We start from the raw sequence: 67,846 nt of genomic DNA, 5'->3' as shown, positions 1-67,846 counted from the left end.
TACTGGTCTCATCACTTTTACTGCCACACTATTGTGTCTCCCAGGTAAATATAATATAAATATAATGTAAAATACAATATTATTATATATATTTTTTAATATAAAATAATAATATTATTTAATATAACATTTGAGAAGATCTACTCCCCAAATTGAACGGACTACTAAATTTTATGCACCTGAAATGCTCTCTTTTTCTCTCCACAGCTTCTCTTTTTTCTGTAGTCCAGAGTCCTCCTAATGTCATAAAATATCAAGACGAGTTTGCTGAGATCAAATGTGCACACACTGTAAACAGCTATAATCAAATACTGTGGTACAAACACAGCCAGGACACAGGATGTACACTCATGGGATACCTTTACAACGCTTTCTTCAACGCTGGAGGAAGAATTTGGAACCAAAATCAGACTGAGCAGTGATGGGAGCAAAAACGGTTCTTTGGCCATAAAGAGTCTTTCAGTGAATGGCAGTGCTGTGTATTTCTGTGCAGCTTATTACACAGTGTAGATCAGCTCACTTAATAACAAAAACCTTCATCTGATCCACGTTACCCCCAAACCAGAACACCTGCAGCTGTGGGCTGGATTTGATTTAGTGCCAATAAACCACACAAAGACACTCAGCATCTAGGTGACTGGCTTCTACTTACATTTAATACACTGTGATCTCACTGGCTACAGCAATCTCACATCATGTTAGCAAGATTTTCTTTTGGAAAACTTTGTTAATTGTTTTTAATTAACAAAGGTAAATATAGCACCTTATCGGTTAATCTTATAAACATCGTCTTCATGTCATACCATTTAATAAATTTTAAAAAATGTCATACATGCCTTTAAATCAAAGCATAATAATAATAATGAACACTAATTGACCTTTTCATAATGGTTTGTGTTTATGAAAGTTTATCCTCAGTTTTTTTCTTGAGTGAGTGATCATCAATTCATGCAAATACTATGAATGATGTATTTTTAGACTGTCTCTGTGGGTGGAGTTATGATGTCATGGCCTACATGAAAATTTGAATAATCTTAAACAGCATTAGTTCGGTCTGTAGTCCTGTCATCCACGATCCATGAGAGTCACCATGATCAGAGTTCTAGTCTTTTTTCAGTCACTCTACTGGATTCAAGGTAACTAAAAACATCTGCAAAAGCCTCTGTAATGATGGCACTGCTATACAGGCCTATTAATCAAACTAGAACCATAAACACCTGATACGTATAAAGAACACTTTTTATTCATTTTTTATTCACAGGAGTTGTAGGAGCAAATGATGTCTTTCAGTCCAGTATACTCTGGGCTAAAATGGGTCAATCAGCCACAATAAACTGCTCACACAACAGGGATGCAACTCACAATCAGATGTACTGGTATCGTCAGTATCATGGAGAGAGTATGGAGCTCATCGTGTACACTACCAGCTTTGGCACTCAAGACTTTGGAAGATTCGACCAAAGTAAATTCTCAGCCATTAAAACAGTTCCTGAGAGCGGCTCATTCACAGTAAAAGACGTGGATTATAATGACAACGCTGTGTATTTCTGTGCCGTGAGTAAACACAGTGCTATAACCACATGGCAGAGCTGTACAAAAACACATAGTGTGTCAGCCAGGAAGAAATAAAGACACCTAGAGAGGGCAGTATGTGACAACAAATCTGCAGTGTCTCAGGATGAATTCTGCATTTTAGTATGACTACATGTCAAAATCACATAGTTCTTTTCGTGTGTGTGTGTGTGTGTGTGTGTGTGTGTGTGTGTGTGTGTGTTTGCTCTCATTATTATGCCATACTATTGTATTTCACAGGTGAATTTAACACATGTATAATTTTATATATTGTAATCTAGAAACCATTATGTCAGGTTTCTTGATTTTTAAACCGTTTAATCCATAACTGTTTAATGACAGTTTTTGTCACGTTGGTGAGTGATCATTGTACATGCAAACAGTATATATAATGTATTTATTACACTGTCTGTGTGGGTGGAGTTATGATGTCACATTGTACATCATTGAAGAGAATGTGTACAAACGTACACAGTCTTCGTTCAGACTCTAGTCTTGACATTACGAGAGATGATAAGAATTATTATAGTGTTTCAGTCACTGTACTGGATTCACGGTATAGCTATTTTTCTTTTAAAGCTTCTGGATGCTTCTGTAATACTGTAACTGCTGTACATGACTGTGTATCAAAATAAGACAATACATATCAAGGTTATATTTGTTATAGTGACAATGTATTTGCTGTTTATTCACAGGAGTTGCAGGGGTGAAGGATGTCTCTCAGCCCAGTATACTCTGGGCTAAAATAGGTCAATCAGCCACAATAAACTGCTCACACACCAAGGGTGCATTTTACAATCAAATGTACTGGTTCCTTCAGTATCATGGAAAGAGTATGGAGCTCATAGTGTACACTACCAGCTTTGGCACTCTGGAATTTGGAAACGTCAGCCAAAGTAAATTCTCAGCCATTAAAACGGTTCCGGAGAGCGGCTCTTTAGAAGTGAAAGATGTGGATTATAATGACAACGCTGTATATTTCTGTGCCGTGAGAGATAATTGTTATTTATGGGTGACATTCTGGTACAGGTTGAGCCTTTTATTAATTTTTTATTCATTTTGAATACTTATTTCACAGTTTTCTTAAACAAGCATTTCAAAAGTGCATTCTGGGTTTAGCAAGAGTGGTTTAAAAAAGGCACTCTCCTGTCCAGTGAATTTATCAGCGCTCCTCGCTCAGCGCCGCTCAAATGAAGGACATAGCGATTAAATGCACAATGAGAGGTAAGCCATGCCCTTCCTTTCTCTCTCTCTCTCTCTCTCTCTCTCTCTCTCTCTGCTGCTGTATGATTTTATGGAATTCCTGCTGACGTGCCACATTGATATTCTGGCAACATATGATGGCCAACAATTCCCACCTGATGGATTCCTCCTGCAGGGCAATCTGTTGTCACTAAAGACTCATGAAGGCAGCATATGGATCCATAATCGGGAGGTTTATTGGTAGAAGGAACAGTATAATAACATTCAGGGATAGGCCATTACGCACTGGTAGTTACGCACTGATAGTTCATGGAAATAGCACACCACACTTTCCAAAACACAAGGCAATATCATAAACACAGCAGGGTCAAACACCAGAAATCAGAATGACAGACAAATTCAAAGGGTAAGGTGGAGTAAAAAAAATACGAGACGAGACAAGGCAAGGCAAGATGACGGCTCAGAATTCACAAGTACTGCATGCAGGGAAAGTGTAAGGCTTCGCAAAGTGAATAAGAATCCATGTGCTTATATACTGAGAGAACAGGAAATGAATGGGATAACCAAAGCAGAGATTCAAAACTAGGGTAGGGCGCCAACTAGTGGCTTGTTGAAGAAATGTCTGTGATAGATATTACAACTGTATGTCCAGTTTACAGAAGATCCTCAGCCTGACGAGAGAGAGAAAGAGAGAGAGAGAGAGAGAGAGAGAGAGAGAGATTTACATTATCATGGCTTACTGTAAAGGGACACCCTGGCCTGAAGTTCAAGGTGGAGTTCTCTGGTCTCATGAGGAGGGTGTTTCAGATGACCAGAGACAAGCTTCCCTTGGAAGACTTTTTTGGGGGAGGGGCCCCAGCCAAGCTCAAAGCCCTCTTCCCTGTATCCTGCCTCTTCACCCAACGGCACATTACATGCGTGCCATGCTTATGAGACAATTATTGTATTTGTTTTTTCCATGACACAAAGTTAATGCAAATTGTTACTGCAAGCCATTCAAAATTTGGTATAAAAATCTTAAAAATAATTAGCATGTGAGACAAAACATGACTAAGTTTCCATTTGAGCTGTATTAGTGTATTAGATATAATTCTAAACTGTCAGTTTACAGTATATCCTATTGTAATATAAAGTACGTTGGATGTAATATGATACCTTAAAAATGCAGCCTCCCTTCAATAGAAAGCCCTTTCATTAGAAAAAGCAGTGTACCAAATGTGTAACAGTTTATGCCTCAGACAGGAAGTACAGTTAGGATGACATGCTTCCAATCTCTTATTTTAATTCTGATCACAGCAACACACACACCCAATCACATTTACTGCCACATTGTGTCTTCTAGGTAAATATATCCAAAATATAATCTTTCATAAAATTCACTGCCAAAATTGAACAGACTACAACCTTTTATATTTTTTAAACGGACAAAATAGCATTATTTTATTAATAAACGTGAATGTAGAGTCTTATTAATGAAACGGTCTTGAATCACAGTAGAACAATAACAGTTTTTGTCACCTTAATGAGTGATCATCGTCCATGCAAACAGTATGAATGACATTTTTCCACTGCCTCTGTGGGTGGAGTTATGATGTCACTTCATACATCACTGAGAAGAATGAGTGTAATCTTACACTGTCTTAGTTCAGTCTGTAGCCTTGACATCTAGAGATATGATCAGGATTATAATAATCTTTCAGTCACTTTACTGGATTCAAGGTAACTACAAAACACACTGAATGCGTCTGTAATAATAAGGAGTTACATTATTATCATAGTAATGCTACAAATATTATACATGCCTAGGAATCAAAATATAAAATGAACAGCTAGCTTACATATCTTAAATCAACCCATTACTTACTGTTTATTCACAGGAGTTGCAGGGGCAAATGATGTCTTGCAGCCCGATATACTCTGGGCTCAATTCGGCCAATCAGTCACAATTAACTGCTCACACACCAAGGGTTCAGTTTACAGAGAAATGTACTGGTTTCGTCAGTATCAAGGAGAGAGTATGGAGCTCATCGTGTACACTACCAGCTTTGGCACTCAAGACTTTGGAAAATCCGACCAAAAGAAATTTTCAGCTATTAAAACAGTTCCTGAGAACGGCTCATTCACAGTGAAAGACGCGGATTATAATGACAACGCTGTGTATTTCTGTGCCGTGAGAGAACACAGTGCTATAACCACAGGGCAGAGCTGTACAAAAACACACCATGTGTCAGTCAGGAAGGAATAAAGACACCTGAAGGAGGCAGTATGTGACAACAAATTTATTCCACTGTGAGTCATGGTTACAGATAGTCATTTATTTTATTACAGACAAAAACTAATCCAGACAAGATTTTTGTGTGATGTTATAAAGGTTTTTTTTTTTTTTTTTTTTTTTAATAATCCCAAGGAGAAAGAAATCATTGAGCATGAGTCTCTAAACAACTTAAAAGGTTGCAACATTATACTGTGATTACATGATTAATGCAACCTGTTTGAATTAATGGGATCAGTTTATTGACACATGAACATTAAAAACGACAAAAAGAGTAAAAAAAAAAAAAAAAGATTAAATTTACAATCAACAGTAGCATTGATAATGAGGCAAAATAAGACTGTACATGATGCAAACAGCTAGAGGGAGCCATTTCATTAGAAATGCCACATCAACATACATAGACAACAGAATATCTATCTACCGAAAGATATTGGGTAATTTTCCAAAAACAAAGGCATCACGCATGTCTGTTTTCTCTAAGCTTTATTCAGAGCAGCAACCCACACACACACACACACACACACACACACACACACACACACACACAGCACAACGCAACATGGTTACTGCTCTCATTATCACCATATTATTTTATTTCACAGGTGAATTTATCCAGTGTATAATATTTTATATAATCTAAAATCAATTGTTATATTTTTCTGCCAATTTGTCTTGAATGCTCTCTTTTTCTCTCCACAGATTCTACTGTTAGCGCTGTACTCCAGAATCCTCCTGATCTCATAAAAAATCAAAACGAGTTTGTTGAGCTCAAATGTGCACACACTGTAAAGAGCTACAACCGCATTTTGTGGTACAAACGCAGCCAGGACACAAGATTTACCCTCATGGGATACCTTTTCAATAATTCTCCAAGGCTGGAGGCAGATATTAAAATGAAGATCAATTTGACTGGTGATGGGAGAAACAACGGTTCTTTGACCATAGACAACGTTTCAGTGAACGACAGTGCTGTGTATTTCTGTGCAGCTTATTTCCACACAGTTACACACATTAGATCACTTAATAACAAAAACCTTCATCTGATCCACGTTACCCCCAAACCCCAACACCTGCAGCTGTGGGTTGGATTTGATTTAGTGCCAGTAAACCACACAAAGACACTCAACATCTAGGTGAATAGTTTTACTTGTATTTGATGCAATGTGATCTCACAGGCTACAAGAATATCCTAAATATGTGCTCTAATGTGTCCATCATCAATTGATCACAGTGCGCTTTTCATTATCAGTGTTATTTTTATCTACTAAAAATACTTATCACATTCACAACAGAATGTGAACAGCTAATTCATTCATTCATCTTCACCATTTGCTTCATCATACTCAGTGTCATGGTGGATCCAGAGCCTATCCCAGGAACACTGTCTATCACAGGGCATCATGCACACACACATTAACACACTCGGTCACACCTACAGTAGGGACAGGTTGCTAATCCACCAACTAGCATGTTTTGAAGAAATGAGAGAAACCTGGAGAACCTGGACGTAACCCACAGGGAGAAAATACAAAACTCCAGTCAAGAGGACAGATCAAGACAAGCAGAGCTCAGGGTTGAACGAGGAATGGTGAGTCATATGTATGAATTGTGTTTTCTATACTGTTGATGTAGATGGGGACAAGATGGCACATCATACATCGCTGATGAGATTTGAATAATCTTACTCAGTCCTAGTTCAGTCTGTAACCTCAACATCAAGAGTCAACATGATCAGGAGTATAAATAGTGCTTCAGTCACTCTACTGGACTCTAGTGGTCTTCTGGAGTGTGTGGACTTAAAGTTGAAATTCACTTTTTTATCCATAGCACATCAGAATGTATTTCCTTTCTTATAGGACTTACAGAAACCAACTGCTTAACTAACTCTAGTCAGAGATTTTGGTCTGATGGGGGCAGTATGATCCCACACTTTCATTTTGTTACCCACTCTATTTTTCTTGTGCATGTCAGGTGTTCCAGTGAGTGAGAGTGTGACTGACTCGAGATCAGACTGAGCAGATCATATCACTCTTACACACCAGCTCGCAATGATGCTTGGAGTTTTCTTCAAAATAATCAGTCTGCTGCTTATGCACACAGGTAATAACACTATCATTGTGAAAAATAAGAGTTTTATGTTTGTTCCTTCTTTTAATTAAAGCATCTTTCTACACAGGTCTCACAAGTGGGATGGTTGTTGAGCAAACACCTCCTGACCTCATCAAGAATCAAGGAGAATCAGCCAAGATTAGATGCTCCCATAAAATCGAAAAGTACGATCGCATAATGTGGTACAAAGAAACCAAGAACAAAGAATTCATCTTCATGGGATATCTGATATCTAAAAATGCAAATCCAGAGACCGATTTCAAAGACAAAATCAGAATTGGCGGGGACGCATTTGACGGTTTTGGCTCTCTAGAAGTCATCAACCTTTCACTAAAGAGTGAAGGGGTTTATTTTTGTGCAGCATATTACACAGCAGTGTGAGGCCCCTCTCTTTTCTACAAAAACTAATCATCAATTCTCACTAGCTTGTCTTCTGAGCTCTGTACGCTACCACTACAGCAGATGTTATCTCTTTCAAAACACAGCTGTCTTTTGCTCACTAACAATATTTGACTGTTGGGTTTTAAAATTCACTTTATACCACAGTTCTGTTGGATGCTCCAATCTGATTGGTCAGAAGGTGTCGATTGACTTTATATAACAGCAACTCTGACAGCAAGTTCGAGATGAATCACAAGTTTATGTTAATGTACTCATTCTAATATGTTAGCAATTGTCTAGTAACAATAAACCGATAATTAAAAAAAACAGATTAAAAATGTGTTGTCATTTAACAAAGAAAAACGTTTATCTGTTGATATGACAAAATTTTATGTACAGAGATATTTTTTAGCATTTTTGGAAGGAGTCTCCATTGTTAGAGCTTTGTAATACTCAGGGCTAAAGCTGTCACTGTATGTTTACCAACATGAGAGAGTTTTTAGGATGGAAGGCTTTGCAGGTTCTCAGTTTCAGGGTTAGCTCCATTTTCTTTCATATGAACTTCAAGAAAGAGAGAGAAAAAAGAAAAGCGGGTTTTAGGGAAGGACTGTTTGAAGCTGTTCTAATGTAAGTGATATCACAAATGAACTCCATTCTGGGATCTTTCACAACAAATTCAACAAATAAAAACAAGAAAGTACAGTGTTTTATTGTTTACTGAATAACAAACTGTTAGCACTGGCATATTATAATGAGTCTTTATTAGTCACATATACATTACAGCACAGTAAAATTCTTTTCTTTCGCATACCCCAGCATGTCAGGAGGCTGGGGTTAGAGTGCAGGGTCAACCAGAGCGCAGAGAGGGTTAAGGGCCTTGCTCTAGGGCCCAACAGTGTCTGCTTGGCAGTGCTGGGGCTTGAACCTCTGACCGCTGGGATATTGCTGTCTTATATGTGGAATAAAACACGTCAGGATGTGCTGTTATAGAAAAAGTAATTCGTTTCAGGCTGGTAACTCCACTCTGTGCTGGGCCACATCACATCACCTACAGTAGTCAGGAAATTTGAGTTAAATTCATTACATTTCTTGAGATTCATGAGAATCTTGTCCCCCCTGAATAGAGGTGATAAATGTCTATTTCATCTCGATAACCATTCATTCATTTATCAGGAAATGCTTTAGCATAGTTAGGGTCAAGTTGATTCAAAGCTTAACCCAGGATCTCTGGATGCCAGATAAGACTACACCCTGGATGGGACGGCAGTCCATTTCACACACACACACACACACACACACACACACACACACACACACACACACACACACACACACACACACACACACACACACACACACACACACAAGGGGCAATTTAGAACAGCCAATCCACCTTTAAAGTTTTCAATCTGTGGGTGGTGGTGTTAGACTGAAACTCACAAGAGGGAGCTCATGATCCACCTTAAAAAGTTTCCCAGTACAAGAAATGCAGCAGCACAACAGTGATCTTTCTTTAAAAGCTCGAGGAGGCTGTTTGTGCTTCAGAGGCTTCACTGAGCGCTAAATGGCAACATGATCAAAGTTCAGATCCGCTTTATTGTCTCCCTGCTCTGGCTCACAGGTATTTATTTCAGTTGCAACAAAATATGGCTTTGACAAAACTATTCCGATTTTCTGAGAATATCTGAAATCACTGTTATCCACTCTTTTTCTCACTATAGACGCTGTCTTCAGCAGCAAAGTCCAGCAGAGTCCTTCTGATCTAATTCAATCCAGAGGAGATACAGTGGAGCTCAAGTGTCTACATAGCATAGAAAGTTACAACATCATACTGTGGTATAAAAGCAATGCAAGCCACACATTTGAGTTAATGGGGTATCTCTGGAATAAAAAAGACTATGTAGAGCCTAATTTTACAGAGAAAATTGAACTGAAAGGAGATGCGAGTAAGAACGGTGCTCTCATTATTAAGACGCTTTCATCAGATGACAGCACCATGTATTTCTGTGCTGCCAGTTTCCACAGTGATACAAATCATTTCACCTCGGCACAAAAACTTTCCTTGTAAGTTTACTTAACAGTTCTTTCACACCTGTGTATGAGTGTTGAACAGGTGCCAACATGATTATTAGAAATGGTCTATAAGATACATGCGCACACACATTTAACAAAAACAACAGTTATATTACAAGTACAATTTGCTATATTAGTTCATTTTGTTTAGATGTTTTTAAGGTTTAAATCTTTAATTCCTAGCTCTGTACTAAAATGTTCACTATATGAGGATTTTAACATACTGCATAATGTCCCATCCTATTATAGCTTTTATTGTATGTATCACAGGTAACGTACCGTATGGTGCTTTATTTAACGCAATAATAAACTTTAGTAAAGAAACGATTATGAAAAGCAACCTGAGAATCTCATGCCATTTTACAAACCTTTGGAGCAATACACCATCCACTGAGCTAGAGGGAGCTCTTTCACTTCAGTAATGTAAATTATTTCTGTTACTCTAACACACCACAGTAACAAAGTAATGTAATCTGATTATTTTTGGATTACTTCAAGGTCACGTATGTAAATAAAGTCAAGAGAAAAGCAATATGATCTAAAATACTTCTATTTAGAGCTTATTTTAGAGCTTAAAAACATGTTCAGTGTTTGGATTTGTTTTAATAACATAAATAAATTTGTTGCTCATGTGAGCCACGACTGGCGAGAGAGAACCAGAACTATAATCAAGCAGCTGCCTATATTGTGTTATATCAAAAGATCAATTACTTTGGTTTTAAATAATAATAAAAAAAATAATCCTGATAGTATTCCCATTTTTTTTTTTTTTTTTTTTTTTTTTTTTTTACAAAATGTACCCGTAATCTGATTACTTTGTTTTTTGAGGTAACTGTACCGGATTACTGTTAACAGTATCCTGATTACGTAACACCATTACATGTATTCCGTTACTCCCCAATCCTGCTAATTAATATAAGACCGATGTCACATGTGAAAAATGCACTGTGGTGTTCAAATCTGTTAGTAGTAAATTGTCACATTCCCTTCCTGTCTCTGAGAGTGGGAGGGATTTAAAACCCTATGATTATGAAAATGGATTTATCATGTCATTTCCTGGGTCAACAGCTACAGACCGAATAGAGTCAGTGTAGCTCACTGAAAACATTATCAACCAACAGTATGATCTGGATTTTAATGCTGGTACATTCACTAAATTGTATCCAAGGTAACCAAAATATGACCAATTGTATAATTGTCATAGAAGCTTATGAATCAAATTAATAATAGTATATGAATAAGAAATGTTTCTTATGATACCACCTTATGTATTGTTTCTTCTACCAGATTTACATTAATGACTTATTAAATGTATTTTTTTTTTTATCCACAGGAGTTGTAGGAGCGAATGATGTCTTTCAACCCAATATACTCTGGGCTGAAATGGGCCAATCACCTACAATAAACTGCTCACACACCAAGGGTGTGGATTATAATAAGATGTACTGGTTCCGTCAGCATCAAGGAGAGAGTATGGAGCTCATAGTGTACACTACCAGCTTTGGCACTCCAGACTTCGGAAAATTTGATCCGAATAAATTTTCAGCCATTAAACCCAATCCTGAGAGTGGCTCATTCACAGTGAAAGATGTGGATAATAGTGACAGCGCTGTGTATTTCTGTGCTGTGAGCAAACACAGTGTTTTAACCACAGGGCAGAGCTGTACAAAAACACATGACTAGTAGAGACCATCCAAAGGGGGCAGTGTACTGCAGTAAATATGCCCTCTTTTGGAAATATGTACGGTATGTGTGTGTGTATATATATATATATATATATATATATATATATATATATATATATATATATATATATATATATATATATATATATATATGTGTGTGTGTGTGTGTGTGTGTGTGTGTGTGTGTATTCAGAATTTACAGCTACAATACAATGCAACAATAATAATGCAATACAATGCAACATTCACAGATATTTTAGAGAGTGATTGCAAGGCACAATGCTCAAAATTTATATATGTACAGTGTCCTCCACTAATATTGGCACCCTTGGTAAATATGAGCAAAGAAGGTTGTGAAAAAGTGTGTTTATTGCTTAACCTTTTGATCTTTTGACAAAAAAATCACAACTATACTCTGCTATCAAGGTTTATAAAAATATATTTTTGTTAAATATAGGTGTGCAAGAATTATTGACACCCTTTTAGTCAATACTTTGTGCTACCTCCCTTTGCTAAGATAACAGCTCTGAGTTTTCTCCTAGAATCCCTGAAGAGGTTGTAGAATACATGGCAAGGGATCTGAGACCATTCCTCCATACAGAATCTCTCAAGATCCTTCAAATTTCGAGGTTCACGCTGGTGGACTCTTGTCTTCGGTCCACCCCACAGGTTTTCTATGGGTTTCAAGTCAGGGGACTGGGATGACCATGGCAGGATCTAGATTTTGTGGTCAATAAACCATTTTTGTCTTGAATTTTATGTATGTTTGTCCTGCTGGAAGATCCAACTACGGTCCATTTTAAGCTTGCAAAATAAAAAATGCAAAATACCAATGGGAATATACTTCAAATATATTTTTCTCATATGAATTCGTAGGGGTGCCAATAATTGTGCCACACCTATATTTAACACAGTTTTTTTTTTTTTTTTAAATAAACCTGTGTTGTGTTTCTAATTGTTTGATATCCATGAGAGCAGAGTATTTTTGTGAATTTTCTGAACAAAAGATCAAAAGGTTAGACAATAATGACAATCTTCTTTGTTCATATTTACTAAGGGTGCCAATATTAGTGGAGGGCACTGTACATGAGTGATAAGAAGCATGTATTTGGATATAGACTAATATTTGGGTGCAACTTAAGTTCTCATAGTCTCATGGTATATTATATCTGCAAATCAATGAATGATTGAAAATCATAATGCACAATAATTATCCACGGTAATTATACTGATAAAATAAAAATATCCAAATGAAGTCAGTGCTCTCATACTATTGACATGACTATCAAAACACATTCGTCATTGTGCAGTAGAGTGCAAAAATGCATTGCAAATTCCTCTGCAAAATGAAACACTGCTTTCTCCTCATACAACAGTTAAAAAAAATCTCAATCTTCCAGACTTGTCATCTTTTGATTAAACAATGCATTGAATGCTGCTGAATGCTATAATCACACATTCACACTAAAGATAAAAGAAAAACAGAATGACTTTTTCCTCCTACATACATTAGTTTTCTCTACTGTATATAAAATACAAATTTATAATATACAAAATAGTAACAGTAATAGTTTTATAGTTGATTTAATGGTTTTAGTGCATTTCAAATGTAAGTGTTGGTGTAATACAGTTTGTGCCTAAAAAGAAAAAATTGAGATTGAAAAATAGAAATTTTATTTAAGGCATTTCTCCCAAACCATCTCAAACCACCTTAATTCCAGATATTCCTGGCTTTGCGCTTGTGAAACAAGCATGCCACTGATGATTCTGACAAAATGAGAAAGTCCTTTTGTAAGTTATGATAGAAACAGTAATGTATTAATGCAACCCGAACTATTGTGAGAGTTGCGGTTATAGAAAATACTCTGATTTGACAATTCAGCAAGCGCTGTGGTATACATTTGTATAATATAAATATATGAATATAAATTGTTTCTATGATATCAGAAAATGAATTGCAGTCTATATTATGAGAACCACAGTTGTATGGTGAGTGTTGTGGGTGGGACGTTTGCCTTATCACAATGACTATAAACTGTAACAGATGCTCTGTTCATTTCTGAACTCCTCTAAAGCAGTTCAATATACTAATATTACACCCTGTTCCACTTATTTACATCTCTGAAACCACTGAAGATGAAGGTACACATTCTTATTATTCTGATGGTGTTACATGCAGTACTGGGTAAGCAATCTGCGTAATACTCTAAATATACTAAATATTCTGTTTGACTACATACTAAAAATCATGTTTTGACTTTATGCTTCAGGACAACAGCAAAACTACGAAATTCATCAAAGTCCCTCTAAACTGATGACATTTCCAGGAGAAAACACTGAACTGCACTGCAAACACAGTGTCTCACTATTTTATACAATATTGTGGTATCAACAGTCCCTTAACGATATTTCCATGAAACTTATTGGATATGTATATTACCGGCAGGTGAATGTTGAAAATTCATTCAAGAGTCACTTTAATGTATCTGGAGACGGTCAAAAACAATCTACACTCCATCTTGTCAAAGTGAGAGCAGCTGAACACAGTGCTGTGTATTATTGTGCAGCAAGCAGAGCACAGTGCTCCAAGTCCCCTCACTCTGCTACAAAAACTTCAACCACTAAGCTACATTGTACGGAAGCCCTAAGAGGCCATTTTCTCATGATCTCCACATAATAAACAGTTGTGTTCTTGACTCAGTTTTCTCGTGATCTTGACAAAACAAAAGTTGTTTTCTCCAGATCACATTATCATGCATCCTGGATGAACAGATTCGTTTTTTACTTTAATCAGGGACTCACTCAAGCTGAAATAGTTCTGTCAGTGATTGACACCTTCCGCATTAGTGTCCGACACTCGAGAGGAGACTGTCAGGTCTACAACTTTATCATCGAAGATAATATAGCGACCCTGAACACTTATGATGGTGATGGCCCATTCAAAAAGCGCAAGATTTTCTTGTGATAAAACAGCTTTTTGTTATGTCGAAATGACAAGAAAACAACTTTTTATTATGTGGAGATCACAAGAAAACGGGAAAGAAAAAAAATGTACGACCTCTTAGGGCTTCTATAATATTGTATGTGCTATACAGTACTTATTTTAGCAATAATCAATATACATCTCTTCTCTTTACTATGAAGTCCTTTGCGCGATTTTTTTCATGGTTTATTTTTTATTAGAGTTCTAACCAGGAACAGCTTTATCTCATTTGAGATCACCAAGTCTGCATGACAAAATGAACAAAATATTTGAAACCAATCCCACTACTAGCTCAGCTGACAAAACTCCAAACCTCAAAAGCTGACACTCTAAAACCATATATTATATTCCAAATACATGACTACCACTGTTATAACGTAACATTACAACTTTTAATAAAGCATTATTAAAATCATGTGGTTCTCCTGAACATTTGGAAAAAATGATGATTGTTCTTTTTCCAATCTTCAGCCACCCAGTTTTGGTGATTCTTTGCTCGGTATAGCCTCTGATTCTTGTTATTAGTTGACAGGATTGGAACCCACTGTGGTGTGAAGGTTTTTTGTTTTTCACCCCATTCTGTGTGTAAACTCTAGAGATTATTCTTCACCCCAACCGTCACATAGAAAATAATTGCCTGTGACAACATGCCAAAAGTAGCCCAATTTTGCATGAAACAGTAGAAATACAGCCAATGGGTATATTACAGTGATCATAAGCACATGTCTGCATACTAACAGTGATGTGGGTGGAACGTCATAATGCTAACAAGTTGTAAGTGTTTCTGTAACAGACTGGGGAAGCTTCTCTTCATTACTTCAAATGTAAGCCACTCTGGATAAGGGCGTCTGTCAAATGCTGTAAATGTACTGAGCTCCTCTGAAGCAGCGTCAGGCTTTGAGTTGTTTATTAATATATTTTATAATAAACGATTACATTTGTTTACATCTCAGAAACCCTTCAAGATGAGGACACACATTGCTATTATTCTGACTGTCTTACATTTAATACTGGGTAAGTTAATAACATAATATGACACACATACAAAACAATAGCAACGCTCTATACTAAACTCATGTTTTGACTTCATTTTCCAGGACAGCAGCAAAACTATGACATTCATCAAAGTCCCTCTGAAGTGCTGAGTTTTCCAGGAGAAAACACTGAACTTTATTGCAAACACAGTGTTTCAGCATTTTCTATGATATCCTGGTACCGACACACCTTTAAGGATACTTCAATGCAACTTATTGCATATGTACGTTACAAGAGTGGAAATGTTGAAAGTCCTTTTGTGGGTTATTTTAACATATCTGGAGATGGTGAAAAACACTCTACACTCCATCTTGTCAAACTGAGAGCAGCTGAACACACTGGTGTGTATTACTGTGCAGCAAGTAGAGCACAGTGCTCCAAGTCCCCCCACTCTGCTACAAAAACCTCAACCACCGTATGCTACATTGTGTGTGCTATACAGTACTTATATAGTACTATATAGTAATATATAAAATAAAATATATTAAAATATATTTAAATAAAATATAGTAATATATAAAAAATAAAATATATAAAATATTCAAAAAGAGTCCCATCTGAGCCTGCTGAAACTAGACAGCTGACAAATCTTTGTTCTGTCTTTTTCCAATCTTCAACCTCCACATTTTGGTGATCCTACACCCACTGTAGCCTCAAATCTCTGTTCTTGGCTCACAAGAATGGAACCTAATGTGATCTTCTGCTGTTGTAGCTCATCTACCTCAACATTCAACATGTTGTGCATTCTGACATGCTTTTCTGTACATCACAGTAGTAAATGCTGGTTATTTAAGTTACCATAGCAATCCTGTCAGCTTGAAACAATCTATCCATTTTCCTCTGACCTCTCATCAACAAGGCATCTCCACCGACAGAACTGCCGCTCAATGAATATTTTTCACACCATTTTGTGTAAACTCTAGACACTATTCTGGGTAAAAATCTCAGGAGATCATACCAGGTTACCTGTATTTACATGATTTTAGGCATTGTACTCCTGCCACATGGTTGGCTGTACTTGAATGAGCAGGTGTACAGGTATTCTTAAAGTGGTTGCTGAATGTATATTAGAATTAGGAAACCAAAATCACTCATGCATTAATACAGTGAATTTAAAATATATCTTTTTATTTTATATGAAAGTTCCATAGTTATAATATATCTCTACTAAATATAATACATGTGTATTATATCCACAGCCCACATACAAACATAACAGCCTATACATTTACTGTATTTTGTGTGCAGAACATTAAACCACACACATCAACACATACACACAAAATATTTAATCTGGGACAGCATGCCAAAATAGTCCAATTTTGCAGAAATTCAGCCAAGATGTATATAATAGTGATCACAAGCACATGATAGCATGCTAACAGTGATGTGGGTGGAACAAGCTATAAGGGTTTCTGTGACAGGCTCGGGGAGCTTCTCTTCATTACGGAGCTCCTCTGGAGCAGAATCATGCTATGAGTAATTGATATTTTTCAATTTGCATTCTATAATACTATTTATTTACATCTCAGAAAATGAAGGCACACACTGTTGTCATTCTGACTGTCTTACATTTAATACTGGGTAAGTTAATAACACGATGTAGCACACTTACAGCACAATATTAATGCTTGATACTAAACTCATGTTTTGACTTTATTTTCCAGGACAGCAGCAAAGCTATGACATTCATCAAAGTCCCTCTGACGTGCTGAGTTTTCCAGGAGAAAACCCTGAACTTCAATGCAAACACAGTGTTTCATCATTTTATATGATATCTTGGTACCGACAAGCTTTTACTGATACTTCAATGCAACTTATTGCATATGTACGTTACGAGAGTGCAAATGTTGAAACTCCTTTCTCAAGTCAATTTAATGTGTCTGGAGATGGTGCAAAGCACTCTACACTCCAACTTGTCAAACTGAGAGCAGCTGAACACACTGGTGTGTATTACTGTGCAGCAAGTAGAGCACAGTGCTCCAGGTCCCATCACTCTGCTACAAAAACCTCCCAACATTATGCGTGCTACTAATGCTGTTGTATTCTTTATAGCTTTATTCCTCAGGGCTGTTGAGCATTCAAATCGATAGTGTTGATTCATTTTGTATAAGAGCAGCTCTGACAAGAGTTCTGGCTGTAATTCAAATCACAAGTTTATATTAATGTGTCCGTGGTGATGTTATCGTTTCTATAGAAACGGCGTATACAGAGGGATTTGTATGGTGGATGCTCCACATAATCTAAAACTAATAACAGATATATTTGTATTAAAAATGACATAAAGAAGTCACCCAGCCCTTTAATCCATGTCATTTAATTGAGAACATGTTCTGCAGTCACAAATTCTCTTTTTAGCACACCAGCATTGTCATATGGTCTCTAGATGGTGGTGTTGATTTATTTATTTGTTTAAGTGAAGGTAGATGGGAGAGTTTGTATTTCTCTTGACTCACAGGTGTCCCACAAAACAGTTAGGTTTTAGCAGCTAATTAAGAACATTTTAGTAGCATTTTTTTTTCTTGTTCTGCTAAAATGTCTCTGTTTTCTATTGAGTTTAGTCATTCCCTATTTTAAAAGGACAACAAAAATAAATAAACAACACTATAATATCCAGTATTTTGATTCTGTGAGTAATATTGTTAAATTGATTTAGTGTAGTATTAGTAGTAACAGCATACTAAGTGTGATGTCTGACTATTTTAATTTCACCTGTTAAGATCTCAACCTTATTATTTGATTTAAGAATTCTCAAAATACTACTGTTACAGTGAACCATGTACTCAAGTACTGTAATGAGAGTACACCGTGTTTGTTACTTTCCACCGCTGGTTATAATATACTGTATGTGTACTGACATGCCATGGCCACTTGTAATACACTAATGCATAAAATATGCATTCACTATTCTTTATATAAAAAACTCAAGCGCACCTAAATTTTAGCACATTTGCCTTGCACCTCCATGCTTGGGGGTTTGAATCCTGCCTCCTCCCTGTGTATGCGGAGTTTGCATGTTTTCCTCGTGCTTCAGGGATTTCCTCTGGGCACTCTGGTTTCCTCCCCCAATCCAAAGACATGTGTTGTAGGTTGATTGGCCTTTCCAAACGATCTGTAGTGTGTGAATGGACATGTGAATGTTTGTGTGATTATGCCCTGCGATGGGTGGCACTCCATCCAGTGTGCTGCCCACCTTGTTCCCCGAGTTCCCTGGGATAGGCTTCGGTATGGAAAATAGATGGATGGATGGATTCAAATGTATGCATAACATCCAACTACAAACCCCAAACCACACACACACACACACACACACACACACACACACACACACACACACACACACACACACACACACACACACACACACACACAGATTACACAGTTACTATATATGTTATGGAGATCATATGCACATGCGTACTAACAGTGATGTGGGTGGAACCTTTCAATGTGGAGAATCTGTACGTGTTTCTGTAACAGACTGGAGTTCCTGTTCATTACTGTGCTCATCTAAGGCAGAATCATGCTATGATTTTGTTGTTTTGAATTATAAACTATCCCATTCATTTACATCTCAGAAACCCTTCAAGATGAAGTCACACACTGTTGTGATTCTAACTATCTTACATTTAATACTGGGTAAGTTAATAACACGATGTAGCACACTTACAGCACAATGTTAATGCTCGACACTAAACTCATGTTTTGACTTTATTTTCCAGGACAGCAGCAAAGCTATGACATTCATCAAAGTCCCTCTGACCTGTTGAGTTTTCCAGGAGAAAACACTGAACTTCAATGCACACACAGTGTTTCAACACTTAATATGATATTATGGTATCAACAGTCCTTCAATGATACGTCAATGAAACTTATTGCATATGTACGTTACAAGACTGCAAATGTTGAAACTCCTTTCTCAAGTCACTTTAATGTATCTGGAGATGGTCAAAAACACTCTACACTCCATTTTATCAAACTAAGAGCAGCTGAGGACACTGCTGTGTATTACTGTGCAGCAAGTAGAGCACAGTGTTCCAAGTCCCCTCACTCTGCTACAAAAACCTCCCATGCACTCCATATATACCTTCAACACTGCATCAAGAACACTTGCATCCTTTATAACCATATTCCACAGAGCTGTTCTTGCAGTTGACCGCTCAGAAGGTGTTGATTAACTTTCTATAACAGCAGCTTTGACAATAATTCTGGCTGTAATTCAAATCACAGGTTTAAACTAATGTGCTTGTTCTAACATGATATCTTTTCAATAGTAACGGCTAATTCACATGGACTTGTACGGTGGATGATCCACAAAATAATAATAAATATATTTGAAAAAAATTCTACAAGTGGACATTTGTTTAACATTTAAACAAATACTGGAGGGAGTCTCCAGTACTAGCACTTTGTAATGGTCTTTTGTAGAGTTGAAGTTGTACTTTCTGATTTCTCTGTAACCTGACAAGGCTGGTAAGGGTACGATTATTTTGTAGCTGGTATAATATAAATAATAAGAGAAACTTCTAGTTTAAATGTAACTAAAATTGTTAAAAACATAGTTTGTTGTTCATTAATTAAAAATAAATAAAATAATCGCTGGCAAACAGCTGTGTATAAAATGAGTAAACTACTTTGGAGTGCGCTGTTACTGGAAAATAATCAACTTTGGGGTGGAAAAAGTAATGGTAAATGGTCTGCACTTATATAGCGCTTTTTAAAGCTTAGTGGTTCCAAAGCACTTTACACTGTGTCTCATTCACCCATTTATTCACACACTCACACACCAACGGTAGCAGAGCTGCCATGCAAGGCACTAACTTACCATCGGGAGCAACTTGGGGCTCAGTGTCTTGCCCAAGGACACTTCGGTATGTGGAGTCATGTGGGCCGGGAATCAGACCACCAACCCTATGATTAAGTAAGATGTTAAGTAAGTAACATCACGATGGGCCACATCACACCATGCCATTGTTGAGTATTTTTCTATAACAGCATGCACCATAGTGTTTAATTTATTATGTAACTCCTATATTGTCATTAAACCTGAAGTTCCACTTTCTACTTAGTTAACTTCTTATAAAACCCCATCTCTCTCTTTATGCATTAAGTTTTAAGTTTTGGCACCCACTACCGACTGATCAACAACTCCTACACCAGAGTGTCCAGTGAGAGGGCTATCTACAACAAAGCAGAAACCACTCAGTACTCTAGTCCAAGTTTTCAGATATCACTGCACTTTTGACAGTTCCACAATCACTCTCCATGCCATTTAGGTGAGGGCATATGAAACTCTCACAAATTCCCTTTTTGCACACAAGCATGGTCTTATGGTCTCTAGATGGTGCTGTTGATTCATCCATTTGTTTAATTGGGAAATCTAGATTTTGTACATCTCTTGCCTCACAGGTGTCCCACAAAAACAATTTTTTTTTTTTTTTTTTTTTTTTTTTAGCAGATAAGCAGGAACATTTTTAGTAGCATTTTTTTCAATGCTTGTTCTAAGATGGCTTCCTGTTTTCTATTGGGTTTAGTTGTTCCCTATCTACATAAAGATCATCAACAATATATACCCCAGTATTTTAATTAATACTGTGTAGTATTATTATGTTAAATGCAATATCATATAATTTTTAGTTCACTTGTTAAGACCTCAGCTTTAGTTGTTGTTCTTTTAGACTCAATTGCACAACAATGATATCAGAACAAACAAACAAACAAACACACAAAATAAAAAAAGGGAAGGAACAGTATAAGCTGGTGGTGTATGGGGAAACTACTATTTAAAATATGAAATCTGCATGCCTGGAGATCTCACAACCCATCCTGACAGTGTATAATTTTGTAATGATTATTTTGACTAATAATTTTGCACTGTAAAGATTTTGTAGAAAGTCTAGATGCCTCAAATGGGTGTGAACATTCTACATACTAATGTTGTGATGTCATATCCTGCCTGACTGCTAACCTCAAATAGTCTTGTCATCTACCTCAGATGTCATGATTGTGTTCCATTAGTCAAAATCAACATGATCAAATTTCCCTGTAAATTCATACTCTTCTTGTGGTGTTTCTCAGGTAGCATTTCTATATACACATGGAGTACATTTTATTAAATAAACAACAGGACTAATACTAATCTAACAATTTTTTTTTAACATAGGATCCTTGATTTGCAAAGATGTTAATCAGAGCCCTCCTGATATTCTGTGTTTGCCTGAGGAAAATGTAACTCTTAGCTGCATCCATGGCATCTTCAACTATGAAACAATATTGTGGTATCAAAGGACACAAGGAGACACCAGCCTGAAACTCATTGGATATGTTAGATTGACGAGTGCTATAGAAATAGAGAAAGATTTTCAAGGCCATTTTTCAGTGGCTGGAGATGGGAGATCATCAGTTTCTCTACAAATTCCCAAAGCAAGACAAGTGCCGCACAATGCTCTCTACTTCTGTGCAGCTTATTACACAGTGTTACACACGTCCTCTCCTAGAAACAAAAACCTCTCTTTAATCAACTGTACACCTGTTTAACCACATCACAAATGACACTAAACACAGATCACAATAACACAAATAGTGATGTTATTCCTTTCATTATACGCTTAAAAAAAGCTGGGTTATTTTTTTCTACCCAAACGCTGGGATGAGCATTTTGGGTCATTTAATTGTGTTATATTCTCAGTCTCGGGTAGTTTTTGGGTAGTTTTGTGTAACCCAATGTTGGGTTAATGGCTGGGTCATTTTCACTGACCGTTGAATCAATGCACCCCTCTCCCACCCGACGCCTCAGCCCAGCTCCTTGGGTCAAATTGTTTGAATTCTCCTCAGTTGGAGTTAGCGGTTTTTGCGGTGAGGAAAACAAATGAACACAGGTAATTTTAGGCAGGGAGCTCTCGAAAAATGTATTAATTGGAAAACAGTAACTCAACGAGTGATTATTAACTTTACCTTTCGCTACGGGTTCAAAAGTGAATATCATGTACTGCTTCCTCAGTGATGGCGTTACACTACTATGTGTTTATGTTGGCTGTGAAATATGGACTGAAGCTATTCTATAACTCTCTGGGTCTGAATCTTATCCCAGTTAGGGTTAGCTAGCCGGATGCTGTCACCAGTAGGGATCAGTGATGGTATTCCCATGATCTTTTTGAAAGTTAATGATAACGTAGCATTACAGCTATTCACATGATGTAATACCAGAGTCAAAACCAGAACAGCAGTCAGAACACAGAATATTTATAGAAACAAGGGTAAGCAACACGAACTGAACACAATCTCCTAACACCAGATCACACGTAACCACCTCCAACATCCCCTTCTCTCTCTTCCCTCTTCCTCTTTAAATATGGGCGCCATTCAGTGATGTCATACGGGGAGGAGGGAGCAAGGCAGGCTAGGGCAGGCTGGAAACTCTGGGAAGGAATTCGGACCTGCACACAAAATATGGCAATAAAAACTTCCCATCCCAAAGATTAGCCGGTTGTAACAAGAGAGTGGGTTAACAATAACTACATTTAGCAGGTGTTTTGGACAAGGCAAGCTGTAGTAATTAGCATTAGGAGGATGGGTTACAGCCGTGTTTCTTCATGTATTCGGCGAATGTTACTGCTGGTTAACAGGTGCAGACAGTCAGTGGCTAACAGAACTTAGCTAGCTCAGTAATGTCAAGGTCAAAAGTTCTTCATGTGACAAAAAGAGAGGATAGGGGTTACAGTAGGTTGTAATGTTTTCCACTATCTCTGTAACGTTGGTTGACTTCGGTTGTGCAAAAAAATTGGTGGTGAGGTGCTAAAGGCTGGAAAATAAATATTCGCAAGTTAGTTAGATTTTCCTGGTGAGTCTACAGTGACATTTTGTTCATTAGGAGAACTGAGGTTGGGCTAAAAAAAACAAAAAACAATTTGGGTTGTTTTTAACCCAGAGGGTTTTTTTTTTTTTTTTTTTTTTTTTTTAAAGTGTACAAAAGAGGAGATGAGCTCAAATCGGTTTAATGTGCTAAACAAGACAGCAAAATTGCTTATGGGAAAAAATACACTTCCTTTTTTTTCTGTAAGACCTGATAACTCACCAGTTTGTATAATGGAAATTGGTGGTGGAGGATGTGGAGTAAATTACCTCCACATCATTTTTATTTTCTTTTTACAATCTGTTTCAATTCATATTAGGACACCTAATGTTCTCATAGTCTTATGGTATTCTAATAATGATTAAACTGACAAGCAAATGGATAACTAAATGTTCTTGAACATCATCAATACTAAAGTCGAATTATTCAAGGTTAATAAACGGTTATTTCTTATTTTCTCCATTTTACAACTTGGCAATACCAGTGCTAGTTCTTAGATAGACTAGTCCTAGGGAAAATTGATAGGTGTATTACGGTGATCATAAGCATGAGGGTGGAACCTCACTATGTGAACAACCTGTAGGTGTTTCTGTAACAGACAAGTGGAGTTTCTTTGCATCACTCAGCTCATCTAAAACAGTCAATTATATGAATTCTCTACCTGCTGCTGCTCAGAAATTATTTCAATATGTGGACACACGTTCTTATCTTACTGACTGTGGTACATTCGGTACTGGGTAAGCTAATATCACACATGCAGCACATACGAGTACCAAATACCAAAACTCTACATTAAAATCACGTTTGTCTTTATTTTCCAGGACAGTTACAAAAATATAGCATTCATCAAAGTCCCTCTGACCTGGTGAAGTTTCCAGAAGAAAACACTGAAGTGCACTGCAAACACAGCGTTTCTGAGTTTTATGTGATGATGTGGTATCAACAGTCTCTTAATAATACTTCGATGAAACTTATTGCACATTTATATTTCAAGCAGGCAACAGTTGAAAATTCTTTCTCCAGTCACTTTAACGTATCCGGAGATGGTGAAAAACACTCTACACTCCATCTCATCAAACTGACAGAAGCTGAACACAGTGCTGTGTATTACTGTGCAGCGAGTAGAGCACAGTGCTCCAGATCCCTTCACTCTGCTACAAAAACTTTCCCATTTATTGATATCATTGGATCAAACCATATACTTAAACTTGCAGTTACATTTAATGGAGTGAAACATTTACAAAACAAGTTCATTCCTATTATTAATTATGCTATAAAAGCTATATGCAGTCAAATACCAGTTTGACTGCAATACCACTAACAAATACCAGTGTCTCGTTTTTCTTTCAAAAATTTTAAAAGACCATCTTGGCATGCTACTGAAAAACTGCAAAGCCCTCCATCTTGAAAACCACTATATCCATGACTGCATACATTTTTTTGATTAGTTTATGAGGACCATTGAAATGCAAGTCCCTGTGTTAGATGTTACAATAGAAACAATAACATATTTGGGCACATTAATATGTATAAGCCTGTGATTTGAATTACAGCAGGTAACAGCCATGTTGTTGTTAATCAACTCATTCCTGCAAACTCAGTATCACTCTCTATGAACTGGAAAAAGGTTTAAAAAAAAAAAAAGTTTTAAGGTGGGAATAAATTTAAAATGAAAATTGTTTATAACATAAACACCATATTTACATATTTCAAGGTTAAGACTCTGGGTTACTGATCAGAAGGTCGGGGGTTCAAGCCCCAGCACCGCCAAGCTGCCAGTGTTGGCGAGGCCCTTAACCCTCCTTGCTCCAGGGGCGCTGTATCATGGCTGACCCTGCGTTCGGACCCCAACTCTCTAACAAACTGGGATATGCAAAGAAAAGAATTTCACTGTGCTTTAATGTATTGTATATGTGACCAATAAAGGCTTCTTCTTCATTGCTTTGAATCTTTTATGTGCCTAGCACATTACAGTAGGTTAAGGTTAAGGTTAAACTGAACCCTTTAGTGCATAGTGTCCACACTTTTGGACACTCAGTATAAGGCTCTTTTAAATATTTTAGGAAAATCCATCGATCCATTTTCTGTACCACTTATCCTACACAGGGTCACATGGAGACTTGAACCTATCCCAGGGTACTCGGGGCACAAGGCAGGGGACACCTTGGAGGGGGTGCCAACCCCCCAAAGGGCATAATCGCACACACATTCACACACTATGGACAATGTAGAGATGACAATCAGCCTACTGCACATGTCATTGAGGAAACCTGAGTACCCTCAAGTACAGAGAGAACATGCAAACTCCTATTTTAGGAAAATCCTTCCATCCATCCATCTTCAACCACTTACTCCTTTTCAGGGTCATGGGGAACCTGAACCTGGAGCCTATCCCAGGGAGCATCGGGCAGAAGGCAGGGTACACCCTGGAGAGGGTGATAGTCCATCACACACCCATTCATACACTACGGACACTTTAGACACGCCAATCAGCCTACTCGGGGAGGAAACCGGAGTACCCGGAGGAAACCCTCGCAGCACGGGGAGAACATGCAAACTCTGCACACACAGAGCCGCAGGAATCAAACCCCTGACCCTGGTGGTGTGAGGCGAACGTGCTAACCACTAATCCACCATGCGCCCTATTGTAGGAAAATATCAAATGTAAATCATCCACAAATTATCAAAAAAAGAGCATTATTGTAATTTAACAAAAACTTTTTAAGCTCTCTAGACTATCTGTATTAACACTTTGCACACAAAAATAACTCTTAAATAATTAAAATAACAAATTTTATGAAAATACTTTTTTGTTCCAGACACAACTGAGCACCTTCGATTTTTCCCCCCATAAATCTCAATTTCATAAATTTATAATTTTGGTCTTTAACATGTAAATATTTTAGTTTTAGGACGTTGGAGGATTTTTTTTTTTTTTTTTTAACCATTCATGTATAATATTTCATAATTTTTTACTCAGGGCATTCTTACACATGGACAATCCATTTACTTTTTAATATAATTGATACAAAGGGTTAAGGTTGGTCACACCTACACCATCTACTTCAAATGATTCTACAGCACAAAATATTCAAACTGCCTGCAAATTTTTCAAATTGTTCTGTGAGCTTAGGGTTCTTGTCTGATGGGGGCAGTATGCTTCCACATATACACTCTATTTTAAACTGTATTTGTGCTACACCACTATAGATAAGAGAGACTGTTACAGATTAGATCTCATTAAATTTTTGTCATAGCTTGCTGTCTACCCACAATGTTTCAAGCTTTCCTCAAACTAACCAGTTTGGTGCTCATTGTCATAGGTAATACAAGACTGCTTAACATTCTGCTCATAAATTAAAAATCTCATTTGCTACTTCTCTAATGAATGGAAAGATGGTTCAACAAACGCCTCATGACCTCTTCACGAGTCAAGGAGAATTGGCAGAAATTAAATGTTCCCATGATATTCAAGGCCATGATCGCATTCTATGGTAAAGACAATCTCACAACAAGGAATTAACCTTCAGGCTATCTAATATCTGAATTCGGAAGCATAGAACAAAAATTTAAAGACAAAATCATAATCATTGGAAAAGCAAACGAGTACTACAGCTCTCTGAACTTGACGAACATTACACCGGAGAGTGGTGGAGTTTATTTCTGTGCAGCATATTACACAACAGCGCAAATCCTCTTTCTTTATTACAAAAACTGAATATCAGTTCTCACCATCTCTTATGAGCTCTGCACTAACCACTACAGCTGAGTCTTAAAAAGACATAGTAGTGTTAATATAGTGTATATGGGCAATTACTGTTCAATACTAGTTTGTCAACAATGATGTGCAGCAAAAGTAGATTTTTTCAATATCTATTTTCCTCCCAAAATGCATTTGAGGTGATACTAGAAGTACATAAATAGACTAAGATGTTATCTTCCAACCAAAGTACAAATCACACAAAGGAACAATATACTGTATCAATATAAATAAGACTATATACTGTAATCATAGGTTTTATGCCTATATCTATATGATATGACTTTGTGCTGTAAGCCTCAACCCTAAAGGTTTCATAATAGTAATGATGTAATGAGTTTCTGATGATTTAGGCCTCACTGGTCCCCTCAATTGAATTATCCATATATTCAACACACAGTACATGCACTGCCAAAAAAATAAAAATAAAAAGGGGGAAAAGTAACCATATATACTTCTGGTTGTACAGAATCAAAGTAATGTTCAATATGATTTATTTTACTTTTATTTGTATTGCAGTTTTTACAATAGAGCAGATCACAAAGCAATTGAATGCATCCTAAGACCATACTAGTAGTATTCAATACACTGATTATGACGAGATGAGATAGCATGGCAGTTTCTACATCTAAGTCTCAGCCCGCCCGAGAGCAAAGAAAATATTGTGCCAGAGTGAAATAAAACTTCAGATCAAGGCCAGGAGAGAGAGAGGTGTCGCAGATTAGATCGAAACTGAATCCCTCTAGAGGTCACACTTCAGCAGAGCTGCTGTTATTAGTATTTGGTGTGTATTATAGAGGGCAAAGATCATGACTGGCATTATATTATTAATTCTGTTTTTACCTGCTGGTAAGGACATATAAACTTTTTTAAATATGTATTTATTTATAATGCTTATGCAAAAATAATGATATCAAATTCTGTGGAATTCTTCTTGAAACCATTCCCCCTTCTTTTTTTCAAAAGTAACTAAAGTAAATAGTCTGTGTAAAATTGTGAATTGACTTTTTTTTCTGAAAAGACTTTAGACAGCAATACAGTACATGCATTCTACCAACTACTGCTCTAATGATTTTTCTCTTTGTTTTCAGGCTTCAGCCTAAGACAATCTCCTGATCTTTCTGCTTACGAGGGTCAGAATGTGACTCTTCAGTGTACTCAGATTGGTTCTTCCTATAATGGAATGTACTGGTTCAGGCAGAGACCTTCTGAATCCCTGGAGCCCATTGTATTCTACTATGTTAACATGGGCACACTAGAAGATCGATTTCAACAGAAAGTTTCTGCCATAAGGAAGGACAACTCTCTGGATCTAACTGTGAAGGAGCTGCAGAGCACAGACAGTGGCATCTACTTCTGTGCAAAACAGGATGCACAGCATGACAACCTAATCTTCAACCTGAACAAGAACTACACCACCCCCACAACAAACACATACTCAGCACCTGTTAACTGTAGTGCACAAATCAAGTACTCATGACCAAAATACACAAGAGACAGATATATCAAGTGGTTGTGAAGTCATTTCCTGTCATCTGGAATTTATATTATCAAGTGTTGGTTTGCTTTCTATCAATGACAGGAAACAAATAAGCATGATGATTCTGCTCTTTTTATCTCAAATCATGCTGGCTGGTAAGTATCTAGTGTGTAGCTCTCCCTCGCTATTTCTGTCTATAATTTCATTTTTATCTCAAAGCAGTGTTGAATTCTTGATTCTGATTGGTCAGAAGGTATTAATTTTCTATAACAGCACCTCTGACAGTAGTGTTGACTGCAAATATAAACTGGTTTATATTAATGTGCTAACTCTAATACATTATTAGTTCTATTGTAACAACTTACATGGGGACTTAGATGGAAAACTTTCTATTTTATCAGACTTAAAAAAAACAAAAACAACATTTGATATGGAATTGTTGATGTGTAATTGTTGATATGGTGAGGTTTCCGTGAGCACATGTTTATCATTGTTGGAAGGAGTCTATAAATGCCAGCGCTTTGTAACAGTCAGAGGTGAAGCTCTAGTGAAGTAACTATGCTTTCCACCAAGGAAAAATCTTAAAGCTGCATTCTTAATGTATTAACATTATCAAGAGAAAGAGAAAAGACATACTGTCGGACGGTGAGGGAATGACTGTTTACAGCTGCTATAACGTAAGCGATAACAGGAACTAACACGTTTAGTGAATGCTCTATAACATTTAATGTAACTATAAATGTATGAAAATGATGACCTAATTCGTTCATTGATCGATTAATAAAAATGTAATTGTTGGCACATTGCTGTGGTATAAGAGGAATAAAACTACAGGACATGCTGTTATAGGAACATAATCAACTTTAGGGTGGCAACAGTTCTCTAGTTCCTATCTGGCAGTGTGACACCAGCACCCTGCCATTGATTTTTTTCCTATAACAGTAGAGTCAGTACTATTTTATTCCATATAGTAAAAACTTATTTCACGTGCTTCCCTGTGCTCTCTTTAGGTCTTGTTGCAAGTCATCGAGTTGAACAATCTCCTCCTGACATGATCAAAAATTACACAGATTCTGCTCAACTCTACTGTTCCTATGTAGTCAAGAACTTTGAGCACATACTCTGGTACAAACAGTCTAAGGAAAGGAATTTAATTTATCTTGGATATAACAATCTCAAATATACCTATTCTGAACAGGACACCAAAATAAACCTTGATGACGACATGACCAATAATGCCACACTTACAATAAACTATCTGATAGCAAAAGACAGCACCGTTTACTTCTGTGCAATACAGATTCACAGTGTGTCAGTGTCCCCTCCTCCCCGTACCAAAACACATATCTCAGGATATATCTACCACACGTGCACTACAGTAATGGATATTATTGTTCATGCAACTGTAACAACAGCTAAAGTGGTTCATTTAGTAAATATGACCATTTTCTATTAAGTTTAGTTTACTTCCCCATTTGTATGATCTCATATGTGTACATAATGTATATAATATTGTTTAATACCAAATAACGGGAATTGCTAATGAATATGTTTTACAATTTGGCAGGATGGTATAAATAAAATACATGTACTGTACCTTAATTGGCTAAAGCTGAAATGATTTTGACGTCATTTCCTTCATGGGCCTACACCAGAATGCTTTTTTATAATGGTCTTCAACTTGAAATTTTGGAGATTAAAGCATGGCAAATTGAACTCTCACTGATCAGTGGAGCTTGACAGAAGTCGCACTATTATAGGCTATTATAGACACACTATTGTGTCATGTAATCTGTGCATTGGAAATCAGTGTCTTGCTTTCCTACTGAGTAGGAAAGTAGGTGTGTAACAAATGTAAATCCCACCAATAAACACACAAAAAAGGTTTCATACACAAATTATAACAACAAAAAGCTAGCTTCATCCATCCATCCATCCATCCATCTTCTGCACCGTTATCCTACACAGGGTCGTGGGGAGCCTGGAGCCTATCCCATGGGACTCAAGGCATGAGGTGGGGCGCACCATGGATGGGTGTCACACACTAAACTGGACTAGGGGAAGAAACCGGAGTGCCCGAAGGAAACACCCAAAGCATGGGGAGAACATGCAAACTCCATGGACACATGGCTGAGGCGGAAAACAAAACAATGATAGCTTCACCAAATCAATAAATTATTTACAGCTATTTATCATTGACAACAATAGCCATATAGTAATTTTTTTAGATTATATTCTAATCAGTTTGTAATGCATTGTGGAAACCATGTTCAGCAATTTATGCAAAGACTCGTATTAATTCTGCTGCATTTCCCCTTTTGCAGGCCAAAAAATGTAACAAATCTGTAATATTTGAAATGAAGGTGCAAGCACAGTAAAATTTAGTCAGAATGCAGCATGTGAAAGGAGGAGCTGAAATGGTTTTGATGTCATTTCCTTCATCTGATCCTCAGCAGGATGCTTTTGCAGCAGTCTCGTGTCCTCATCCCCTCTCTTGCCATTATTATGAATCAATATGATTAGTGTTAACATCTTCCTGCCTTTCTTGCTTCTCTGGACTCCAGGTACTAATTTGTCTATGAAGTGATATGAACTTGTGTAGTGCATTGAATTAGCAAATAATTCATGATGTTTCACATTTATATGCTATTTTTAACTTATTTGCTATCCTTTAGTTTTAGCAGGAGAGAATGGAGCCAGCCAAAACCCCAGAGTCGCCTGGCATCTGAAAGGAGAATCTGCTGAAATGAAGTGCAGTCATAATAAAGGTGCTAGCTATTTTCAGATGTACTGGTACAGACAGCGCCAAGGAGAGAGTATGGAGCTCATCGTGTACACAACGCCTAGTAGTGAACCAGACTTTGGCGCTGTTGATAAAAATAAATTTTCAACTGTTAAAAAAATTGCTGCAAATGGATCATTAACTGTGAAGGATCTGGATACAGAGGACAGCGCTGTATATTTCTGTGCAGTAAGTGAACACAGTGTTACAGATCACCTGCACTGCTGAACAAAAACACCTGCACTGATATTACTGCAATAACTAATACAACAGACAGAGGGAGTCCTCATCTATGTAATGAAGTGAATAATGTTCTCAAATGTACTGCATCTAGCATAAGCACACTTTTAAAAGTAATTTCTCTAAAAATCTGGTTTCTCCAAGCACATGATACAATTATCCATCTTTTAACAACACTATACATGAAGATAGTTTTTTTTTAGTAAACATTCTGTGGGCGTATTACATTACATTATTACATTAATGCTATATTTGCTTACTTAAGTGTTTCATTTCATCATTTTCTCTATTGCATTTAGTGTGCATCCTTATTTGCATAACAATCTTATCATGAATAAATCATCTTTATAACATCAACATTTTCTTTTCTTCTCTTTTCTTTTTTTTCTTTCTTTTCTTATTTTTCTTTCTTTATTTTTATTTTTATTTTTATTTTTTTACAATTTGGCAGGCGGGTGTAAATTAAATAAAAATGCCTTAATTGGATGAAATGTACAGGCCAGGCAAACAGACAACTCATTCAGAATGCAACATGTGGAAGGTGGAGTTGAAATGGTTTTGATGTCACTTTATTGTTATATACTAAGCTGTGCAGTGGAAATAAACAGATGACCTACAGATGATTTACACTCAGTTGTAAAAATGTAGACATTTGTATTTACATTTACTCATTCAGCAGACGCTTTTATCCAAAGCGACTTACAAATGAGGAAATACAAGCAAAGCGATATATCAAGCAGAGAACGATACAAGTACTGTTACCATACACGATTTATAATTGAGTTCTAGAAAAGCAAAGTGCGCAGAGTAGAGGTATAAGAAAGGTTTAAGGTTTAATAAAAGAGGTGTAGAATCATCCAAAGAAATAGAAATGGATTAATATTGTGCCTGCCTTAAGTTAATTCCATAATATAGCAATAAGCCATGCTAACATTTACTTAAACATTCATGTCAATATTTCATTGATGCAATTTGTTTGTCTCAAGGGGGCGTTTCACACCTTTAAAGATGGAGCTATTACTATAACAGACTAGGAGAAGATTTAAATGCTGCTATTGACTCAGAAGAAGAGCTGAGATGATGATGATCATCATCACTTTTACTACATCTGTGATCTGCCATGCAGGTAATGCTACACTTTTGTGATATATATTCTAATCAATGTTTAAAGCATTGTGGAAATTTTGTGGCAGTGTGGAGTTCATATATAGAGTAATTGCTGATATTTTCCTACAGGATGGTCTTCTGCTGTCAACGATGTTCACCAGACTCCTCCTGATCTAATCAAGACTATACAGGAATCTACCGATATTAACTGCTCTCACGCCATACCAAACAATGAACTCATTCTATGGTATAAACAATCTGACAGCAATCACGTACAGTTTCTTGGATATTTGAATTAAAATTTCCCATATCCTGAAGATTCCCTGATAACCAAGATTGATTTAGATGGAGATGGACGCAATAAAAGTAGAAACTTACCATCAAGAATCTGCAGCCAAATGACAGTGCAGTTTATTTCTGTGCGGCACGTAGACACTGTGCCTCAAATCCCCTCGTCCCTGTACAAAAACACATATCTCAGGATCTTAAATACATGCACAAAAATAGTATACAGCTGTTTACACACCTGTAACAACTGTTTAAATGTTTGCCGAGAATTACATTTGTACTCATTCTGCTGCGTTTCCCCATATGTAAAAATTTAAATAAAATAATGTACATACTTTTTTTTACATTTTAATGTCAACAAAAATATTTCCATATTTAGAAGGAAGGTGTAAATGCAATAAAGGTTCATTTGAAACTATGAGATAGAGGCAAAGAAGATAGAGACCGGTTCATTCAGAATTCAGCATGTGAAAGGAGGAGCTGAAATGGTTCTGATGTCATTTCCTTCATCTGATCCTCAACAGGATGCTTTTGCAGCAGTCTCTGGTCCTCACCTCCTCTCTTGCCATTATTATGAATCAATATGATTAGTGTTTTCATCTTCCTGCCTTTCTTGCTTCTCTGGACTCCAGGTACTATTCATCGATGAAGTGATATGAACATGTGTAGTGCATTTAATTAGCAAATAATTCATGAGGCTTCACATTTATGTTATTTTCAACTTATTTCCTATACTTTAGTTTTAACAGGAGAGAATGGAGTCAGCCAAAACCCCAGCGTCGCCTGGCATCTGAAAGGAGAATCTGCTGAAATGAAGTGCAGTCATAATAAAGGTGGAACCTATAATCAGATGTACTGGTACAGACAGCGCCAAGGAGAGAGTATGGAGCTCATCGTGTACACCACAGCCAGTAGTGAACCGGATTTTGGCTCGGTTGATAAAAATAAATTTTCTACTGTTAAAAAATTGCTGCAAATGGATCTCTAACTGTGAAGGATCTGGATACAGAGGACAGCGCTGTATATTTCTGTGCAGTAAGTGAACACAGTGTTACAGATCACCTGCACTGCTGAACAAAAACACCTGCACTGATATTACTGCAGTAACTAATACAACAGACAGAGGGAGTCCTCATCTATGTAATGAAGTAAATAATGTTCTCAATATAATGCATACAACATGAGCACACATTGTTTTTTCATAATTTATCTAAAAATCTGGTTTCTCCAGGCACATAGTACAAGCATCCATCTTTTAACAACATTATACATCATTGATTTTTTTTTTCTTTACCAAATGTTCTGTAGATTTATTGCTCTAGAGGGACTCACAGTGTAATGCAACTACTGCTTAAGTGTTTCATTTAGTAACTATACACATTTTCTTTCATTTTCTCTATTGCATTTAGTTCGACTCTGCAAACAGACAACTCATTCAGAATGCAGCATGTGAAAGGAGGAGCTGAAATGGGTCTGATGTCATTTCCTTCATCTGGTCCTCAGCAGGATGCTTTTGTAGCAGTCTCTGGTCCTCATCCCCTCTCTTGCCATTATTATGAATCAATATGATTAGTGTTATCATCTTCCTGCCTTTCTTGCTTCTCTGGACTCCAGGTACTATTCATCTATGAAGTGATATGAACTTGTGTAATGCATTTAATTTGCAAACAATTCATGATCCTTCACATTTATGTTATTTTTATTTATACTTCTTACATACATGTTATTTTCAACTTATTTGTTGTCCTTTAGTTTTAACAGGAGAGAATGGGGTCACCCAAAGCCCGAGTGTTGCCTGGCATCTGAAAGGAGAATCTGCTGAAATGAAGTGCAGTCATAATAAAGGTGCTGAATATTATCAAATGTACTGGTACAGACAGCGCCAAGGAGAGAGTATGGAGCTCATCGTGTACACCACAGCCAGTAGTGAACCAGACTTTGGCTCAGTTGATAAAAATAAATTTTCTACTGTTAAAAAATTAGCTACAAATGGATCTCTAACTGTGAAGGATCTGGATACAGAGGACAGCGCTGTATATTTCTGTGCAGTAAGAGAACACAACGTTACAGTTCACCTGCACTGCTGAACAAAAACACCTGCACTGATATTACTGCAATAACTAATACAACAGACAGAGGGAGTCCTCTTCTATTTTCTTTTTTTCTGCACATCACCTTTACTCATACTGTAAAAAGAAATATTCTGCATTCCCCATTTTTTGTGCACTTTTTTCCCCCCATGATGCACTTCAGTTCTCTGTCATATGGGGGTGCATTAGACACTACTGCAACAGACTTCAGCAGATATCATTAATTCAAAGGAAGAACCAAGATGATCATCAGCCTCTTTGCTTTTACAGCATCATTCATCTGTCATACTGGTAATGCTACAGTTTTCTTATTACATTAAATCAATTATGAATTATTCCACTGTGGAAACCGTTCTCTACACTTTAGATAGAAAATGTTGAGTAATTTCAAAATTGACTTAATCTTTTACTTTCATACAGGGTGGTCTTCAGCCGTCAAAAATGTTCACCAGACTCCTCCTGATTTAATTAAGAATCTACAGCAATCTACAGAGCTTAACTGTTCTCACTCCATACCAGGCTACGATGTTATGCTCTGGTATAAACAATCTGACAGCAACGAGTTACAGATTCTTGGACATCTCAATATGCATTTGAAAAACCCTGAGCAATCCTTGACTAACAAAATCAGTTTGGATGGAAATGGGGAAAATACTGGCAAAATAACGATCAAAAATCTGCAGCTCAATGACAGTGCAGTTTATTACTGTGCGGTACGTAGACACAGTGTCACAAGTTTCCTCTTTCCTGTACAAAAACTCTTATCTCTAATCTAAAACATGTGCGTTATAAGAATAAATAGTCATGTTCAGACACCTGCAACAACTGCTTAAGAGTAGGCTATTTGTATTCCACAAAATGAGCTCAAAAAACAAAATAAAACGAAACAAAACAACAATCCAGGCTAATTTTAAAATAGCCTCAGTACATTCTCAGTACACTCTGTTCACAAAATCCATGTGTGAACTCATCTCACTAATTCAAGTCTGGATGTAGTATTTGAGGTTTATACACAGACATGCAATATTTATGCAAAAAATTAAAAATGGCTTAGAAAGACTATGCTAGAATTTTCTTCCATGTTATAATAATCGAAATGGACGCAGTATTGTGGCAGAGCATTGTTCCTAGCTATTGTTTCAGCCCGGTGGAGTCTTAGCTTCGCATAGCTTGTCCAGTTAAACTAAGCATCAGCTTAGCTTGACACGTACTGTAGCATGTTTGTCCAAAAGCCAGTTTTGTCATAATAACTGAGCAGGGATTAAGATAAGACTGCTTTAGAACTGAAATTGACCAAAATGTTCTGGACTTGTTGAAATAAGGTGACATACTCAGCTAGCTTGCTTTGTGTAATACTCCCCAGAAGCCCTTCTGACAGACACTTCTCCAACTGTCCTTCACTTCTCCTCTATGCTCTATGTTTAGAAAATGGCCAGATACTGTTGTTTTGAGAGAAACAATCAATCATGTGGGAAAGAAGTGTTTAAAATTCAAGAAGAAATAAAATGAAAGTGGAACAGCTTTTACAAGATGGAAAAAAACAACCTTTCCATTGTTGGGAATGAAGTGCTTTTCTCTGGACAGATAATGCTACCAGTCATGTTGCAAAATTGATGGAAATGCAGTTAAAGTGCTTTGAATGTTGCTAGCTGGGATAAAACTTGAGTAACAAATCTAACAAAGGTTGCTATTTTACCAGCTAAATTCCATTTTTACACTAGAGTCAAAATGACATAGATGCCATGGGTAAATATGTAGTAGGAAAATACTCTATAATAACTAAATATAAAATTAATTTAAATTAAAGTGCTATTTTATTGAATAGAATATTGTTCTCATTGTAATACATACCACTACTATTTTTGTTTACTAGTATATGGTACAATTAACCATCATTTAACTTAACATGTTGGAATGACATGACATTTTTATTAAAAGTTCACGTGACTGGCCTTTAGACTTCCTTGATCTTGAACAACGAGACTAGCCTTTAATTTTGCCATTGGTTTTGCTGTAGTCTTCATCACAAAGAACTTCACCAAGTTCTGAACTTGTACAGGAGCTTGTGTGCCTCCAGTCAGGTTCCCCATCATGGAGATACCAGAAGAGATAAGAAAAGGTTTTAGCATAGTGGAGTGGCATTACTTTTGTAAAAAATTCAACTGCCTTGCCTTTTGATTTCTTTGTAATTTACCAAAGTGACTAACCTTTAGTTTTGCCATAGTGTTTACAGACAAGGTCTTGTCCTGAAGTTCTCCAGGAGCTTCTGTGCCTCAAGACAGGTACAACGTGATTGAGGTAGCAAGAGTGGGAGGACATGACATTTTAATTAAAGGCCTTAAGATTTCAGTGAACAGTGTTTACCTCAAGACAGGGACACAGTGATTGAGGTAGCAAGAGAAGTAAGACAATACAAAACTGTTTAATAACACAAATTGAAAGGTAGTGTTTCCACATTGTTGGCAGCCATGAAATCCCAATTTAACACAGTATGTCCAGGATCATAGCACATAGAGCAATTAACTGCACATGTCATTATGTTCCCATGACTAAAACGTATATATATATATATATATATATATATATATATATATATATATATATATATATATATATATATATATATATATATATATATATATATACACACATACACACACACATATACACCTATATATAAAATATATTTTATAGTATTTATGCATTATTTTTATGGATGTGCAAAAAGCACTGAATTAAACTAAATAAGTAATAAAAACTCACTTTCACTGCACCTTGTGGTTTCCGTTACTCACTGCCTTTAGGAATATTATTTTACTTGTGTTTACTTTTGATCATAGTGTTTGTGCATTGCGATCTTGATTTGTGGATCTCATTCTATTTATTTGTGAATTTGCTTATTTTTTGTGAATCTAGCTACATTTATTTGTGGATTGTAATTTATTTATTTGGAAATATGAAATAATTTTAACCCCATAATTGTTTGCTTTTGTTAAATATACATAAAGATTTGCGAAGACAATTCTGTACAAACAAAAAATATTTCCTTCAGTTTTCACCACCTGTGTGTTTTTAAAACCGATTAAATACCATGACCCCGACCACAAAACAAGTTTAAACTTAGTTATTAAACTCTGAACATTTCTATAAATGTTTTACTAAATGTTTAAACTCTTTCACATAAAACTGTTTATAATTTAATTCCTGCCCACTTTAACACAGTTTTATTTCCTATTAGTTGTACAGCAGTTTCTGAACCACAAAGATGAATAACTAGAAAATAAGCTAGAACATGTTTCATGTCATTGTTAACATTTATAGTTGTTTTAACACGGTTATTACTTTCCCGAGTCTCTATTCACTCTTTACAGCCAGATAAAAATCACACAAAAACCCTGAACACTGAAAAACTATTATTTAGCAACATTAGCCATATGCTAACCTTAACTTCGCTAAATATCAGACTTTTTTAACAAGATAGCAAACACAAGCCCTATATATATATATATATATATATATATATATATATATATATATATATATATATATATATATATATATATATATATATCGTATATTCTATATATATAGAATATACATTTGCTTATACATTCACATACATACGTTGCTTACCTTTGCCTAGTGTTAAACCCCTGACTATAGTAAGGATAATGTATTAGAATAATTAAGTACATATAAAACTTGCCACTGCTGTCAATATCTTCTCACTAATCAAATTCAAGCATTGAACATAACTGTGATTTAATGCATGGTCGGAACCTTATTTTGTGATAACCACCATTAAGCTAAGGACTATGGCTATTTTCTGATAATCTGTACAAGTAATCAGACCCTGACATGCATTATTAAATTTGAAAAACTTAAGCAAGTACAATATTCTTTCCATTTTGGCCTAATTTCTATACTTCTCAACAGAGATGCAGTTCTTATTTTCCTCATATGTGGGCGCTGTGCTGTTAAAGTGTGGGAGGAAACTGATCACACGCTTTACTACATCAGACACGTACATGCAATATGAGCTCAGTTTAAAACAGACATTCAGACGTTCAACATGATCCGAGCTGCCAGTATTCTATGGGTTTTAATGATATGTCACAGAGGTATTTTTTTTATTTTTATTGATGTTGCTTAAGCACTGTTACTGTATATAAATTTAATTTGATATTGTTGCAATCAATATTCTCTCTCATTGCAGGGCTTTCTCAGAGTAATCTGGTCTTCCAGACTCCTCCTGATCTCTTTGGCAATCATAAACAATCTGTTAAAATCCAGTGTGAACACAGTGTACCAAATTATAATCAAATCAACTGGTACAGAGAAACTCAAGACCAGGGACTGACCTTAATTGGATATCAATATGGGACGTCATCACCACAGATTGAAAATGATTTTAAGCTGAAAGTGGAGATCGCTAGGGATGGAAACAAAAATGTCTCTTTGACTATCAAAAATCTTTCATCCAATGACAGTGTGGTGTACTTCTGTGCTGCGTCTTACACAGTGCTGCATCTCTGCTTTATTCAGTACAAAAACCCTCTGTGTAAATATTCTCATCACTTCATTAACACCTGCTCCCGTGGCCTGGAATTGACACATTGCCAGAGTTTTTCAGAAAAGTCACACGATTACAGGCAGTTATATAACTTATAAATGTAAATGTAATAATTTATCACATTTCTTTCATCCAAGTAACTTACAGGTCAAGCAGAGACCAGGAGTTGTTGAGGCGTTATTATAATAAATTTCAAGACAAATATGCAGTTACAGCAATTAAGACTGTAAAACTCACTATAGCACTGAACAAAGAATGATCACAATGTGTGGATATTCATCTGGTCTTTAGGTGGTGCTGTAGTTTCACTCATTCATTTAGTGGGTGGAGGATGTGAGCTGTTATTTCTCATGCCTCACAATAATCTTCTACATGTGGCTTATAGTTTTTTTTTTGTTTGTTTGTTTATTCAGTGTTTTCCTGTATGGATAGAAAAAACCTTGACCCTTTGAGATCTGTGTAATAAAGTCATGATCATGATCAGGACATGTGTTTTCCAATGCTGTCATTTTATGCTTATTTAACTTTTTTGTGATCATGTTTCCTTTGTTCTGATTGTGCTGTAAAAAAAAACAACAAAAAAAAACAAAAACAAAAACAAAAACACAAAAGAAGATTAAGTACAATATTTATTCTAGTAAGTGATTTGTTGATTCTATTTACATTTTCAGTGAATGAGAATCCTCCCACATACATGTGATGTTGTATGATGGGCTGATATGTCCAGTGAATATATGAACTTCCTCTGACTTGTACTGCATAATTAATATGGATGCCATTCATACTCATGATGTAGTGCTCTACTATATGACATTTGAAACAATTCACAGTAGTGGGTGTGATCATTGTGTTCATCTATACAATGACATCACGTCCTTTATCACCACTGCTAGTGTCATACCAGATCCTGTGTCAAATTGTAAGAACTAAGATCATAGTTTACCAGCTTACTGTATATCATACTGAATATGATCAGATTTTCCTATAAATTCATCATCAGTGTGTGCTTCCTGTCAGGTAATTTTATTAATATATGAAATATGTACAGTATACCAACAATGTACTCTGTGTAATACCAAAATATTGCTTTGTTAATGTGACTTGGCTAATAAAGCTGTATCTAACACTGTTTTTTAGGTTCTTTGATATGCAAAGATGTTCATCAAAGTCCTGCTGATGTGCTGTGTTTACCTGAAGAGAGTGTAACTCTAACCTGTAACCACAGCATCCCAGATTATTACACAATATTGTGGTATCAAAGAACACAAGAAGACACAGGCCTGAAACTCATCGGATATGTTTATACTACCAATCCAAAATATGAGGGAAATTATGAAGGTAATTTTACAGTGAGTGGAGATGGGAGATCATCAGTGTCTCTACAGATTCCCAAAGCAAGACAAGTGCTGCACAGCGCTCTGTACTTCTGTGCAGCTTATTACACACAGTGTCACACACGTCCTCTCCTTAAAACAAAAACCTCTCTTTGATCAAATCTACAGCCTCATACACCTGTTTTACCACATCTCAAGTCACATTAAACACCAAACTGCTGATATTATTCCAATATTAAATCACTCTTTCAATATGATAACAGTTTGTGATGTAATTTTTTCTTCATTTAACAGTAACATAATGTCTTCATTAGAGAAATCTTACATGACAGAAAAAAGAAAATGGAGGAAAATGTAAATGTCTATAGAAAACAGCTTATGTCATATAGTATTTTGAATAAAAATATCACAATATACTAAAGTTTTATATGTAAAAGTAAATATAAATAGCTTAAATCTAATTTAATACTTTTTCCCCCAGGTTCTTCAAAGGGGGGATTAGACTTTTTTTTAAAAGGCAAAACACCACCATCAATGAACCATCAAACAACAGTTGGGGGCCTACCACTCCCCCCAATAGCATACACATTGCTTCTGCTGACTGAAGAGATGTTGGTGATCCCTCATAGATAGCCTAAAAATATTTCATTAATTAATTCATATTATCATCACTTATATTGTTTTTTTTATGTATAATAAAGATTGCTTAATTAAAGGATAGTACAAAATCAGAATTCAGCATGTGATACGAAGACTTGAGATGGTTTTGATGTCATTTCCTCCAGCTGATCCTCAACAGGATACATTTGCAGCAGTTGGTGGTGCTCTTCTTTTCTCCTGCAACCAGCACAAACCAGTATGATCAGTGTTATAATCAGTCTGACTTTCCTGCTTTACTGGAAATCAGGTATGAGATAGTTTACAAACTGAAATTGACTTGTGAATACAAATGAAATCATTATTTGAAATAATTTGTTGTCCTTTAGTTTTAGCAGGAGAGAATGGAGTCACCCAAAACCCCAGCGTCGCCTGGCATCTGAAAGGAGAATCTGCTGAAATGAAGTGCAGTCATAATAAAGATGCTGGCTATTATCAGATGTACTGGTACAGACAGCGCCAAGGAGAGAGTATGGAGTTCATCGTGTACACAACAACCAGTGAATCAGACTTTGGCTCAGTTGATAAAAATAAATTTTCTACTGTTAAAAAAATTGCTGCAAATGGATCATTAACTGTGAAGGATCTGGATACAGAGGACAGCGCTGTATATTTCTGTGCAGTTAAAGAACACAGTGTTACAGAGTTACAGCAGTGCTGAACAAAAACACCCGCACTGATATTACTGCAGTAACTAATACCACAGACAGAGGGAGTCCTAATGTAACAAATAAGCAAGGACAGTATTCTTTCCACTGTGACTAATTTCTATATTTTTCAACAGAGGTGCAGTTCTTATTTTCCTCATATGTGGGCGCTGTGCTGTTAAAGTGTGGGAGGAAACTGATCACACGCTTTACTACATCAGACACGTACATGCAATATGAGCTCAGTTTAAAACAGACATTCAGACGTTCAACATGATCCGAGCTGCTAGTATTCTATGGATTTTAATGATATGTCACAGAGGTATTTTTTTATTTTTATTGATGTTGCTTAAGCACTGTTAATGTATATAAATTTAATTTGATATTGTTGCAATCAATATTCTCTCTCATTGCAGGGCTTTCTCAGAGTAATCTGGTCTTCCAGACTCCTCCTGATCTCTTTGGCAACCATACACAATCTGTTAAAATCCAGTGTGAACACAGTGTACCAAATTATAATCAAATCAACTGGTACAGAGAAACTCAAGACCAGGGACTGACCTTAATTGGATATCAATTAAGAACGTCATCACCACAGATTGAAAATGATTTTAAGCTGAATGTGGAGATCGCTGGGGATGGAAACAAAAATGTCTCTTTGACTATCAAAAATCTTTCATCCAATGACAGTGTGGTGTACTTCTGTGCTGCGTATTACACAGTGCTGCATCTCTGCTTTATTCAGTACAAAAACCCTCTGTGTAAATATTCTCATCACTTCATTAACACCTGCTCCCGTGGCCTGGAATTGACACATTGCCAGAGTTTTTCAGAAAAGTCACACGATTACAGGCAGTTAAATCACTTATAAATGTAAATGTAATAATTTATCACATTTCTTTCATCCAAGTAACTTACAGGTCAAGCAGAGACCAGGAGTTGTTGAGGAGTTATTATAATAAATTTCAAGACAAATATGCAGTTACAGCAGTTAAGACTGTAACACTCACTATAGCACTGAACAAAGAATGATCACAATGTGTGGATATTCATCTGGTCTTTAGGTGGTGCTGTAGTTTCACTCATTTATTTAGTGGGTGGAGGATGTGAGCTGTTGTTTCTCATGCCTCACAATAATCTTCTACATGTGGCTTATAGTTTTTTTTTTGTTTGTTTGTTTATTCAGTGTTTTCCTGTATGGATAGAAAAAACCTTTACCCTTTGAGATCTGTGTAATAAAGTCATGATCATGATCAGGACATGTGTTTTCCAATGCTGTCATTTTATGCTTATTTAACTTTTTTGTGATCATGTTTCCTTTGTTCTGATTGTGCTGTAAAAAAAAACAACAACAAAAAAACAAAAACAAAAACACAAAAGAAGATTAAGTACAATATGCATTCTAGTAAGTGATTTGTTGATTCTATTTACATTTTCAGCGAATGAGAATCCTCCCACATACATGTGATGTTGTGTGATGGGCTGATATGTCCAGTGAATATCTGAACTTCCTCTGACTTGTACTGCATAATTAATATGGATGCCATTCATACTCATGATGTAGTGCTCTACTATATGACATTTGAAACAATTCACAGTAGTAGGTGTGATCATTGTGTTCATCTATATAATGACATCATGTCCTGTATCACCACTGCTAGTGTCATACCAGATCCTGTGTCAAATTGTAAGAACTAAGATCATAGTTCACCAGCTTACTGTATATCATACTGAATATGATCAGATTTTCCTATAAATTCATCATCAGTGTGTGCTTCCTGTCAGGTAATTTTATTAATGTATGAAATATGTACAGTATATCAACAATGTACTCTGTGTAATACCAAAATATTGCTTTGTTAATGTGACTTGGCTAATAAAGCTGTATCTAACACTGTTTTTTAGGTTCTTTGATATGCAAAGATGTTCATCAAAGTCCTGCTGATGTGCTGTGTTTACCTGAAGAGAGTGTAACTCTGACCTGTAACCACAGCATCCCAGATTATTACACAATATTGTGGTATCAAAGAACACAAGAAGACACAGGCCTGAAACTCATCGGATATGTTTATACTACCAATCCAAAATATGAGGGAAATTATGAAGGTAATTTTACAGTGAGTGGAAATGGGAGATCATCAGCTTCTCTACAAATTCCCAAAGCAAGACAAGTGCTGCACAGCGCTCTGTACTTCTGTGCAGCTTCTTACACAGTGTCACACACGTCCTCTCCTTAAAACAAAAACCTCTCTTTAATCAACTCTACAGCCTCATACACCTGTTTTACCACATCACAAGTCACAGTAAACACCAAACTGCTGATATTATTCCAATATTAAATCACTCTTTCAATATGATAACAGTTTGTGATGTAATTTTTTCTTCATTTAACAGTAACATAATGTCTTCATTAGAGAAATCTTACATGACAGAAAAAAAGAAAATGGAGGAAAATGTAAATGTCTATAGAAAACAGCGTATGTCATATAGTATTTTGAATAAAAATATCACAATATACTGAAGTTTTATATGTAAAAGTAAATATAAATAGCTTAAATCTAATTTAATACTTTTTCCCCCAGGTTCTTCAAAGGGGGGATTAGACTTTTTTTTAAAAGGCAAAACACCACCATCAATGAACCATCAAACAACAGTTGGGGGCCTACCACTCCCCCCAATAGCATACACATTGCTTCTGCTGACTGAAGAGATGTTGGTGATCCCTCATAGATAGCCTAAAAATATTTCATTAATTAATTCATATTATCATCTCTTATATTGTTTTTTTTTTATGTATAATAAAGATTGCTTAATTAAAGGATAGTACAAAATCAGAATTCAGCATGTGATACGAAGACTTGAGATGGTTTTGATGTCATTTCCTCCAGCTGATCCTCAACAGGATACATTTGCAGCAATTGGTGGTGCTCTTCTTTTCTCCTGCAACCAGCACAAACCAGTATGATCAGTGTTATAATCAGTCTGACTTTCCTGCTTTACTGGAAATCAGGTATGAGATAGTTTACAAACTGAAATTGACTTGTGAATACAAATGAAGTCATTATTTGAAATAATTTGTTGTCCTTTAGTTTTAGCAGGAGAGAATGGAGTCACCCAAAACCCCAGCGTCGCCTGGCATCTGAAAGGAGAATCTGCTGAAATGAAGTGCAGTCATAATAAAGGTTCTGGCTATTATCAGATGTACTGGTACAGACAGCGCCAAGGAGAGAGTATGGAGTTCATCGTGTACACAACAACCAGTGAATCAGACTTTGGCTCAGTTGATAAAAATAAATTTTCTACTGTTAAAAAAATTGCTGCAAATGGATCATTAACTGTGAAGGATCTGGATACAGAGGACAGCGCTGTATATTTCTGTGCAGTTAAAGAACACAGTGTTACAGAGTTACAGCAGTGCTGAACAAAAACACCCGCACTGATATTACTGCAGTAACTAATACCACAGACAGAGGGAGTCCTAATGTAACAAATAAGCAAGGACAGTATTCTTTCCACTGTGACTAATTTCTATATTTTTCAACAGAGGTGCAGTTCTTATTTTCCTCATATGTGGGCGCTGTGCTGTTAAAGTGTGGGAGGAAACTGATCACACGCTTTACTACATCAGACACGTACATGCAATATGAGCTCAGTTTAAAACAGACATTCAGACGTTCAACATGATCCGAGCTGCCAGTATTCTATGGGTTTTAATGATATGTCACAGAGGTATTTTTTGATTTTTATTGATGTTGCTTAAGCACTGTTAATGTATATAAATTTAATTTGATATTGTTGCAATCAATATTCTCTCTCATTGCAGGGCTTTCTCAGAGTAATCTGGTCTTCCAGACTCCTCCTGATCTCTTTGGCAACCATACACAATCTGTTAAAATCCAGTGTGAACACAGTGTACCAAATTATAATCAAATCAACTGGTACAGAGAAACTCAAGACCAGGGACTGACCTTAATTGGATATCAATTAAGAACGTCATCACCACAGATTGAAAATGATTTTAAGCTGAAAGTGGAGATCGCTGGGGATGGAAACAAAAATGTCTCTTTGACCATCAAAAATCTTTCATCCAATGACAGTGTGGTGTACTTCTGTGCTGCGTATTACACAGTGCTGCATCTCTGCTTTATTCAGTACAAAAACCCTCTGTGTAAATATTCTCATCACTTCATTAACACCTGCTCCCGTGGCCTGGAATTGACACATTGCCAGAGTTTTTCAGAAAAGTCACACGATTACAGGCAGTTAAATCACTTATAAATGTAAATGTAATAATTTATCACATTTCTTTCATCCAAGTAACTAACAGGTCAAGCAGAGACCAGGAGTTGTTGAGGAGTTATTATAATAAATTTCAAGACAAATATGCAGTTACAGCAATTAAGACTGTAAAACTCACTATAGCACTGAACAAAGAATGATCACAATGTGTGGATATTCATCTGGTCTTTAGGTGGTGCTGTAGTTTCACTCATTTATTTAGTGGGTGGAGGATGTGAGCTGTTATTTCTCATGCCTCACAATAATCTTCTACATGTGACTTATAGTTTTTTTGTTTGTTCGTTTATTCAGTGTTTTCCTGTATGGATAGAAAAAACCTTGACCCTTTGAGATCTGTGTAATAAAGTCATGATCATGATCAGGACATGTGTTTTCCAATGCTGTCATTTTATGCTTATTTAACTTTTTTGTGATCATGTTTCCTTTGTTCTGATTGTGCTGTAAAAAAGTAAATAAATAAAAAAACCCACACAAAAGAAGATTAAGTACAATATGCATTCTAGTAAGTGATTTGTTGATGCCATTTACATTTTCAGCGAATGAGAATCCTCCCACAAACATGTGACGTTGTGTGATGGGCTGATATGTCCAGTGAATATCTGAACTTCCTCTGACTTGTATTGCATAATTAATATGGATGCCATTCATACTCATGATGTAGTGCTCTACTATATGACATTTGAAACAATTCACAGTAGTGTTATATTATTACACACAGTGTCACACACGTCCTCTCCTTAAAACAAAAACCTGCCTTTAATCAACTCTACAGCCTCATACACCTGTTTAACCACATCACAAGTCACAATAAATGAGAAACTGCTGATATTATTCCAATATTAAACCACTCTGTCAATAAGATAATAGTTTGTGATGTAATTTTTTCTTCATTTAACAGTAACATAATGTCTTCATTAAAGAAATCTTACATGACAGAAAAAAGAAAATGGAGGAAAATGTAAATGTCTATAGAAAACATCTTATGTCATGTAATATTTATAATAAAATATATCACAATATGATTAATGGTTATATGTAAAAATACATACAAATAGCTTAAATATAATGTATTGCTATTTCTCAGGTTCTTTAAAGTTTATTTATTTATTTTTTTAAAGTCAAAACAGCACCATCAGTGGACCACCAGTCACAAACAGTCAGAGAATCTCTCTCTTTAACCCCCCCCCCCTCCCCCAACCCCCCCTCTGGTGAGCTACACATTGCTTCTGCTGACTGAAGAGATGTTGGTGATCCCTCATAGCCTAAAAATATTTCATTAATTAATTCATATTATCATCTCTTATATTGTTTTTTTTTAATGTATAAAAAAGATTGCTTAATTAAAGGATAGTACAAAATCAGAATTCAGCATGTGATACGAAGACTTGAGATGGTTTTGATGTCATTTCCTCCAGCTGATCCTCAACAGGATACATTTGCAGCAGTTGGTGGTGCTCTTCTTTTCTCCTGCAACCAGCACAAACCAGTATGATCAGTGTTATAATCAGTCTGACTTTCCTGCTTTACTGGAAATCAGGTATGAGATAGTTTACAAACTGAAATTGACTTGTGAATACAAATGAAGTCATTATTTGAAATAATTTGTTGTCCTTTAGTTTTAGCAGGAGAGAATGGAGTCACCCAAAACCCCAGTGTCGGCTGGCATCTGAAAGGAGAATCTGCTGAAATGAAGTGCAGTCATAATAAAGATGCTGGCTATTTTCAGATGTACTGGTACAGACAGCGCCAAGGAGAGAGTATGGAGCTCATCGTGTACACAACAACCAGTGAATCAGACTTTGGCGCTGTTGATAAAAATAAATTTTCTACTGTTAAAAAAATTGCTGCAAATAGATCATTAACTGTGAAGGATCTGGATACAGAGGATAGCGCCGTATATTTCTGTGCAGTTAAAGAACACAGTGTTACAGAGTTACAGCAGTGCTGAACAAAAACACCCACACTGATATTACTGCAGTAACTAATACCACAGACAGAGGGAGTCCTAATGTAACAAATAAGCAAGGACAGTATTCTTTCCACTGTGACTAATTTCTATACTTTTCAACAGAGGTGCAGTTCTTATTTTCCTCATATGTGGGCGCTGTGCTGTTAAAGTGTGGGAGGAAACTGATCACACGCTTTACTACATCAGACACAAACATGCAATATGAGCTCAGTTTAAAACAGACATTCAGACGTTCAACATGATCCAAGCTGCCAGTATTCTATGGGTTTTAATGATATGTCACAGAGGTATTTTTTTTATTTTTATTGATGTTGCTTAAGCACTGTTACTGTATATAAATTTAATTTGATATTGTTGCAATCAATATTCTGTCTCATTGCAGGGCTTTCTCAGAGTAATCTGGTCTTCCAGACTCCTCCTGATCTCTTTGGCAACCATACACAATCTGTTAAAATCCAGTGTGTACACAGTGTAAAAAATTATGATCAAATCAACTGGTACAAAGAAACTCAAGACCAGGGACTGACCTTAATTGGATATCAATTAAGAAAGTCATCACCACAGATTGAAAATGATTTTAAGCTGAAAGTGGAGATCGCTGGGGATGGAAACAAAAATGTCTCTTTGACCATCAAAAATCTTTCATCCAATGACAGTGTGGTGTACTTCTGTGCTGCGTATTACACAGTGCTGCATCTCTGCTTTATTCAGTACAAAAACCCTCTGTGTAAATATTCTCATCACTTCATTAACACCTGCTCCCGTGGCCTGGAATTGACACATTGCCAAAGTTTTTCAGAAAAGTCACACGATTACAGGCAGTTAAATCACTTATAAATGTAAATGTAATAATTTATCACATTTCTTTCATCCAAGTAACTAACAGGTCAAGCAGAGACCAGGAGTTGTTGAGGAGTTATTATAATAAATTTCAAGACAAATATGCAGTTACAGCAATTAAGACTGTAAAACTCACTATAGCACTGAACAAAGAATGATCACAATGTGTGGATATTCATCTGGTCTTTAGGTGGTGCTGTAGTTTCACTCATTTATTTAGTGGGTGGAGGATGTGAGCTGTTATTTCTCATGCCTCACAATAATCTTCTACATGTGGCTTATAGTTTTTTTGTTTGTTTGTTTATTCAGTGTTTTCCTGTATGGATAGAAAAAACCTTGACCCTTTGAGATCTGTGTAATAAAGTCATGATCATGATCAGGACATGTGTTTTCCAATGCTGTCATTTTATGCTTATTTAACTTTTTTGTGATCATGTTTCCTTTGTTCTGATTGTGCTGTAAAAAAGTAAATAAATAAAAAAACCCACACAAAAGAAGATTAAGTACAATATGCATTCTAGTAAGTGATTTGTTGATGCCATTTACATTTTCAGCGAATGAGAATCCTCCCACAAACATGTGACGTTGTGTGATGGACTGATATGTCCAGTGAATATCTGAACTTCCTCTGACTTGTATTGCATAATTAATATGGATGCCATTCATACTCATGATGTAGTGCTCTACTATATGACATTTGAAACAATTCACAGTAGTGTTATATTATTACACACAGTGTCACACACGTCCTCTCCTTAAAACAAAAACCTGCCTTTAATCAACTCTACAGCCTCATACACCTGTTTAACCACATCACAAGTCACAATAAATGAGAAACTGCTGATATTATTCCAATATTAAACCACTCTGTCAATAAGATAATAGTTTGTGATGTAATTTTTTCTTCATTTAACAGTAACATAATGTCTTCATTAAAGAAATCTTACATGACAGAAAAAAGAAAATGGAGGAAAATGTAAATGTCTATAGAAAACATCTTATGTCATGTAATATTTATAATAAAATATATCACAATATGATTAATGGTTATATGTAAAAATACATACAAATAGCTTAAATATAATGTATTGCTATTTCTCAGGTTCTTTAAAGTTTATTTATTTATTTTTTTAAAGTCAAAACAGCACCATCAGTGGACCACCAGTCACAAACAGTCAGAGAATCTCTCTCTTTAACCCCCCCCTCCCCCAACCCCCCCTCTGGTGCAGAAGCAACACATTGCTTCTGCTGACTGAAGAGATGTTGGTGATCCCTCATAGCCTAAAAATATTTCATTAATTAATTCATATTATCATCTCTTATATTGTTTTTTTTAATGTATAAAAAAGATTGCTTAATTAAAGGATAGTACAAAATCAGAATTCAGCATGTGATACGAAGACTTGAGATGGTTTTGATGTCATTTCCTCCAGCTGATCCTCAACAGGATACATTTGCAGCAGTTGGTGGTGCTCTTCTTTTCTCCTGCAACCAGCACAAACCAGTATGATCAGTGTTATAATCAGTCTGACTTTCCTGCTTTACTGGAAATCAGGTATGAGATAGTTTACAAACTGAAATTGACTTGTGAATACAAATGAAGTCATTATTTGAAATAATTTGTTGTCCTTTAGTTTTAGCAGGAGAGAATGGAGTCACCCAAAACCCCAGTGTCGGCTGGCATCTGAAAGGAGAATCTGCTGAAATGAAGTGCAGTCATAATAAAGATGCTGGCTATTTTCAGATGTACTGGTACAGACAGCGCCAAGGAGAGAGTATGGAGCTCATCGTGTACACAACAACCAGTGAATCAAACTTTTCGCTGTTGATAAAAATAAATTTTCTACTGTTAAAAAAATTGCTGCAAATAGATCATTAACTGTGAAGGATCTGGATACAGAGGATAGCGCCGTATATTTCTGTGCAGTTAAAGAACACAATGTTACAGAGTTACAGCAGTGCTGAACAAAAACACCCACACTGATATTACTGCAGTAACTAATACCACAGACAGAGGGAGTCCTAATGTAACAAATAAGCAAGGACAGTATTCTTTCCACTGTGACTAATTTCTATACTTTTCAACAGAGGTGCAGTTCTTATTTTCCTCATATGTGGGCGCTGTGCTGTTAAAGTGTGGGAGGAAACTGATCACACGCTTTACTACATCAGACACAAACATGCAATATGAGCTCAGTTTAAAACAGACATTCAGACGTTCAACATGATCCAAGCTGCCAGTATTCTATGGGTTTTAATGATATGTCACAGAGGTATTTTTTTATTTTTATTGATGTTGCTTAAGCACTGTTACTGTATATAAATTTAATTTGATATTGTTGCAATCAATATTCTGTCTCATTGCAGGGCTTTCTCAGAGTAATCTGGTCTTCCAGACTCCTCCTGATCTCTTTGGCAACCATACACAATCTGTTAAAATCCAGTGTGTACACAGTGTAAAAAATTATGATCAAATCAACTGGTACAAAGAAACTCAAGACCAGGGACTGACCTTAATTGGATATCAATTAAGAAAGTCATCACCACAGATTGAAAATGATTTTAAGCTGAAAGTGGAGATCGCTGGGGATGGAAACAAAAATGTCTCTTTGACCATCAAAAATCTTTCATCCAATGACAGTGTGGTGTACTTCTGTGCTGCGTATTACACAGTGCTGCATCTCTGCTTTATTCAGTACAAAAACCCTCTGTGTAAATATTCTCATCACTTCATTAACACCTGCTCCCGTGGCCTGGAATTGACACATTGCCAAAGTTTTTCAGAAAAGTCACACGATTACAGGCAGTTAAATCACTTATAAATGTAAATGTAATAATTTATCACATTTCTTTCATCCAAGTAACTTACAGGTCAAGCAGAGACCAGGAGTTGTTGAGGAGTTATTATAATAAATTTCAAGACAAATATGCAGTTACAGCAATTAAGACTGTAAAACTCACTATAGCACTGAACAAAGAATGATCACAATGTGTGGATATTCATCTGGTCTTTAGGTGGTGCTGTAGTTTCACTCATTTATTTAGTGGGTGGAGGATGTGAGCTGTTATTTCTCATGCCTCACAATAATCTTCTACATGTGGCTTATAGTTTTTTTGTTTGTTTGTTTATTCAGTGTTTTCCTGTATGGATAGAAAAAACCTTGACCCTTTGAGATCTGTGTAATAAAGTCATGATCATGATCAGGATATGTGTTTTCCAATGCTGTCATTTTATGCTTATTTAACTTTTTTGTGATCATGTTTCCTTTGTTCTGATTGTGCTGTAAAAAAGTAAATAAATAAAAAAACCCACACAAAAGAAGATTAAGTACAATATGCATTCTAGTAAGTGATTTGTTGATGCCATTTACATTTTCAGCGAATGAGAATCCTCCCACATACATGTGACGTTGTGTGATGGACTGATATGTCCAGTGAATATCTGAACTTCCTCTGACTTGTATTGCATAATTAATATGGATGCCATTCATACTCATGATGTAGTGCTCTACTATATGACATTTGAAACAATTCACAGTAGTGTTATATTATTACACACAGTGTCACACACGTCCTCTCCTTAAAACAAAAACCTGCCTTTAATCAACTCTACAGCCTCATACACCTGTTTAACCACATCACAAGTCACAATAAATGAGAAACTGCTGATATTATTCCAATATTAAACCACTCTGTCAATAAGATAATAGTTTGTGATGTAATTTTTTCTTCATTTAACAGTAACATAATGTCTTCATTAAAGAAATCTTACATGACAGAAAAAAGAAAATGGAGGAAAATGTAAATGTCTATAGAAAACATCTTATGTCATGTAATATTTATAATAAAATATATCACAATATGATTAATGGTTATATGTAAAAATACATACAAATAGCTTAAATATAATGTATTGCTATTTCTCAGGTTCTTTAAAGTTTATTTATTTATTTTTTTAAAGTCAAAACAGCACCATCAGTGGACCACCAGTCACAAACAGTCAGAGAATCTCTCTCTTTAACCCCCCCCTCCCCCAACCCCCCCTCTGGTGAGCTACACATTGCTTCTGCTGACTGAAGAGATGTTGGTGATCCCTCATAGCCTAAAAATATTTCATTAATTAATTCATATTATCATCTCTTATATTGTTTTTTTTAATGTATAAAAAAGATTGCTTAATTAAAGGATAGTACAAAATCAGAATTCAGCATGTGATACGAAGACTTGAGATGGTTTTGATGTCATTTCCTCCAGCTGATCCTCAACAGGATACATTTGCAGCAGTTGGTGGTGCTCTTCTTTTCTCCTGCAACCAGCACAAACCAGTATGATCAGTGTTATAATCAGTCTGACTTTCCTGCTTTACTGGAAATCAGGTATGAGATAGTTTACAAACTGAAATTGACTTGTGAATACAAATGAAGTCATTATTTGAAATAATTTGTTGTCCTTTAGTTTTAGCAGGAGAGAATGGAGTCACCCAAAACCCCAGTGTCGGCTGGCATCTGAAAGGAGAATCTGCTGAAATGAAGTGCAGTCATAATAAAGGTTCTGGCTATTATCAGATGTACTGGTACAGACAGCGCCAAGGAGAGAGTATGGAGTTCATCGTGTACACAACAACCAGTGAATCAGACTTTGGCGCTGTTGATAAAAATAAATTTTCTACTGTTAAAAAAATTGCTGCAAATGGATCATTAACTGTGAAGGATCTGGATACAGAGGACAGCGCTGTATATTTCTGTGCAGTTAAAGAACACAGTGTTACAGAGTTACAGCAGTGCTGAACAAAAACACCCACACTGATATTACTGCAGTAACTAATACCACAGACAGAGGGAGTCCTAATGTAACAAATAAGCAAGGACAGTATTCTTTCCACTGTGACTAATTTCTATACTTTTCAACAGAGGTGCAGTTCTTATTTTCCTCATATGTGGGCGCTGTGCTGTTAAAGTGTGGGAGGAAACTGATCACGTTTTACTACATCAGACACGTACATGCAATATGAGCTCAGTTTAAAACAGACATTCAGACGTTCAACATGATCCGAGCTGCCAGTATTCTATGGGTTTTAATGATATGTCACAGAGGTATATTTTTATTTATATTGATGTTGCTTAAGCACTGTTACTGTATATAAATTTAATTTGATATTGTTCCAATCAATATTCTCTCTCATTGCAGGGTTTTCTCAGAGTGATCTGGTCTTCCAGACTCCTCTTGATCTCTTTGGCAACCATAAACAATCTGTTAAAATCCAGTGTGTACACAGTGTACCAAGTTATAATCAAATCAACTGGTACAGAGAAACTCAAGACCAGGGACTGACCTTAATTGGATATCAATTAGGAAAGTCATCACCACAGATTGAAAATGATTTTAAGCTGAAAGTGGAGATCGCTGGGGATGGAAACAAAAATGTCTCTTTGACCATCAATAATCTTTCATCCAATGACAGTGTGGTGTACTTCTGTGCTGCGTATTACACAGTGCTGCATCTCTGCTTTATTCAGTACAAAAACCCTCTGTGTAAATATTCTCATCACTTCATTAACACCTGCTCCCGTGGCCTGGAATTGACACATTGCCACTATTTTCTACAGAAAAGCTACACTTACAAATCTCAAGGTCTTAAAAGTATCTAAACTGTGAGCAGCTATATTAATTTCAAGCATACCATTAATAATGAAGTATCACTCATAAATGTAAAAATATATCACATTTCCTTTTTTCAAGTAAATTACAGGCAGGGGCAGACTTAGCACTAGGCAAAGGTAGGCAACCACCTTGGGCCTTCAGAAGCCAAGGGCCCCCTAAAAAACAAACAAACAACCCCCCCCCCAAAAAAAACCAACAACAACAAAAAACTTTATTATATATATATATATATATATATATATATATATATATATATATATATATATATATATATATATATATATATGTATATATATATATATACATATATATATATATATATATATATATATATATATATATGTATATATATATATATACATATATATATATATATATATATATATATGTATATATATATATATATACATATATATATATATATATGTATATATATATATATATGTATATATATATATATATATATATATATATATATATATATATATATATATATATATATATATATATATATGTATATATATATATATACATATATATATATATATATATATATATATATGTATATATATATATATATACATATATATATATATATATATATGTATATATATATATATATATGTATATATATATATATATATATATATATATATATATATATATATATATATATATATATATATATATATATATATATATATATATGTATGTATATATGGTTTTCACCTGATTTCTGGTCTAGCAGAGACCAGTCTAAGCACAGAACTGAGCAGTTATGGGTTAAGGACTGTTCCTAAGACAAAATGGTGACTTTCTGTCTGTCATGGGTTTTGAGATTATAATCTTACAATCACTAGTGCAGACCATAAATTGATGAGCCACCATGTAAGTAGATCACTTAAATAACAGTATTCAAGCCCAAAGCCAGGAATAATCCTCTGTGATCATCACAAACTTTTAAAACAGATGATTTCCTTAAAAAGCCTTTAATCAGATGATTGGACATGATATTATATGGGAGGTCTAAAATCTAATATCTATGATAACTATCAGGGTTGAGAAATTTTCCTTTATCCTTTTGCTGGATTGAATTACAGAAGTGCTTTGTAGTCCACCAGAAACACATCCTCATTCTAATAGGTCAGGAACTAAAATACTATCAAGCACAATCCTGTTATTGAAGAGTTATTATAATGAATTTCAAGACAAATAAGCAATTACAGCAGTTAAGACTGTAACACTCACTACAGCACTGAACAAAGAATGATCACAATGTGTGGATATTCATCTGGTCTTTAGGTGGTGCTGTAGTTTCACTCATTTATTTAGTGGGTGGAGGATGTGAGCTATTATTTGCCACACAATAATCTTCTACATTTCGTTTGCAGGTTTTTGTCCCCACCCCACCTTGGTTAAAACCCTTTGAGATCTGTGTAATGCATTCATGATTATGAACAGGACTGAATAATGTTTCTTTGACTTCTTTCCTTTGTTCTGATTGTGCTGTAAAAATTGTACGTCGTTATTGTTATTAACCTAATTTAATAATTTAAAAAACAAAGAAATCATTTACATTTTCAGTTTTTCAACACTCTAAATGTAACACCTCTAACATACATGTGACACTGTATGATGGTCTATTATGTCCAGTGACCTTCTGAACATTCTTTAACTTATAGTTGATAAGAAACTCTGTCTTGAACATAATTAATATGGATGCCATTCATACTCATGATGTCATGCTCTCCTATAAGACATTTGAAAGAATTCACAGTAGTGGGTGTGATCATTATGTTCAGCTATATAATGACATCACATCCTGTATCACCACTGCTAATGTCATACCAGATCCTCTGTGAAATGGTAAGAACTCGCTGATCATAGTTCACCAGCGTAAATCAATTAATATGATCAGATTTTCCTATAAATTCATCATCAGTGTGTGCTTCCTGTCAGGTAATTTTATTAATATATGAAATACGTACAGTATATCAACAATATACTCCATGCAATACATAAATATTGCTTTATTAATCTGACTTGGCTAATAAAGCTGTATCTAACACTTTTTTCTAGGTTCTTTGATTTGCAAAGATGTTCATCAAAGTCCTGCTGATGTGCTGTGTTTACCTGAAGAGAGTGTAACTCTAACCTGTAACCACAGCATCCCGAGCTATTACACAATATTGTGGTATCAAAGAACACAAGACGACACAGGCCTGAAACTCATTGCTTATATTTCTAATACCAGTCCACAATATGAGGGAAATTATGAAGGTAATTTTACAGTGAGTGGAAATGGGAGATCATCAGCTTTTCTACAAATTCCCAAAGCAAGACAAGGACTGCACAGCGCTCTGTACTTCTGTGCAGCTTATTACACACAGTGCCACACACGTCCTCTCCTTAAAACAAAAACCTCTCTTTAAACAACTCTACAACCTCATACACCTGTTTAACCACATCTCAAGTCACAGTAAACACCAAACTGCTGCCATTATTCCAATATTAAACCACTCTGTCAATATGATAACAGTTTGTGATGCAATTTTTTTCTTCATTTAACAGTAACATAATGTCTTGATCATCAAAGAGTTACATTAAACAGTAACATAATGTTTACTGCAGTAACTAATAAAACAGATAGGAGGAGTCCTAATTTATGTAATGAAGCACATAAAGGTCATCCAATGTACTACTGCCTTATTGTGGAACCATTTGTTTTGTTCACCCATCTCATTTTTCAGCGATGCAGTTTCACCCACTGTCATATGAGGGCGTTTTGCACCTAAAGATATGAACAAAACTCTGCAACAGACTCTCAGAAGATGCACATGCTGCCTTTTATTTAGATGAAGAGCCACGATGAACATCGTTCTCATTACTTTAACTGCATTATTCATTAGCGATATCGGTAAACATGGATCTTTCATAATTGAATGCATTGTGGCAAGCATGAGTATAATTCAAGTACAAAACAGTGATTATTTCTTATATACAATAAGAATTACTTAATTATTATTATTTTTTAATTTTCCTACAGGAAGGTCTTCTGCAGCTAAAGATGTTCACCAGACACCTACAGATTTAATCAAGGATATACAGGAGTCTACCAATCTTTCCTGTTCTCATGCCATAACTAGCCATCAGGTTATGCTGTGGTACAGACGATCTGAAAACAAACAATTACAGCTTCTTGGATATCTAAATTTAAAGTTCCCATATCCTGAAGATTCCCTGAAAGCCAAAATCGAGTTGCATGGAGATGGACTCAATGAAGGGAAACTTACCATCAAAAATCTGCAGCCAGATGACAGTGCAGTTTATTTCTGTGCAGTGAAACAGACACAGTGCTACAGGACTCTGTGATCTATGACGAAAACCTCCTCCTTCAGAGCAGCACAAATCTTCCACATGCTGTATGCTTTCAAACTACATGTTCAACAACCGCCATTAAACTACATTACAGACATCATTATTGGTTCTGTAATTTGATTCTTGACATTTATTAACTATTACATACAAAAAAGAAAAGAAATGAGGCCTATGGTCCCACTTGTGCTACTTTTAGGGTCATTATCATAAATAGATGCATTTAGACTACTTACCTGAAGTTTTTTATGATACTTTATAGGTTTTTTATTATTATTATTTATTTTATTTTTTTTTACTATTTATTTGAAAGAGGATATCTTTGAATTGCTGAAAAATATGTTGGTCCACCTCAGTCATCTACAGTAAATGAGTATATAGAGTTACATTAAACATTTTGTCACATAAGTGCAATAACTGCAGTTCAAACAGTAATATGATATTTAATATAATTTATTTGACACAATTTTTTATACTGTCTTACAAATTCAGTGTAACTCTACTTACAGTACTTTAGCATGACACAGGACATGTGTTTTCCTGTCATGTTTATTTGACTTTTTTGTGACCAAGTTTGATTTGTTCTGATTGTGCTGTAATCAGACATAAATGACATGTAAAAGCAGATTAAGTATAATATATATTCTAAAAAAAAATGATTTATTGCTGTTATTTACATTTTCAATGAATGCAGATCCTCCAACATACATGTGATGTTGTGTGATGGTCTAATATGTCCAGGGAACATCTGAACTTTATGTAATTTTGAGTTTAAAAGAAAGTCTGTCTTGTACTGCATAATTAATATGGATGCCATTAAACTCATGGTGTAGTGCTCTCCTATAAGACATTTGATCCAATTCACAATAGTGGGTGTGATCATTATGTTCAGCTATATGATGACATCACGTCCTGCATCACCATTGCTAATGTCATACCAGATCCTGTGTCAAATTGTAAGAGCTTGCTGATCATAGTTCACCAGCTTAAATCGATGAATATGATCCGAATTTCCTATAAATTCATCATCAGTGTGTGCTTCCTCTCAGGTAATATCATTAATATATGAAATACATACAGTATATCAACAATGTACTGTGCGTAATACCAAAATATTACTTCTGACATAGCTAAAAAAAAATGTATTGAACACTTTTTCTAGGTTCTTTGATTTGCAAAGATGTTCATCAAAGTCCTGCTGATGTGCTGTGTTTACCTGAAGAGAGTGTAACTCTAACCTGTAACCACAGCATCCCGAACTATAACACAATACTGTGGTATCAAAGAACACAAGAAGACACAGACTTGAAACTCATCGGATATGTTTATATTACCAGTCCAAAATATGAGGGAAATTATGAAGGCAATTTTACAGTGAGTGGAGATGGGAGCTCATCAGTGTCTCTACAAATTCCTAAAGCAAGACAAGGACTGCACAGCGCTCTGTACTTCTGTGCAGCTTATTACACACAGTGCCACACACGTCCTCTCCTTAAAACAAAAACCTCTCTTTAATCAACTTTACAGCCTCATACACCTGTTTAACCACATCACAATTCACAATAAACACCAAACTGCTGACATTATTCCAATATTTAACCACTCTGTCAATATGATAACAATGTCTGATGTATTTTTTTCTTCATTTAACAGAAACATAATGTCTTGATTATGATATTCTCAGCAGCAGTATGCTGTTATGTTTTTCTTCTAAAGATGAACATTTCTTAAAAATAAATAATGGGCGGAAAATTATACTGATAATGAACTGTCAATATTTCACAGAATAATCAGATTTTTCACAAACATGGTTACTGTATTTAATTATGTGCTTACTGTCTGGTGATATCTGAGCTGTGATATTTATTTTATGTATGATGCCCCCCCCCCCCCGCTTCTCCCCTCGTTATTAAAAACACACATCGAATATGTGTTGTATGTTTATGACTATTGTCTGAGCTGTGACAGCACTTAGGATCAGAAAGAGATGAAAATAAACATTTGCTTGATCAGAGAAACCTGGCACGACAGAAAAAATTGGAGGAAAATGTAAATAAGGCTGTGGATGGAAAGGAATGTTGGCGCCTAAGGAAACAACTTGTGTCATATGCTATTAATGATAAAATGTAGGACAATATAATTAATTATGTTATCTAATTTATCTAAAAATAGACACTACTTAAATCTCAGTTTTAAAAAAATTCAATCTTTTTCTTAATGGTGGGATTTTTCTTATGTGTGCTTATATTGTTATTATTTGTTTGTTTGTTTGCATTATTTGCTTAATTAATTAGTATTATCATCTCTTTTATTGTCTTTTTAATTTCTTTGTGCAGCAGCTTGAGCTGCATTTTTTATATGAAAGGAGATCACATTAAGGACGACGATGATGATGATGATGATGATGATGATGATGATGATGATGATGATTACATATGCTTTGGCAATATTATAACTCATAAAACATTTTTATCTGAAATATTATTAAGTCCAATAATCCTAAAGAGCAAAAGAGTCATAGAGATTTAGCACTGTACATCAAAATACTTTCTTTACTTTGCATGAAGTTCATCCTATGCATTATCACCTTTTGCACCACTATTTGTTTTGATTTTTTAGTTTTGCTGTTTCACCCTCTCCCATGTGGGGGCGTTTTTCAGCTAAAGCCACTGACAAAACTCTGTAAAAGATCATCAGAAGATACAAGTGCTGCCTTTGATTCACATGAAGAGCCAAGATGAGCATTGTTCTGCTTACTGTAACTGCATTATTCATCAGCGATATCGGTAAACACTGACCTTTCACAATTGGATGCATTTTTACAAGAATGTGTACAATACAGGCAGAAATCAGTGATTATTTCATATGTACAATAATTGCTGAATTAATCTTTTCATACAGGAAGGTCTTCTGCAGCTAAAGATGTTCACCAGACTCCTCCTGATTTAATCAAGAATATACAGGAATCTACGGATCTTTCCTGTTCTCACTCCATACCAAACCATGAGTTCATGCTGTGGTACAAACGATCTGAAAACAAACAATTACAGCTTCTTGGATATCTAAATTCAAAGTTCCCATATCCTGAAGATTCCCTGAAAGCCAAAATCGAGTTGCATGGAGATGGAAACAATGAAGGGAAACTTACCATCAAAAATCTGCAGCCAGATGACAGTGCAGTTTATTTCTGTGCAGTGAGATTAGACACAGTGCTACAGGACTCTGTGATCTATGACAAAAACCTCCTCCTTCAGAGCAGCACAAATCTTCCACATGCTGTATGCTTTCAAACTACATGTTTACTGAAGATATGATCATATCAGCCTTTTGTACAGGTTCTGTAATTTGTTTCCTGACATTTATTATCTGCTACATTTACATATTTATATATGTTTGAAAAAAAAAACATGGAAAAACATGTTGGGCCACCTCAGGCTTCTATGGTGTATCCCTTGTGTCATATTAAGCTTAATAATTAATACTTAATACATGCTTAATACATAATTAATCTGCTATTGCCTTTCACACAATTATTTGACATCAAAGCCAAAGTATTTACATGCATTTTTTTTTTATAACCTGTGTTTAGTATGACACTATGATTAATGAAATTCAGTAGCTACTTAATTATGTGCAGATGTACACAATTCCTCTAAAATACATTCTATTAATTTAGTACATCCATCCATCCATCCATCTTCTACCGCCTACTCCTTCTTCAGGGTCATGGGGGAACTTGGAGCCTAATTTGTACAGTTAAAAAAAATAAATAATATTGCCAAAATCTATCTGTCACGATTTCCACTCGAGCTAAGCGCTGTAGCATGCAGCGTGCTTGGAATCCTGATGCGTGAGCTCGCTTCTGGGTTTTCAGAGACCATAACTTTGTTTACATTTGACACGTGCATGTGTGAAGGTTTCTGTCCTGTCTCCGAACCTGTATTTTCAGTGTTTTTTTCCCGTATGTGTGAAATCATTGGTGTCAGCGGTTTTGCATTTCACCCCTGATTATGTTTGTTATTTAAACCCCTCATGTGTCTTTGCTCTTTGCGAAGTACTCTGAGTTTCCGTTTACCAAGCCGTTGTTCATTGTGTTTTGTGTCCTCGTTTTAATCCTGTTCTCATCCACGTTTCTCAATTCCTGTTTTGCCTAGTTTGTGCCTGTTTGCCAACTGCCTGACCCATTGCCTGTTTTTTTTGACCATGCTATTGTCTCATGATTTGGATTTGTCTGCCTGCCTCTCTTTAATAAAAGCTCTTATCTGCACTTGCCATCATGTGACACTATCACGTTATATAGTTGACATATTGGTAGCTGGTTGATGACAGCAAAATATTTAGTATTCAAATGTTTACTATAATGAGTAATGCTTTTTCTATTTGACTTTTTTTTCTGTTTCCTATTGTAAACTTGATGTGTACATTACATTATATCTTAGCTTGTAAAGATGCCTTAATTATTGTAAAGATGGCTTAAGTACTGTAGAAGAAAGAGTGCTAAATCAAAATTCAGCATGTGAGAGGAAGACTTGAAATGGTTTTGATGTCATGTCCTACAGCTCATCCTCAACAGGATGTATTTGCAGCAGTCTGTGGTCCTCAGCTCTTGCTACATCTCTTGCCACTACGAACAAGTATGATCAGTGTTATAATCAGTCTGACTTTCCTGTTTTACTGGACTGCAGGTATGATATAATCTACAAACTGAAGAGGAATTGTAAATATAACAAAGTCATTATTTGAAATAAGATGCAGGCTACATGTATTATCAGATGTACTGGTACAGACAGCGCGAAGGAGAGAGTATGGAGCTCATCGTGTACATCACGGCCACTAGTGAAGAAGATTTCAGCTCTGTTCATAAAAATTAATTTTCTACTGTTAGAAAATTAGCCTCAAAAGGATCTGGGTACAGAGGACAACACTGTATGTTACTGTGCAGTTAAAGAACAGAGTGTTACAGAGCTACTGCACTGCTGAACAAAAACACCTGCAGTGATGTTACTGCAGTAACTAATCAAACAGACAGAGGGAGTCCTAATGTAATAAATGATTAGAATAACTCCTATTTCTTTTTTAAAATGTGGCAGTAGAACTCAACACATATTTCACTGTTCCAGACTATCACACAATATTATTATATAGGCTGTCCACTGGAAATGGAGCAATAACTCTGTTAGTAACTCAATTAAATATTACTTAAGTGCAGTGAAATCCATGTGTACTTTTCAGCTGAGTACATGTCAGAACATGACTGTATAAAACTGTACAATAATTCAAAAAATAATTGTTATAAACCTTTACTATTATCCAGAAAAATTGCATTGTATAAACAGTACAGCTGGCTTAGGAAAATCCCATAATATAATAATGATTTCTGCCCTCATTTCTTTGATCACTTGCAATTTGACATTGCAGCGATTTAGCTCTATTTCAACGGAAGGGATTTTGTACATTACTGTTGTTACTATAAAATTGTGTTCATTTTACTGTGGTCATACCATAGCATATCATGCCAGTAATCCTATACTTTTTGTCAATCTTAATTTAGGAAAAATAATATGACAAGGCTGTTATATGAAAATGCTAAATAAATATCTCTCTTCACAGAAACCTTCATGATCTCAACAATTACACATTTGTAACCTGTTGATATGGAGCATCTGCCATACAAGTACCTGTGTCAACTGTTACTATAGTAACGATAATAACTACTGTCAACACCTTCTGACTTATCAAAATCAAGCAGTAAACAATGCTGTAATTTAATCATTTTTAAGTCATTGTTGGAACTTTTTTTTGGGGCAACCACCATTAAGCTACATTTGGAAAAGGACTATTGCTCTTCTCTGATAATCTGTACAAGTAGTGTACGTCATGCATCGACTGTGACATGCATTGTTAAATTTGAAAAACAAGCAAGGACAGTATTCTTTCCACTGTGACTAATTTCTATAGTTCTAAACAGAGATGCAGTTCTTATTTTCCTCATATGTGGGCGCTGTGCTGTTAAAGTGTGGGAGGAAACTGATCACATGCTTTACTACATCAGACATGTACATTCAATTTCAGCTCAGTTTAAAACAGACATTCAGATATTCAACATGATCCGAGCTGCCAGTATTATATGGGTTTTAATGATATGTCCCAGAGGTATATTTTTATTTATATTGATGTTGCTTACTTGTTTAATTGAATTAGAAATCGTTCCAATCAATATTCTGTCTCATTGCAGGGTTTTCTCAGAGTGATCTGGTCTTCCAGACTCCTCTTGATCTCTTTGGCAACCATAAACAATCTGTTAAAATCCAGTGTGTACACAGTGTACCAAATTATAATCGAATCATCTGGTACAAAGAAACTCAAGACCAGGGACTGACCTTAATTGGATATCAAGTAGGAAAGTCATCACCACAGATTGAAAATGATTTTAAGCTGAAAGTGGAGATCGCTGGGGATGGAAACAAAAATGTCTCTTTGACTATCAAAAATCTTTCATCCAATGACAGTGTGGTGTACTTCTGTGCTGCGTATTACACAGTGCTGCATCTCTGCTTTATTCAGTACAAAAACCCTCTGTGCAAATATTCTCATCACTTCATTAACACCTGCTCCCGTGGCCTGGAACTGACACATTGCCAGAGTTTTTACAGAAAAGCCACACTTACATAATTAGAAGCAACACTCAGGGTCTAAACTACGAGTAACTTCATTAACTTCAAACATATCCTTAATATTGAAGTAACACTTCTACGTAAAAATGTAATAATTTATCACGTTCTTTTATCCAAAGTAACCTACAGGTAAGTTATAAAATAATCTAAGCACAGAAGTGAACAGTTAAGGCTAAAGAGACCATTCTTAAGGCTAAACAGCTGTTCTTTGGTTAACAATCACAAGTGCAGAACCTAAACTGATGAACTGCTATGTTTCTAGATCACTTAAATACAAGCATTCAAGCTCACAAGATCAATCATCTGTACTCCTCAGAGAAGTTTTAAAACAGATAATTTCTTGAATTTTTTTTTTTTTTTTTAAATAAAAAACAAAACTGCTTAATCAGTGATGGCTGGACATGATATTAGATAAGAGGGCTAAAATGTAAAATCTATGAACAGCTTGACAATGAAACTATCAGGGTTGAGCAATTTTCCTTTATATTTTCCCCATAATGACTTACAGAAGTGCTTTTTAGTCGATCAGGAACATATCCTCATTATAGAATAAAAAACTCCTCTTGTTAGTGAGGAGTAAGTATAATGAATTTCAACCCAAATATCCAATTAAGGCAGTGAAGGCTGTAAAACTCACTATAGCACTGACCAATGAAGTGTGTATATTGGTCTGGTCTTTAGGTGGATCTGCCGTTTCATTCTTTTAAGTGCGTGGAGGATGATCTATATCTGGCTTTTTTGTTCATTAAATGTACATTACTGAGCAATATGTAAATGTTTGTAAATGATAGAACAATGTATAATCTTTCATCTTAGGAGCAATGTTGCACATCTCAGTCTGCATCAAGATATGTACCACTCTTTTTTTTTTTTTTTTTTTAGTGATGCAGTTTGCCTCTGTCTCATACGGGGGCGTTTTGTACCAGTGTAACGTTACTGTGACAGTCTAGCAACAGTATCACACTTAGAATAGGAGTCAAGATGATCACTGCTCTTGTGATTTTTACTGCATCATTCATCTGCCATATTGGTAATCATACACCTTGCACATTTTTATTTTACATTGTGTGACCATGCTATACAATTTAGGTGGAAAGTGGTGAGTTAATATTGGATGAGTTTATATATACAATAACTGCTGAATGAATTCAATCTTTTATTGAATTATTATACAGGAAGGTCTTCTGCAGCTAAAGATGTTCACCAGACACCTACAGATTTAATCAAGGATACACAGGAGTCTACCAATCTTTCCTGTTCTCATGCCATACCTAGCCATCAGGTTATGCTGTGGTACAGACGATCTGAAAACAAACAGTTACAGCTTCTTGGATATCTAAATTCAAAGTTCCCATATCCTGAAGATTCCCTGAAAGCCAAAATCGAGTTGCATGGAGATGGAAACAATGAAGGGAAACTTACCATCAAAAATCTGCAGCCAGATGACAGTGCAGTTTATTTCTGTGCAGTGAGATTAGACACAGTGCTACAGGACTCTGTGATCTATGACAAAAACCTCCTCCTTCAGAGCAGCACAAATCTTCCACATGCTGTATGCTTTCAAACTACATGTTCAACAACCGCCATTAAACTACATTACAGACATGACCTCTGATTCTGTAATTTGGTTCTTGACATTTATTTACATTTAGACAACTGAAATAAGGCCTGGGGTCACACTTTACTTTTAGAGTTATCATTATCATGAATACATGCATTTTGAACTATTAAGTTAAGTTGTTTTAATGCAAAATTTTCATTTGTTTTTTTTTTTTTTTTTTTACTTTTTATTCAAAAGAGAATATCTTTGAAGAAAAATATCTACAAGTACAGGTATCTACAGTATATTCTGAGTAATATTAAACATTCTGTGATATAAGCTATGGAATTTACCAACCCCAATAATGCAATTCACACAATTATATTTAATCTGATTTGTTTATTGCATTATTATTATTATTATTATTATTATTATTATTATTATTATTATTATTATTATTTACAAATGCAGTGCCACATATTGATTACTCACGATATGTTTACTTACATTAAGCAAAAGCTTTTTTTTTTTTTTACACAAATAAAGCTATCAAAATCTTGTTGATATTTTGCTTTTCTTTTGTACAGTTGTACAGTGGCCCTGAAGGGTAAGGTACCAAAAATAGGCAACTTAAATAAATAAATAAATAAATAAATAAATAAATAAACAAACAAACAAACAAAGTGACATTTAAATAACAACGTAAATGTAGAGCTTAATTACAAGAAAAGGTGCTAATTCAGTATACAATATGTGACAGGAAGAGTTGATCACAAAGAAAAGTTTTTGATGTCATTTCCTCCAGCTCATCCTCAACAGGATGTATTTGCAGCAGTCTGTGGTCCTCAGCTCTTGCTACAACTCTTGCCACTACGAACCAGTATGATCAGTGTTATAATCAGTCTGACTTTTCTGCTTTACTGGACCCCAGGTACAATATACTGTACAAGTCTAGAAACGTAAAAGGAATTGTGAATCCAAATGAAGTCAGTGTTTTTAAATAATTTGTCCTTTAGTTTTAACAGGAGAGAATGGAGTCACCCAAAGCCCCAGAGTCGCCTGGCATCTGAAAGGAGAATCTGCTGTAATGAAGTGCAGTCATAATAAAGATGCTACTTATTATCAGATGTACTGGTACAGACAGCGCCAAGGAGAGAGTATGGAGTTAATCGTGTACACAACTCCTAGTAGTGAACCGGAGTTCGGCTCTGTTGATAAAAATAAATTTTCTACTGTTAAAAAAATTGCTGCAAATGGATCATTAACTGTGAAGGATCTGGATACAGAGGACAGCGCTGTATATTTCTGTGCAGTTAAAGAACACAGTGTTACAGAGTTACAGCACTGCTGAACAAAAACACC

The 67,846-nt window shown here is 35.7% G+C and overlaps 12 gene segments (V, D, J or C); all 12 read left to right on the top strand.

Moving 5' to 3' along the window:
* The first annotated feature begins 1,067 nt into the window (after positions 1-1,067).
* Positions 1,068-1,629, top strand: LOC108269582 (T cell receptor beta variable 6-1-like). The segment is given in 2 exon segments: positions 1,068-1,136; positions 1,262-1,629. Coding segments are annotated over 2 exon segments (426 nt in total).
* Positions 1,630-9,067: 7,438 nt separating this feature from the next.
* On the top strand, positions 9,068-9,608 carry LOC108270019 (T cell receptor alpha variable 36/delta variable 7-like). The segment is given in 2 exon segments: positions 9,068-9,161; positions 9,262-9,608. Coding segments are annotated over 2 exon segments (396 nt in total).
* Positions 9,609-27,632: 18,024 nt separating this feature from the next.
* LOC108270018 (T cell receptor beta variable 30-like) lies at positions 27,633-28,557 on the top strand. The segment is given in 2 exon segments: positions 27,633-27,777; positions 28,020-28,557. Coding segments are annotated over 2 exon segments (429 nt in total).
* Positions 28,558-30,689: 2,132 nt separating this feature from the next.
* LOC108270022 (T cell receptor beta variable 18-like) lies at positions 30,690-32,102 on the top strand. The segment is given in 2 exon segments: positions 30,690-30,972; positions 31,084-32,102. Coding segments are annotated over 2 exon segments (384 nt in total).
* Positions 32,103-33,341: 1,239 nt separating this feature from the next.
* On the top strand, positions 33,342-33,917 carry LOC124628518 (T cell receptor beta variable 14-like). The segment is given in 2 exon segments: positions 33,342-33,457; positions 33,566-33,917. Coding segments are annotated over 2 exon segments (383 nt in total).
* Positions 33,918-34,259: 342 nt separating this feature from the next.
* On the top strand, positions 34,260-35,015 carry LOC128633551 (T cell receptor beta variable 14-like). The segment is given in 2 exon segments: positions 34,260-34,439; positions 34,578-35,015. Coding segments are annotated over 2 exon segments (384 nt in total).
* A 3,852-nt stretch (positions 35,016-38,867) lies between these two features.
* On the top strand, positions 38,868-39,586 carry LOC124628513 (T cell receptor beta variable 10-1-like). The segment is given in 2 exon segments: positions 38,868-39,036; positions 39,132-39,586. Coding segments are annotated over 2 exon segments (504 nt in total).
* A 1,978-nt stretch (positions 39,587-41,564) lies between these two features.
* LOC128633552 (T cell receptor beta variable 7-2-like) lies at positions 41,565-42,173 on the top strand. The segment is given in 2 exon segments: positions 41,565-41,729; positions 41,809-42,173. Coding segments are annotated over 2 exon segments (381 nt in total).
* A 2,770-nt stretch (positions 42,174-44,943) lies between these two features.
* On the top strand, positions 44,944-45,615 carry LOC108261779 (T cell receptor beta variable 7-2-like). The segment is given in 2 exon segments: positions 44,944-45,136; positions 45,216-45,615. Coding segments are annotated over 2 exon segments (381 nt in total).
* A 71-nt stretch (positions 45,616-45,686) lies between these two features.
* Positions 45,687-46,404, top strand: LOC128633579 (Ig kappa chain V region K-25-like). The segment is given in 2 exon segments: positions 45,687-45,855; positions 45,950-46,404. Coding segments are annotated over 2 exon segments (504 nt in total).
* A 14,480-nt stretch (positions 46,405-60,884) lies between these two features.
* Positions 60,885-61,625, top strand: LOC128633548 (T cell receptor beta variable 4-2-like). The segment is given in 2 exon segments: positions 60,885-61,056; positions 61,172-61,625. Coding segments are annotated over 2 exon segments (462 nt in total).
* Positions 61,626-65,900: 4,275 nt separating this feature from the next.
* Positions 65,901-66,611, top strand: LOC128633547 (T cell receptor beta variable 4-2-like). The segment is given in 2 exon segments: positions 65,901-65,974; positions 66,120-66,611. Coding segments are annotated over 2 exon segments (489 nt in total).
* Positions 66,612-67,846: the final 1,235 nt, after the last annotated feature.

This window comes from Ictalurus punctatus, chromosome 9 (assembly GCF_001660625.3).
Source record: "Ictalurus punctatus breed USDA103 chromosome 9, Coco_2.0, whole genome shotgun sequence".
Lineage (NCBI taxonomy): Eukaryota > Metazoa > Chordata > Actinopteri > Siluriformes > Ictaluridae > Ictalurus > Ictalurus punctatus.
The sequence above is the reverse complement of the archived record's forward strand: the minus strand, read 5'-3'. Positions and strand labels throughout refer to the sequence as shown.